The sequence below is a fragment of the Octopus sinensis genome, linkage group LG25 (assembly GCF_006345805.1).
Source record: "Octopus sinensis linkage group LG25, ASM634580v1, whole genome shotgun sequence".
Lineage (NCBI taxonomy): Eukaryota > Metazoa > Mollusca > Cephalopoda > Octopoda > Octopodidae > Octopus > Octopus sinensis.
Window position 1 is genome coordinate 23,599,050 of NC_043021.1, and position 72,089 is coordinate 23,671,138.

The 72,089-nt window shown below is 36.6% G+C and overlaps 1 protein-coding gene across 1 annotated transcript; it reads left to right on the plus strand.

The window, feature by feature from the left end:
- The first annotated feature begins 11,443 nt into the window (after positions 1 to 11,443).
- Positions 11,444 to 24,123, plus strand: LOC118767949. The gene is made up of 3 exons (XM_036513438.1): positions 11,444 to 11,573; positions 19,202 to 19,359; positions 23,893 to 24,123. Exons 1-3 carry the CDS (start codon positions 11,468 to 11,470, stop codon positions 24,121 to 24,123), a joined length of 495 nt encoding a protein of 164 aa, XP_036369331.1. The 5' UTR covers positions 11,444 to 11,467.
- Positions 24,124 to 72,089: the final 47,966 nt, after the last annotated feature.

Genomic DNA, 72,089 nt, shown 5'->3' on the forward strand with positions numbered 1-72,089 from the left:
TTAGGTTGACTGCATTACAACTGCATAAGACTCTACATTACACTCCTACGTATTGGTTTCCTATGTAGTTTGTGGTCCGGTCCACTAAAGGGGATTTTTTTGTGATTACCACCGAAATATATACATGCGTATATTGTGAATTAAATATGAGTGTGTTTGGGAATAAATGTGTGTTTGTATGTGTGTGTGTATGCGTGTGTATGTGTGTGAGTGTATATATGTGTATATGTGTAAGTATAGTGCCGGTTTACGCACTATGATTCTATGAGTATCACTAGCAGAGATATCGCTGCTGACTCCAGCAGTGGAGCTTCTACCATTAACAGAGAGAAGTCCGAAATCCCGTTCTCTGTGTGTTTGTATATGAATTTATGTTAGTGTGTGTGTGTGCGTGTGTGTGTGTATGTGTGTGTGTGTTTGTGTGAATATGTTTGTGTGTGTGTGTGCGTGTTTGTTTGTTTGTGTGTGTGTGTGTGTAACTATAGTGCCTGTTTACGCACTATGATTCTATGAGTATCACTAGCAGAGATATCGCTGCTGACTCCAGCAGTGGAGCTTCTATAATTAACAAAGTCAGTGAAGACCGAAATCCCGTTATCTGGAAGTTTCGGTGGTGGTGATGGCAGGTGAGTTATCTCCCCGCTCGCAATATAAAGAAGAGTGCTTTTATACACTAAAAGCCAATATCAGAGTTCTCTCATGGTAACTATCGCAGTAATTTTTGTTTTAACACAACATCCACTTTTAAATAAGGATCAATATTCCTTCTTTGCTATTCATACTGCTTCTGTCGCTAATAATGATCTTAAAAGCCTACTGGCTATTTCCGACACCAGTGCTTGTTTAGACACTGTGATTCTATGTATGTCCCTAGCAGAGATGGTTCTAATGACTAAATTTGAGTAAAATAAAATCATCATTCTTCAATCAGTGCTCAAATTATATATTTATTTAAAGCTTAAATCATATTTTAGTATAAATGTACCTTAAGCCCGTTACCTGACAGAATTGTCAGCACCGCCAGATATAATGTCTAGCAGTATTTCACAGCTCTTTATGTTCTCAGTTCAAATTCCACCGGGGTCAACTTAGCCTTTCATCTTTTCGAAGTCGATAAAATAAGTACCAGTTGGATGCTGGGGCTGGATGTAATCGACTGGCCCCCACCCACCAAAATAGCTGCTTTCGAATCAAAATTTGAGACTTGTACAAATGTCTGGCTTGCGCCCTTATTTTCGACAGCGGATACGTCTTCCATAAGGTAGAGGACCGGCAGAATTGATAAAGCATCGAGTTGAATGATTCACAAAATTCTTTTCAGTTCCCTCCACTTTCAGGTCAAATCCTGCCAAGCTCAACCATTCCCTTTTTATTATAATGGGGGTCGATAAATAACATGCAAATTCAGTCATGGAGTGCATTTTTCTCTCTTCCCTCTGCTTATTCTAGAGACGAAAATGGCTTAAACTGATGTTTAGAACTGAAAAGGGTTATCCTCTGCCAAATTTAAAACTTCTTGGACCCACATTTTGGATAGGCTGACATGAGCTACGCAACAATAATCACACAGAGAAGTGGTTCCTGTTTTTCGTAAGTTTGTTTTTAATTACAGTGCACTTTAGAAATAAATAAGAAATATTTCGACACACGCTGTAAATATAGCCAAAGGCAATGCAAAATAAGTAATTGTAAGTGTCGTGTTTGTATTAATATGTATGAATTTTTCAGTTTCTATTCGTTGGTTTACGTATATATATATATATATACTAGCATTAAAGACCCGTCGTTGCCGGGCCGTAGTGCTAGTGCATGTTTATATGTGTATATATATGTGTACATATTACATGTACATCTATATATATACATCTACACATAAAATGCCAAATACAAAGTTATATCTTGATATCGCTAGTGATAACAATACTCAAAATATATAACAGACTGGAATTGTTAGCCCGTCTCTTGTAATTTCGATCAATTGTATCTTGTCCTCCCTTTTGTATAGAAGTGTGGCTACAATCCAGCCTACCTCTACTTCGGGGGGGGGGCATTTTAAATTTTTTTCCTGGATGTCCTACGTCCCAGATATAAAGGTAAAAATAAAATATTTCCACTTTGCACGTTCGAGTCGAGTACTCCCTTGCACGCTCCGTTGACTCGAAACTTGCTTCTATTGTGGCGCATTTACCGCCTCTGATTAGATATCTTTCATAGTCGCACCAAGACACTTTTCGAAGGTGCTTTCCTCCATATGTTCAAATCTTCTTTTTTCTCTACATTGTATACTTTAAAGACAATAGTCTTTTCTTTAATTTAATTTTTTATTATCCATCTGGACTATTCCTTTTCTGCACGCTAATTTTATTTTTTAATTTATTCCCATTCATGTGAAACCACTTATTCAAGTTCAAATCATTGATGCAATTTTATACCAATTGCTATTTTTACTTTTGTTATGTTACGATTATATTAAACTTTAGTATGATTTTAATTATTACTTACTACATATAATTCAATTGTTATTATTTTTTTTATTGTTAAAGTGAAAGCATCTGAAATAAAATTGAAAAATATTTTTGTTTCACTTTTAACACGTAAAACTGAAATAGTGGAGAATATATGATATTGCTATTGGCTCGCTCTAGTCAAGAAGTTAACATTTTTTGCCCATGAAATTACTGGAACCTAAGTGAGGCATGTGTAAAATTTGAAAGAAATTGGTTTTGTAGTTCTTAAGTTATAGGGAAACACACAGACAGACACACATTCTCAGATTTATATATATAAAGATATATATATATATGTATATAAAGATTGCCTGAAACCATGCATTGTACAGGAAATACAGTGTAAATGTTTTTCTTTTTCATTCCCTATATATTAATAATAGTAGGGGTTTTAATAATAGGTATTATGATAATAATGCCTATTAACAAATTAAAAAATTATTCCATTAATAATAGAGACCAGAATATAATTAATTGTACATGCAGAGATAAGACAAAATGTTAATTTATAAATAAATTTTATTTGGATGATGTAATATGTAAACGTGTAGTGAGTTTGATTGATGATAATATTAATAGGATTAATTATAATTTAAATGCGATTTACCTGGGATCAACTTCTAATAAAATTATATTTAAAGGTGGCTCAACACATGCATCCATATAAGAATAAAACATTGATTAATTTTATTGGCCTTAGCAAATATATATGGGAATTGAAATCTAAAGGAATTAGGTATAATTTAAATTGGGAGATAATTTGTAAAACTACATCTTATCGAATGGGTCATAATGTTTGTTTATTATGAGCAAATGAATTTATGGAGATATTACTATCTAATAATAAAAAATTGATAATTCCCAAGATGGGAGAAATATTAAATATAGACATAGGTTAATTACTTATATAATAAGTTTAGCTAATTTATGTATATCTATAAACCCTGATATATGTTACTAATGTGATCGCCTGTGACCCTCCCCACAAGATCCAGACCTTGTGTCTATGGTAGAAAGGAGTATCGCTGTTGTCGTTTTCATACTTGTAGTACTCTTTTACTCTCTTTACTCATTTACTTGTTTCAGTCATTTGACTGTGGCCATGCTGGAGCACCACCTTTAGTCGAGCAAATCCACCCCAAGACTTATTCTTTGTAAGCCTAGTACTTATTCTACCGGTCTATTTTACCGATCCGCTAAGTTACAGAGACGCAAACACACCACCATCGGTTGTCAGGCGATGTTTGGGGGACAAACACAAAACACATAAACACACACACACATACATATACACATATATATACGACGGGCTTCTTTCAGTTTCCGTCTACCAAATCCACTCAGCAAACCAACCAAAGTACAGACCCTCCACGACAATCCATGTACTACAACCATTTTTAGACGCAAACCAGAGAAACAGATATGTGAAATGGAAACAAATAAACAAGTCCAACCGAAAATAATCAACCTGTCAAAGAAAATCCTGAGTTCTACACAAATAAAAATCCTAGCAAGAGGTCTAAAATATACCGAACCCAAATGAAATTAAGGACAATACTTTGGACTTCTGCCGAAAATTACGCCTCACAGAAGTTCTTTACAACTATACCAGTGAAGATGACTCAATAGTGAAAAACAAAAGTGAGAACCATCCTACAAAAGGTAGAAATAAAGCACTTGATGTTTTCTGTGATCACTTCACTTGTTTTCCTTACAATACCATTCCAAAACAACATATCAATTCCAACCTTAATTTAAACGAATGGAAAGACTTTGTCGAGCTAAAAGAATTACATAAACCTCACTATTAAAGAAGCTGACAAAGGAAGTACGGTAGTATTGATGGATACAGAGTACTACAAAAATTTAATACTTTCCATGTTGGAAAATAATGCTTACTATGAAAAACTAACATATTACAACCCACAGAAGACACTGAAAAATTTATCCTCCCTACTCCAAACTCATGGAAAGGGTCTTACAACACATGAAATTGACTATCTATCCAATTTCAAATACAGTCTCAGTATATTCTACGGATTACCCAAGATACATAAGAATCCACTCATTTGTGAAGCCTGCAAAGTCCTCTACAAGCCTATGCATTAATGTCCCTCCACCTACTGACCTCAAACTCAGGCCCATCATAGCTGACCCTTCCTGCGAAACCCACCGTTTGAGTAACTTTCTTGACATACTACTCAAACCTCTTTTAAAATATGTGAAAAGCTACATCAGGGATGACCTAGACATGCTGAACCACCTCCCGAAGACAGTAAAGGACGGAACTCTACTGGTGTCTTTCGATGTGGTGAATCTATACACTAATATCCCACACGACTATGGTATAGAAGCAATCACATTTTGGCTAGAAAGGCACCCAGAAGAGATCCCAGGACGAATTAACCACAATTTTATAATTGAAGCACTTAAATTCGTCCTGGGGAACAATCATTTCTTGTTCGATACTAATTACTATCGACAGAAATGCGGAATTGCAACGGGGACCAGAGCCGCTCCAGTTATTGCAAACCTCGTAATGGGTTACCACGAACTTAAGTTATACCAATCATCACTAGAAAAATATGGCGCCTCTTTCAATTACTACTTAAAGGAGAACTGGAAGAGATATTTAGATGATTGCTTCATACTTTGGCAAGATAGCATGGATCAACTCCTTGATTTTAAAAGAATGCTCAACAACATACACAGCAATATTCAATTCACTATGGAACACAACAGTAAGCAACTACCTTTTCTAGACATCTTAATTAGAATAGTTAACAACCACATAGAAACAGACATCTTTTATAAACCCACAGACTCTAAACAATACCTATTATTTAACTCTTGCCACCCCAAACACATAAAAATCAACATACCCTTTAACCTAGCAAAAAGAATCTGCACCATAGTTTCCGATACATACACTCGTGAACATAGACTCCTTGAAATTAGATCTACACTAACTAAAAGACACTACCCAATCTCATTAGTAAATGAAGGCATCAAAAGAGCTAAGTGAATAGATATACAAAGATTAAGGAAAACTAGCCGAAATACTCAACAAGACTTAAAAATACTCCCGTACATCTCCACACATAACCCCAGAAATAACGAAGCCTTCAACATCATCACCCAAAACCTCCCCATCCTCACAGCAGACAAAACAATGAACGAAATTTTAAGCTCATATAAAATTAGAAAAAGCAAAAAGCAACCGAAGTCACTGAAAATAATACTAACCAGCGCTAGACTTTACCAACTAACAACTGAGCTAAAAGTGACAAAATGTGGACGTTCTAACTGTGGAACATGCCCCCCACCTTCTGGAGGGTTCAGAATTCCATTTCAAACAAGGAGAAATATTTAAGATCAAATCAAATTTCACCTGCGCCTCGGTAAATGTAATATATGTCATGACATGCATAGAGTACGGTAAACTCTATATTGGACAAACAGGAATTTCGCTCCGTCAAAGAATCACCATTCACAGAGAGCAAATCCGCCACCCACAATACAGACAGTTAAAGGTGAGTGAACACATAGAAAGATGTGCCAGGAATCTTAATCCCAATTTCCAAATATTTCCCTTTTACCAATGCTCACAGAACACCACAATGCAACAAAGGTTGAATAAAGAGTCATTTTTCATCAACAAATTTCTCTCCCAACTGAATCTGAACACACAACTCAATACAGAACACCACTAACTCTTCAATTTAAACCACTAAACCCTATACACTTTCTACATCACTCACATTTCTAATTCCTGAACTACTTACTACCCTTATACATATAATCCAGAACTACTTACCTCCCTTACAAATAAGCACTTTTCTCAGGAACTATTAGACCTGACACCGTTTACTAACCGGTGTTGTTCAAACGATGAATAGCTAACACGAAAACCAATTGGTTCGTTTCAGTCTCTTACATTATTATTATTACTATTATTAACTTCTTATAATCATCAATAATAATGACCTTTTCGACGAATAATACTTTAAATGTATATATTTGTCACTACCTGTCATAAATAGCCTTTTTATATCTATAATATGCATTTTCGTTGATTCTTCATTTTTACCCTTACATTTCCACGTGGATTTTATATTTTTTTTCAAAACATATTTCTACTATATGTATATATATATATATATATATATATATGTGTGTGTGTGTGTGTGTGTGTATATATATATATATATATATATATATATATATATATATATATATATATATATATATATATATATATGTATATATATATATACGTATATGTGCATATATATGTATGTGTCTGTGTATATTTTTGTGTCTGTGTTTGTCCCCCCAACATCGCTTGACAACTGATGCTGGTGTGTTTACCTCCCCGTGACCTAGCGGTTCGGCAAGAAGTGACCTATAGAATAAGTACTAGGCTTCCAAAGAATAAGTCCTGGGGTCGATTGCTCGACTAAAGGCGGTGATCCAGCATGGCCACACTCAGATGACTGAAACAAGTAAAAGAGTTAAAGAGTAATGAAATAATTTCCGTCATTATTAATATATTTTTAACCATCTATCAGGCAATTTAAATATTCCATCAGCATAAAATTTGATTGGATTTGTAGAAAAAATGTTATCCAGATACCTTTCGACACCATCTCAAATCGTTAGATGTTTTTCCTTCCAATGAGTTATGTAGCGAGGAAAACAGGTGGTAATCGGGTGGTGCAATATCAGGAGAATATGGTGGATTGGGTAAAAGATTCCAGCCAAGTTCATGTAAATTTGTTCCATCAGTCAAAGACACAAGTGATCGGGCATTGTATTGTTTGAACACTACCCTTTCCTGTTGGCAATCTCCGGCCTCAATTCTTTGATATTTTGTGATTGAAATTAGCCAGCTGACGACAGTACCTATCAGAATTAAGGGTCTGGTTTTGTGGTAGAAGATCATAATATATAATGCTTTTATGAGCCCACCAAATACAAGGTATAGATTTTTGGAATGAATATTTGTCTCTGGCTGCTGTTTTGGGCGATCGTTACACAAACTCCAGGATCTTTTCCGCACTAAGTTTTCGTGCACAATCCATTTTTCATCTCCCGTCACAAGTTGTTTCAAAAAGGCATGCTTTTATTCCGTTTCAAAAGCATATCACAAACGGAATACCGGCCCAAGCAATTCTATTCTGAGAGTTTGTGAGGAACCCATACACTACAGCAAGGAATGTATCCTAGCTTCACTAGGTTTTCAGGGGCCGTACTTTTAGAAACTTCCAACTCCTCTGTAAGTACTCTAGTAGTGATATTTGAGTTTTCTTCGATTTTTGCTTCCAAATCATCTTCATCCAGTTTTGAAGGTCTTCCACTGCAAATGTCATCTTCCAAGCTAAACTCTCCAGCTTCGAACAGTTGATTCACCAACAGCATCATCACCATAAACTTCACAAACACTTTTGCAAGTCTATGAAGCATTTCCCCTTTTTAAAAAAACGAAAAGCGACGCCAAAGTTTTAACTGCGTTACGTATCAGGTGTGGTCAATGAAACGTGGAAAGACTTAGCTTAAAAATGCTCAAGACTTTCCGGACAAACTAATATTTATATACAGTTACGTGTGTATGTGTGTGTTGCATTTGTGTTTGCCTCTCGCCACACTTCACAACTGGTGTTAGGTTGTCTAAGCCCCCAAGTCCAATATAATAAGTACCAGGCTCAAAAAAAACTGGGGTCAATTTGTTCGACCAAACCGTTCAGTAGGGTCGTAGTCCAGTGACTGAAACACGTAAAAGGTAAAATATTACATACACAGACACATACACACACACACAGACGCAGACACACACACAGGAACAGACACAGACAAAGACACAAAGAGACAGACACTGGCTCACGCGCGCACACATGCATACACAAACACCCACACACACACAGCGTAGTCCAAAAGGAACAAGTCCATTTTAAATATAATAACTCATTTACAATTGATTTTTCAGTTATTTTGTTTCAGATTATTGACCTGTACTTCTTGGAAAATAATCGTAGAGAAAGTTACGATAAAGCAACGAGTAAAAATAATCGAATTTTATCAAGAATATCAACAATCAATTGTGTTAACCCAAAGGATATACATTCGCCATTTTGGATTCTGACATTGACCATCAAAGAAGAAGCGATTCTCAGTTTATTCTGACGGTTTGAACCATAGAGGGCTGTAACAGGATTACCACGAACGGAAAGGCTGGGCTCAGGGATGTCTCAGAACAACATTCAACGTGTACGGTTGAGCATAGAAGAAAAGCTTTAACCACCAGCCCAATGGCGGTTCCCAGTAGCTTGGTGTATCGCGAAGTTCACCACAGGGGAGTCAAAGGATACTAAATTTATAAAGTGCAGCTGGTTCAGGAACTAAACCCGGCAGATTATCAGATGCGATTTGTGTATGCTGCCCAGAAACAACAATTAGCAAAGCAAGAAGGTGATTTTATTCACAACATGATTATGAGTGATAAGGCTCATTTAAATCTAAACGGCTTTGTTATAAATCTGGAATCTTAAAGACGAGGGAACCAGCTACGACATCAAATGGAAAATCATTTTGAAAACCAGACCCTATATTAATTATTTAAACAAATCTCTTCTATATGATCTCTCGTGAAACTATATCTCTGAAAGAACTTAAGGTCCTCCAAAGTTTACGTAATTTCCGGAACAAATTTTATTCGTTATATCTGCATTTTAAGAAATACATCTTAGCCAAATTCAAAAATTTAAAAACAGGCCACCTGACACATCGTTACCACTAATATCTTTGTTGGTCATTTTTCCCTGAGTAGCTGTATTTCACAAGACTTGTGGTTTTCACAACACGCACACACACACGCACACACATACACACACACACATTTATATACTCATCAAAAGCCCATATGAAAGGTTGTCTCATGGTAATTATTGTGACTTTCGTAGTATTTTGTGTTCTGAAACAACATCCACTTTTAAGTAGGAATAAATATTACCTTTCGATATTAATACTGCTTTTCAAAATAGTAATTATTTCTTAATAAGCCCACTGGCTATTCTCAACGCCAATGCCTGGTTAGATACCGTGATTCTATGTATATCGTTTGCAGAGATATCGCTGTAATCTCCAGGGTTGGAGCGTCTACCATCCACAAATCCAGGGATTGCCAAAATCCCGCGATTTGGTAGCCTTAGCGGTGTCGAGGGCGAGTGATTTAGCTCCTCGCTCGCGATATAAAGAAGAGTGATTTTACGCACCGAAAATCAATATGAGAATTTCTCTCATGATAACTCTCGCAGTATTTTGTGTCCTAACACAACGTCCACTTTTAACAGATTGATGCACACAAGTTTCCAAGCAGCTATGACGAACTTAGTAACAAAAGTCCTGTCATGTCACGTCACCTATTTCCACAGCGTCTCGGAATTAATACGGTTCTTAAGGCCTGGATGAATGAAGTACACAATTGAAGGCCATATATGTTTCAGCAAGACAGCATCTTCTCTACAAGGCTAATTCATCTTGAGAATGGTTGCAAGATAATACTTACGATCATGTGACCGGATGACTCTTGGAGATTCTCCAAGAATCATGAGGTTTTAATTCAATGGACTACTAGGATTGGAGTATTGTAGAGATCGAAACCAATCGACTCAATTTCCACAGCTTGGCTGAATTTCACCAATACCCGGATGATGCTCGAAATGAATAACCATTTTAGGCAGGCAAGTGAACGATTGTGTTCGTGCATTAAAGAAGTCGTCGAAGCTGAAGGCGGATTTATAAAATAATCTCATAAGAAAGCTTATCAAGAACATCTGCGCAAATTATCTTAAAATATATTCTTTCTTTGCTAGATTAGAGATTGTTTTTTATTAAACCTCCAAATAAGTCCTCAGAAATCTCACACATCTTGTTTGTCTGTCTATCTATCTATCTATATATATATATATATATATATATATATATATATATATATATATATATATATATATATATATATATATATATATATATATATATATATATATATATATATATCTGTATGTCTGTCTATCTATCTATCTATCTAGCTATCTATCTATCTATCTATCTATCTATCTATCTAACTATCTATCTATCTGACTCTCTGTCTATCTATCTATCTATCTATTTATCTATCTATCTGTCGATTTTTCTATCTATCTATCTATCTATCTATCTATCTACCACTTCCCTAGAAAATAGATAGCAGCCATTTTTATTAGTAATGTTTTGAACTGAAATTATTGCATTGTGATTGAATAAATGCAGCACTTACATATTTTTCCTATACATCTGATGCAACAGTTTATCTACTGACACCAAATGATGGAAAGCAACTCAATGAATACACAGGTTCGTGAATATCCCTGCTTGACTCCTGAATACAGTTGATGGATAGGTTTCCCACTCTCTCCATTCAAATTGTTCCTCTAAGGAACATGAGTTACGCTTATCATCTATATATTACATTATTTAATATAATATAGACTAACAGCTTGTCATGTCTGTCTATCTATCTATCTATCTATCTATCTATCTATCTATCTATCTATCTATCTATCTATGTATCTACCTATCTAGCTATCTATCTATGATACACACATATATGCATATTCATACATATCCACATATCCATTGGCAAATATACATATACATATATGTATGTACATATATGTATATATATACGTCTATGTATTTACATAAATGCATAAACATGTATATATATTTATGTCTATATATCTATATGCCTATACACACACACGCTTATATATATATATATATATGAAAGCAGGAGAGAGCTAAACGAAACCACTGACAGCTGACATCATCGATAGACTTGGAGAAAGGAACTTGAAGAGAGAAGATCACGATCTTAGCAACAGAAGACACTGTATCTAAGCGAAGAGAAAGAAATACGAAGTATGTGGAAGCTTTTCTCAATTATTTTACTGCAATGGGCATTAACCTCTCAAGGATTTTATTTTCGGACTGAACTCGATTGGGAAGCAGAGGAAAAACCCCAAGCAGGTTAGTGTATTGCAGTATGACCGTATGTATATATATATATATATGTTTGTTGAAATGGAAAGATGAATTATCTTGTTACGGATTATTCAAAAGTTTAACTGATACCTGGGTAGCAAAAATCACAGCAGAAAAAACATATATATATATAGACGCCATGATAGATCGTTAGCCACTACACACATTTTTTCTCCCCGGGTTTCTCTCCCTTTTTTGTGTCCCTCTCTGTAGAAGAGCGTAGGCTCGAAATGTAAAAGACTTTTCTATTTCTGAGCGTTATACTAATATAGCTGTTTGTTCTATACATATCAGTATATATGTATGTAAGTATGCGTAGGTATATGAATATATATTTATGTATATAAGTGTGATTGTGTGTATATGTATATATATATGTATATGCACATGTAACTATAATGATATTCGAGGGGCAGCTGATAATGGAGGTATGTTGGACTGTTGGTATGGCTGATTTTGTATATGTAGAATAGTATTACAACACATCCTTTTGATATATATATATATATATATATATATATATATATATATACATACATATATATATATATATATTATATATACATAACTAACAAGGTTGCAAAAGCAAAGGCAATTTAAAAATATATATATGATAGATGAATGGAAATTAAAACCGGGGCGTGTCAGATATTAAGGCAGTATGACTCTCCCAAGACACAAACAAGATTTATAAAAATATACGTATATATATATATATTTATTTAATGTAGTCATTGCTATGGCCGGTCAAAAAGTTATCATTGATTTCGGGTTTATTATCGTTCTAAGCAATAAAGACGACCTTTGGGCCCAAGGCACATAGCCCCTTTTCCTAATGAAACTAGAATTAGAGTTTTGGCTAGTCAGTCAAAGAAAAGAAAAACAACAACAAAACCACCTGAAACTAAAGACTTAGTAGCGAAAACTCCTTCCAGACAAGATGGAGGTATCTTCCTTTGATCGGTTCCAGTTGTGTCACAAAAGATTCAGCTGATATACGATTTCCGTTTACTAATCAACGAGCGGGGAATTTTATATCTCTTTTACAACTGGCTGACCCAGACACTATTCTTAGCTCCACAAGTAATAAAGTTATGTACCTCCGACCAGCACCTCTGATGTGTCGTCTATATTGATAAGAAATAATAGACAAGAATCCAATGGTATCTTTCTGACCGGTCATAAACGATGACTACATAACATAAAATATTACTGCTGAAAAAATGTTTAGAGTGTGCCTTTTTTCCCCACTTATGAACAACTGAACGATGCACACACACACACACACACACACACACACTAGCAGAAATACTCGGCGTTGTCCGGGTTAAAGAAAACAATCAAATTTTAAAATGCCGTCTAGATTACGCAGGTCTCAACAGCTGGTAGCTGAGATACCAGCTTCCTACAACTCTGCAACCCATGCCAGCATGGAATAATAGACGTTAAGTGAAATGTGAAAAGAAAGTTTTCAACTCCTGTATGTAAAGTAAATACAATTTCGTCTAACTTATTGCGCAACCAAAATCAGTTACAGATTATACACAACGAAAAGCCGTGCGTAGAGTACACACACACACACTACGAATATATCACGTTATTGTTTCACTTTTATACGCACAGATATACATTGACGCATGTCAGTCGAAAAGTGAAAATGTAATAATTTAACACTCAATGGTCTTCTTACATTTCTGTATATGACCAATTCATGTAAGTAAGTCTTCATATACTGTGTCTTTCTGTTCTGTGATGTTTATCACTGAGAATGCAAAGGTTCTTTTCATTTCCATCCCCAGAACATCCAACATACAGCTGACCACATGAGAAGCAAGTTTGAAGGAAGTTAAGTCCCACCACCTTTTGAGATTGACCTTCAGCTTTGTTGATAGACATTGCAAAGCTTAGTTTGACAGGAAACTGCAGTCTCCTGAACTGAAAGTGGAGATCATTTGAGATGACAAGTATCATTGGAATGAAGACATTCCATGTTGCCATGATGGAGAAGAGGTTTCTCAGCTGCAGAGGAGACTTGCACATTTGTGCCTCTGTCGGAGTGACTTCCCATTGTGCATCATCTTCCAGAAGACCTCTGAGATGTCGAGCCCGGCGCTATGTTTGACATACTGTGTTATCAACCATATGTAAGGTTGTAAATGATGTGGGTCCCTTGACATGGTGTAACAGAAGCCTTAGATAGTAGCACTCTGAGTAGTTGGGATGGACAACATAGACCCTGCCAAGTATGTCTGATTTCTAGATTCCCAGATGATGTATGGGTGCACCAAGAGCACATTTGTTTCGGTACCAGGTATAGAACTGTAGAACTTCATTGTATAGCCGTCTTGTAGCAAATTAATCATCTTGACAGAGCTTGAAGAATGATGTGAGTGTGGTATTTTGGGGAACTGCCATTTTTAGTTGGACTGTGTCCGTCAGTGTGCTGTCTCTGAGATGGAGGACAATGTCACGCTTGTCATGTTCTTGCCCTATCAGAAGCACAGCTATTTCATTTGCTGTTGGTACATTAAACCTCCCTCCATGCTGACCAGATGGTTTCTTGTCTGATCTGATATCTACCTTGTAATCCATGGAGTCAGGTGGAATTGTTTCAAGTGCAGTCTTCAAGCTTCTGATCAGGTGTGTTGTTGTTGTTATGCAACAGCTTCTGCAGAGACACTACAATGTTCATCCTGATTCCGGAAATGTTCTTACACCTCTCTTACCCTTCTTGTTGAGAATCACCCATAAAAATATATTTGAAGGAATTATGGTGATTCATTTGACAGAGGTATTAGAGAACCAATCCGATGATACATCTGACCGTGGACCTTAAAAGTTTGCAAGAATCCTGGCTCAGTTATATCGCTTGTGGATCTAAATGATGTCATCTGTAGTGCAGCACTGCACTGTCTACTTTCGTTTTGGAAGTGCTTGAGATCTTGGTCAGTTGATGACAACAATTTCTTCAATAGCTTTGGAGGTTGGGGGATTGCAGGGAGTTTAACCTTTCCACCACTGCAGCCCAGTGCAGGTGTCTCTCCAGACTACTTCTTTGCTTTACAATGTATGCATTCAGTTGTCATTGCACCAATGGAGACTCTAGTGTGATATGCATAATGAACGGCTGGATCATAATTGAAAGCTGCTTCATAGATGTTGCTCCTCGGAGCTGTTGCAACTCCTCTTCGTTCTGCCGAGGAGATCCTATTCGTTGTTAGTCGTGCATACCACTGTTAATTACTTTGAGATGCGCTGACTTTTGTAGTGCACAGTCTGTTCATTTCTTGGCACGCTTCAGTTTCTGCCGCTATCTCTTTTTTTCCTCGGCAGAGACATTCTTTTCGCTGACCTTGATATTGTAGATAATTTGGCATAACTACAGATTTCTAACCCCATCAGACATTGTATGATCATTACTTTCAGAAAACTGGATATTTTTTAATGAACTTTTCTACGAATATGTGATATATCATGTAGATCTCGAATATACAAAATTTTACCTTTGTTATATCAAAACCCATTCACAAATCATCTCTTCGCATAACAATAAGTTGTTAAGTAATAAAGATAATAGCATTGATATTATTAACACTAACCATTCTTTGAACAATAATAACAACAATATTAGTATTTCTGATATAAATTCGAATCGTATTCGTTTCCTTCTCAGAAATTCTAAGACTGGAAACACTGCTTATCAATGTAAAATCACTTCCGGTTCTGCTGTCTACTTTTACACATGTAGTTCTTCATCTCGGTCGTCGAAAAGAATATCTAAGCATTACTCTACATTTAGATATATCAAAAAATGCAACAATACTGGGCTTAGTCAATTAATTTACTCTCTAAAAGAATATAATAGAGAATTCCATTTGGAATGAAAAATTCTATCTAGATCCTTCCCATATGACAAAGGCAAATCTTTTTGTCCTCACTGTAACGAAGAACAATTTCTCATCCTTTTCTCGGAGAAAACTCTTTTAAACACGTTTAAAGAACACGTTTATCGTTGTAAACATTGGTAAAAACATACCTTTAGTTCCTATGAGTAATTTCTACCAATTTATAACATTCAACCTTTCACTGTCTTCTTACATTTATTTTCCACTACATATAACTATTTCCACACTTTTAAGATTTATTCTCATTCATATACCGTACCATGTTTCTCCACTGTTAATTTTCTGTTAATATCTTTCTTTCTTCTCCTTCTCTAAATTACCTTTGACGTTAAATCTATTAACGGGTTTTTTTCTCTTCTTTTCGCTGACGAGATGACTGCATTGTTATACATCATTTTTATTCCCTCTGGCATAATCTCAATGCTTCTTCGAAACATATGTTAGAAGTAAAAATGGTTTGAATAACACCTGCGATTGACTCCATTTCTTAATTCATCTGTTATACATTTATATATATGTGTGGCTATATGTATGTGTATATATATATATATGTATATATATATATATATATATATATATATATATATATATATATATATATATATATATATATATGTATGTATTTACATATACATATATATACGTATATATATATATATATATATAGTATATATGTATATATAAATATATAATATATATATATATATATATATATATATATATATATAAATGCGGTGAGCTGGCAGAAACGTTAGCACGCCGGGCGAAATGCGTAGCCGTATTTCGTCTGCCGTTACGTTCTGAGTTCAAATTCCGCCGAGGTCGATTTTGACTTTCATCCTTTCGTGGTCGATAAATAAAGTACCAGTTACGCACTGGGGTCGATGTAATCGACTTAATCCCTTTGTCTGTCCTTGTTTGTCCCCTCTATGTCTAGCCCCTTGTGGGCAGTAAAGAAATATATATATATATATATATATACACACATACATACATGTACACATACATACACATACATACACACACATATATACATACACGTATGTATGTACATATAAACATACATACATACATACATACATACATGCATGCATGTATACATACTTGCGTATACATACAGCGATTAAACAAAATGCAAATACCTTACTAAATGGAGGTTTGTTATTGAATTCGGAGTTAATTGATGTTTGACATCAATCACAACTTTGAAACGTCAAGGAATTGGATCGCACTGGTTCTATCCTGTTGCTAATGAAGTTTTGAGCTTTAGCTCTTTCAGCGACATGATGGAGGAAGTAGTTCCTACATGCTGCACCAAAATGCAGCATATGTGCAGCGGCATGGCTGTGTGGCCTGAAACTTGCTTTCCAATCACGTGGTTCATGGTTTGGTCTCACTGTATGGCACGTGCGTTCATAATCAATCGAAGACTGTTTGATTTCGTTATTTTTCTTCTTTTTGCCTATGTGAGTTACAAATATTGTTTATCTGTGGAGTCATGTAAGTAGTAAAAAGAAATGAGCAGTCTTCTGGCGGCTATTTCTAAATTTTCGTAATGCGGTGAAGCAACTTGTTGTTTAACCTTTAATTATATATTATATATATATATATATATATATCTATATATATAATATATATATATATATATATATATATATATATATATATATACGACGGGCTTCTTTAAGTTTCCGTCTACCACAGCTTTGATCGGGCCGAAGCTAAGTAGAAAACACTTGCCAAACGTGCCATACAGTGAGACTAAACCATGAACCACGTGATTGGAAAGCAAGTTTCAGGCCACACAGCCATGCCGCTGCACATATGCTGCACTTTGGTGCAGCATGTAGGAACTACTTCCTCCATCATGTCGCTGAAAGAGCTAAAGCTCAAAACTTCATTAGCAACAGGATAGAACCTCAGGATACATATACAACTAAAAATAAGGGTGCCTGAGAGACACGACCATGCCGAAATAGCAGTCAAAACCCTGACTTTAAAAACCACGTTAAATGTTCATATCGTACCATGAGATAAGACAGAGGGACAAAATAGACTAGCAAAAAGATATTATTGAATAATTCAAGATCCAGGATTTCTGGTTTTGCTTTAAATAAGCTTTACCGTCATCGGATGAATATATCAGAAGTTCATAAATACAGATATATATATGCAGAACAAACGTTATACTTACATATACGAACGTCCATACACACATATATATGCACGTTTTTAAAGTCAGGGTTTTGACTGCTATTTCGGCATGGTGGTGTCTCTCAGACACCCTTATTTTTATTTGTAAAAAAATTATTACCTTTGTACGGTATTTTTTCAATTGATAATATCGATATTCAAATATCGATATTATCCTTATTTATAAATATATATATTTTTTTTTTTTTCTCTCTCCTTCTTTCTGTGTTTCTTCTCTGTGTATCTTTCTGCTGAAGAGCGTAGGCTCGAAACGTTAAAGACTTGTTTTATTTATACTCCTGAGCGCCATACTAATACAATTGTTTCTTTGTATTCCACCTGCCTTCGTCTTTTGTTTATTTCCGTAAACCTGCCTTCGTCTTTTGTTTATTTTCATAAAGCTACCCGTTATATATATATATATATATATACATATATATATATATATATATATATATATATATATATATATAGATACAGATATATGTATATATGTATGTATATGTATATGTATATATATATATACATATATATATATATATACATATGTTTATGTATGTGTATGTGTATGTGTGTGTGTGCGTGCGTGTGTTTGTGTCTGTTGTCGCACACCACCCAACACCATTCAGAAGTTTGGGTCTTCGCTTCTATATACTACATAGTTTTTGTTGCCTTAGATATGAAATAATGGTTTATTCAAAGTAGTCGCCCTCATTTTCCACCACGGCCTCAAGACGACTCCAAAGCCTAGCGCATGCGTCAACTCACTGAGTCTGTGGGAAGATCTTCAAGCACTTTCTTGAACTTGGTCACTAGCTCGGCCATGGTGCTACAGGCGGTGCAGATGGTATCTTTCTCAACCGCTCCCCACACATAATAATCCATGGTATTAAAATTGAGGGAATTAGAAGTCCAGAAATTGGGTCTGGTGAAGTCGTAAAGTTGTAAAGGTTCTCCGATTTCAGACTTTCCGGAGGTGTGGCAAGGAATCGCATTCTGTGGGCCACACATATGGCATTTCAGTAGAACCCTCCCAAGACAGATTTTCAACCACAGTTTCCAGCAGCTTCATATAAGCGTCTGAATTGAGCCTAAGGCCCTGTTCTGGCGTGCTGGCGCAGTTAGAACGCTTGTTGTGTCGTCCACGTCTTTGTATCTCCGTTGCAGTTGTCCGTCACTTCTTTCAGCCTTTATAATGTTCACAGAGCATTGAGCAGAAGTCATGATGTCAGTATTCTGACACCCGGCACGAGTCGTCAATATACAGGGAACTCTTCTCTAATGTTCAAATGGCTTCCAGTCCTCCATATCAGTAAACTTTTTCTCAACATGCTCACCAACGCCGTTGACTGTTCACTGCTACATTAAGTTGTTCATGGAAAACAGAAGACATAAAAATTGTCAAATTTACCCCGAACACCCTATATGTTTGATCAGCGCCGCTTTAGAAGTAACCTCTAATACAACAATAACAACAAGAACAACATCCTACTTTTTCTTTTCTCCATTTTTCAGATGTCACTAAGGAATGCTTGCAATACAGTAAGGATTTGGACTGCAGGTTCTATGAATGCTTAGAAGAAAGATTTCCCTGTGGACACGGCGTGCAAAAGGGTCAATCGCGTGCTCATTGTGTGAAAATCAACGAAAGAGCAAATAAATTGACTGAAGTGGTAGGTCAAACTTCTGATTTGAATCGTGCGTGAGAAATAGTAAGAGAGAGAGTGAGAGAGAGTGAGAGAGAGAGAGAGAGACAGGAATAGGGAAAGTGAAAGTGTGAGGGGGAGAGATAGGGTGAGAGCATGAAGAGAGAGTTAAGAGGAAGGAGGATGTCATGTTTTATTATCATTATTATATCGTGAGGCGGCAAGCTGGCAGATACTTTAGCACGCCGAACGAAATGCTTTGCGGTATTTCGTCTGTCTTTTATCGAAAATTTATTGGTGGAATGTGTTCGTAAGTTTCTGTTAATTGTTGTCTCTCTTGTTGTGCCTATTGTTGGACTTATTGTTTAAAAATTGTATTATAATTTTCTTTCGAAAGCTATCTGTGGTTTTTCCCTGTAGAGGAATACATAAATTGCCGGCAAGATGCCTAAAGTGTGTCTTCCTCGGGTGAAGATTCATCGACCGAGCGGGGAGCAAGGAAGATAGAAAGTTTAATTTGTGATAACATTTCTGATGTTTCGGAAAATGAATTCCCTGCACTAACAAAAGTTACGGATACCAAAAGAAATATAGAAGCAAAGACCATTGAAAATGAAGAAAGAAAAAGTTTTACGTCAGCAGCTGGTAGTGGAACGCGACAGCTGTCAACTGACAAAAAAGAATTATCAAAATACAAGGAAATGATAACAGAATGAGATGGAGTGATAAAAGTGGAAATACCAGGAGAAGAATTAACGGAGGAAAAAATAGAAAATTATTATTTTTTAAGATATTCTGCATAAAAGCTCGTAGAATTTACAAGATATGTGAGTAAAAAAAATTTTAAAATGTTTAAAACCCATCTGGCAGGACATTACATATCTAGCCAGAGGGAAGAAGTTTGGAAATATCGTGGTGAGGTTCAAGAACGCAGAAACGGCACAACAACACTCTGTAAAATCTTTAGAGTCGGAAGACACAAAGTTAATCCTAATTTACATGGGAATGAGAACATCAAAGGTGAGAACACAAAGAATTCCACCTGGATTAAACCGAGACCAAAAGAAAAAATAATTAAAAAAGCAGCCAAGAGAGATACATCGAGGATGGCGGAGGGGGTGACGAAAGGAGGAATTGCTGCACTATAATAATAATAATACTGGAATATGGCGCCAGTACGGCAAGTCTACAAAACTTCCGTATAAACTGCATTTTTAGTTTTTCTCTGGGGGATGAAGGTATGTAAACTGTTCCTACTACCCACTCTTGAGCAGCCAGCGTACAGTTAGCCGTGTGAAAAGCCTGGTTCGTCTAAGTAAAGTTCAACGACAGACTGCGACTGACCTGGGACTTATTAATGGATATGACGTAACTGAGTCTAATCGGAAACTGCACTCTGCGGAATGTGAACGGTAAGTCAGCAGCCGAAGGTTCAAGCGGAATTCGCGGTATGAAGACGTTTTGACCTTTACCACAGAAAGTCATAATCGTTGCTTCAATGACATTGGGAAATAATTTTGTGATAACAGTGTCTGAACCGTTGCATAACATCGGTGGAATTCCTTATCAGCATAACAGGGTTAACTACTTTAAGAGTAAGAACTAGCAGTATCGCCCGGCGTTGCTCGGGTTTCTAAGGGAAATAACAATATAAGCATTTTTAGAGAGTTATAGCCAAGAAAACCCAAAAAATGCATTAAAATGGGAAAAAAATTATGGTAAATTTTTTTAAATCGTTGACTCATCGTAGACATTTTTAGAGAGTTACTTCCCTTATATAATAGCGAAAAAATGCATTAAAATGGAAAAAAATGATGGTAATTTATTTTTTTAAATCGTAGACTCATCGTAGACGCGCGCTAATACCCAGAAGGGCCCGATATAAATCACGACTATAAGATACCCGGTTTTGGTTAAACTGCACTGCAAAATGTGGGAGTAGTTAGGAATCTAAATCGTAGGAGACAGACACACAACTTCTCTTTTATATATAAAGATATGTGGAATTACAGCCGAAGGCTCCAAGGAATTCAAACTCTGACCCACACACATGCGCACGAACGAACAAAAAGAACACAGTGTGAATAACGGACAGAGTCAACAACTACTGAAAAGGTTGCAACACGTAACAAAAATTTTAGAAAAATAAAAAGGAAATAAGTGGAACGTCTCCCGGTGAGTGTGTTAAATTATAAGGCACTAAAAGAGAATGAACCTCTCCATACACAACATAATATGCTTCAACACACGAACTCACATAAAGAATCTTGCAAACCAAATCCAAAAACGAAGTATTACTACTACTACTACCACTAAAAATAATAATAATAATAACAACAACAACAACAACAACAACAACAACAATAATAATAATAATGATAATAATAATAATAATAATAATAATAATAATAATGATAATGATATTGATAATAATAATAATATTAATAATAATTATAATTATAATTATAATAATAGACCTGATGTAGAACCAGGCAGTAGCTCTCGTGGCTTCTGATCTTAACTGATTGGAAGTGTTATCATATACATTATTTTGTCTTGGTATAAAATATGGGCTATAGCAAATATTCTGCTCAATACCACAGACTTGCTTGTCAGTTGTTTGACCTTAACCAGTTGAGCATGTCCCTTAGTGGCTGACGATATGTGCATCTCTGATCACGAGCAGAAGTAGTGGGAGAGCATCATAGCCATGTGTTGAGAGGGATTCTTTGGGGTCTGAATAATTCACCTCTGGAAACATGGGTGGTTCTTTCAACATCCTTAAACAACCCTTATTCAGGGACCGTTTGAGCGGGATGGGCTACTCAACCTGAAGAAAATTCTAACTGGGCCCCACCTGCAAGGTCATGTGCTGTTTATCTTGATATGAGATCACCATGTCGCGCACATATGGTTGTGATGCATGTGCCTTGTGTACCCTTATCAGACGGGTAGCCATGATGGGTATATTGGGCTTCGTATATTTTACCCCGGTGTCACTTTGATGGCATGCACAGCTCTCTCACTCAATTATAATAATAATAATAATAATAATAATAATAATAATAATAATAATAATAATAATAATAATAAAGTGGCGAATCGTTAGCATCCCGTGCAAAATTTTAAGCGGTATTTCGCCCATCTTCACGTCCTGAGTTCAAATTCCACCGAGGTTGATTTTGCCATTCATCGTTTCGGGGTCGATAAATTAAGTACCAGTCAAGTCCCATAATTTCAGGGTTTGTGTTTATAGTAGAAAGGATTATTATTATTATTAATATTATTATCATTATTATTATTTTTATTATTATTATTACTATTATTTTTATTATTATTGTTATTATTATTATTATTATTATTATTATTATTATTATTATTATTATTATTATCATCATTATTATTATTATCATTATTAATATTATTATTATTAGTAGTAGTAGTAGTAGTAGTAGTAGTAGAAGTAGTAGTAGTATATTAGTTTGTTAAGGCGATGAGCTGGCCAAATCGTTAATACGCCGGGCAAAATGCTGAGCTAAAATTCCGCCGAGGTCGACTTTGCCTTTCATCCTTTCAGAGTGGATAAATAAATTCCAGCTGATCATTGGGGTCGATGTAATCGACTAGTTTTCTCCCCCAATATTTCAAGCTTTGCGCCTGTAATAGAACGACTATTATTATTTTTGTTTTACTCAATAAATACGTAATTCTACTTCAGTTTTCTAATATTCCATACATTAAGTATGTTGACAATCAAATTATCTTTTATTTAACAAGTAGGTGGCAACCCTAACCATTCAGGACACGGCCGTCACTCTGAGAGGTACTTTCAAAATACCCGCATCACCTTCTTTGTTATGGTACATTTCACTGCTACCATAAACCCATCATTTCTCGTTACTTAGATTTATAACGTTTTTATAAGTCAGGCATTATGCACTGACCGAGTGTCTCTGTTTTTCCATTCATCCCTTCACTATTTTTTATAATCAATACATTATCGTATGAGAAGGTGCATAGCACAGTGGTTAGAGAGTCGGGCCCACAAGCATGAGGTAGTGAGTTCGACTCCCAGACCGAGGCGTGTGTTGTGTTCTTGTGCAAGACCCTTTATTTCACGTTCCTACAGTTCACTCAGCTGTAGAAATGAGTTGCGACCTCAGTGGTGCCAAGCTGTATCGGCTTTTCCTTTGGCATGGAAAAAGGAGGCAGGTATGCATAGCTGACTGCTTATCTTCCATAAACAACCCTGCCCATTCTTGTGCTTTGGGGGGGGGGCAACTTTCTAAGTGCAGACCCATGGTCATTCATGACCGAAGGTTTTTTTTTACCCTTCCTTCTACGCGCCATCATTAACTTATCTATTCTTTACTCCGCCAGATTAGAGAGACAAAGAATTGGGGTCTTTGTTATCTACTTGGCCTCCATTCCTCTCAAAATTACTGCTCTTTTGTTAAAAGTAGATAGAATTACTATTCACTCCCCCCAAATAAATAAATAAATAAACAATCCCCCAAAAGTCAATTTTTGCATTCACTAATCACTGTCTAATATTCACAGGGTAAGATCTGGATAAATAGTATCACAAAATGTTTTGTGAAAGAGGCAACAAAAATCTACCAACGTCCGTCAATCGATTGTAAAGAAGCTAACAAAATTGTCCTGGACATACAACAAAAATGTTATACAGACAATGATTTCTGTAATGTTGGCTGGAAGCACCGCAATGATCTGTGGAGAATATTCAGTAAACCCATAACCACGGCCAAAACACAATACTATAAAATGTAAGTATTTGTTATTTTTGTTATTGTTGTTGGCGGTGGTGATAGTAATAGAGGAGGTGGTCGTGGTGGTGGTGGTGGTCGTGGTGGTGGTCGTAGTGGTGGTATTCGTGATGATGGTTGCATTGATCGAGTGAGGGACATCTTGGTGTTGTGGAGGGACATGTAATTGTTGGCGGAGACTCAGTTCAATTTTGCTCGAACATTCAGATGGACGGGTGTCGTTCTGGATATCAGGATATAACATATGTGTGGCTGTGTAGGAAGAAGCTTGCTTCCAAATCACATCGTTCCGGGTTCAGTCCTACTGCATGGCACCTTGGGCAAGTGTCTTCTTCTACAACCTCGAGCCGACCAAATCCTTGAGTGGATTTGATCGGCAGAACCTGAACGAAGCCCGTCGTTTGTATGTGTGTGTATATGTGTGTGTATGTGCGAGTGTATGTGTATCTGTGTGTGTTTGTTTCCCGTATCTGTGTTTTCCCAACCACAACGCACGACTACCGGTGTTGGTGTGTATACGTCCGCATGAATTAGCGGTTCGGCAAAATAGATAGGCTTAAACAATGAGGACTGGTATCGATACTCTCGACTAAAATTCTTCAAGGCGGTGCCACAATATGGCCGCAGCTTAAATGAATGAAACAAGTAAAATATTGAAGATGTCTGTGTCTGGCTGAATAACATGCATTTACTACCCATTCCATCGTGGTGTGACGAATCATTGAGGGATATTCTTTGCTGTTACATGTAAAATTCCCTGCTAACCTCTCAAAGCACCACCTTTGAATATTACGATAACAACGGCATGATAAGTCTATATCTACCAAGCAAGCAAATAAACAATCAACCAAGATAAAACTATGTAACCACTTAAAGCATGATATTTGTAGTGGAGGAAGTATTTTTTCTCTGCAATATTTTCCCAGCTCCTTTTTCAGTCATAGTGCCTATAGCTAAAGGAATATTTTCTCCATATTTCTATGGATATTGAGCTTTATTAAAGTGTTTTTGTTTTGTTTTTTTTGCTGCTGCTTTGAACGACAATCCTGTCTTATTTAGGTCGACATTAATCTTGTTTTCCTTTTAGGTAGAGGCAGTCTACGGCATTGTTGATGTAGGCACTTTTTGTACTAGTCAATATCTTTCAGGCTTTCAGATCAAGGGTTCCGATCTTATAAAACATTCAACCAAGTGGCCGAAATGCTGGAATGCATACTATATTGGTATTGCAAATACATTGTGGTTCATTAATTTAACGTATTCAGATTGTTCTGAGATTCATATTTTCTTGTCCGTCTGTTAAATGTTTTAGTTACGCGTTCCCTGTTATACAACCATCGTTAGATATGTTTTCATATACCCCAAGGTACCTGTGACATTCTTCATCAGATAGAGCAGTGACATTATTTACGTTATTTACAATTGATGGATATTTGTTTGTTGTTAACACAACGTTTCGACTGATATGCCCTCCAGCCTTCATCAGGTGTCTGAGGAAAATTTCGAACATGGGTTCTCATTCCTAAGGTGTTTTTTGATGTTACCATTCTTCTTCTTCTTCTTCTTTTTCTTCTTCTTCTTCTTCTTATTGTTATTATTATTATTATTGTTGTTGTTGTTGTTGTTGTTGTTGTTATTATTATTATTAATATTATTATTATTATTATTATTATTATTATTATTATTATTATTCTATATTTGACTTTTGCTTTATATTTGTACAAGTTGGCTCCAAGTCTCACCCAGAGACCTCAAGAGACAACAGGTTGGAGGTTCATGTTGTTGTTATGCCTAGTGTGCCATATATTTGATTTTTTTGTGGGGGTGTTGTACTAGTGAATGTCCAAAAAAAAAACGAAAATTATGTTTGTTTTAAACCTTGCGATTACATAGAAAGTATTTTGCGTAGGATATGAGCAGTTCCCATGAGCACTATCTTTTGAATTTCTGCCAATTTTGGATTTCCTGGTATCTGAGTTAGGTAGCAATCATTCCCAGGGCACTTATGACAACAGGTATTGTTTTAGTCTTCAGGTTCCACATTTTGCTGATTTCTATTTCAAGATCGTTATATTTGCTCAATTTTTGGTAGGTCTTGACAGATACGTTTATATCCTATTATTATTATTATTATTATTATTATTATTACTATTATTATTATTATTATTATTATTATTATTATTACTATATTATTATTATTATTATTATTATTATTATTATTATTATTATTATTATTAATATTATTATTATTATTATCATTATTATTATTATTATTATTATTATTATTATTATTATTATTATTATTATTATTATTATTATTATTATTATATTTTTAAAAGGATTGACGTAACTCTTCCCAAAGGTAAACAGTCAAGACGAAGAGCGCGATTCGATTGTAAGGTATTTTATTAGTCGAACGATATTTCAACAGTATATCTGCCTTTGTCAAGTTCAAAATAAGAAGTGATCAAAATTCAAAATTACAGAAATTTAAGCGTAAAGTATGAACGCGAGCAACCAGCTTACACGCGTTGATTGAATGACATCATCAGATTTTAAGTTACAATTTTATAACAGGCGAAAAGAAAAAGACAGAAAAAACCAGAAAAAAGAAGACGAAAGAAAAAAAGGAAAGAAAAAGAGAGAAAGAAGAATATTTAATCAAACAGTTTTGTATAAATTTGATGATATTCTCCTGTCATCTTATTCAACCCTCCAGGGCGTGATATTAATAACCCACAAACATATTTCTCCTCATACATTCTGAGAAGTGAAAGTGAAACAGATTGAGACTATTTTCTGAGAATATGCACTTTAAAGTCTTCTTCAAAATTGTAGCCGCTTGAAACGAAATGTCAGCAAGTTCTGTCCAACTACAGTTATTGCGCCTGGCGTCGAATCTGTGCCCATTAAACATAAATTGTGTTTCGTGCATTCTGCAGCGTACAGCAAATGGGAATCTTTACATATTCCACCCTCTGTATAAATCATATCATTTCTGTTATGATTTCTGATGAAATTCACTTCAATCATGTTGTTGCACAATGAACAGGGCTTACCTCTCTTGCGACTGTTCTTTAAAGTACAGCGTGCAGATACTCCAATGTTCGTTTTCTTGTAGTCAGATATAGAGGTCAATAACTCTCTAACATTCTTATTCCGTCTAAAGGCTACAATAGGCAGCTGAGGAAATACCTGTTTGAAACGAGGATATTTTTTTGCCACATGCTGGTAACTTTCATGCAACACTTTTGAAATGTCAGCGAAATGTCGGTTCCAGCTAATCGCTAAATGAATTCTGTCATCCATTGTATTGTGTTTGCTAAAATTATGCTTGTAGATTTACTATCTTTGCTAATCTTAGCTATTTCATTTGCTATTTCCTTTAATCGTGATTCACTGTAACCGCGTTTGACATAATGGCATACAAAAGCATTTGCATGTTTCCAGTAGTCCCCTATGCCAGTACAAATCCATTTTTTCCTCACAAATTGGGATTTCGGATTTGACCGAATAAGATGATGTGGATGATCGGAGCGGCGATGGAGATAAATGTGGGACGACGTGGCTTTGCAAAATAACTGTCACTATTCTGCCTCCAGAAAACTTAACTTTTGGGTTCAAAAAATTCAACGCTACTCTTTGAAAAACTAGACGTAAATTTTATGTTGGGCTTAACAGTCACAGAAACGCAAGAAGTCTATTAAACTATCCTGTGATCATTCCCAGACAAAAAATACGTCGTCAATGAACCGAAACCAGAGTATTGGTTCATGACCATGAAGGAATTTCAATATCTTCAGTAACTGTGTCTCGAATTTCGTCATGAAGACATTAGCGAAATTAACTGCCGTGGGGGTGACCATGGCGCAACCCTTCGTCTGGTAGTAAAATCTTTGACTAAACTTCATTGTGTTACTTTCTAACACAAACCTCAATAATCTACAGAGAAAATTTGATGGAACACTTTTGTTTGACCGCTCTTCGAAGGCATCCATGCATGCGTCTACCTTTTCATTGTAGTCAATATTAGGATATAAGGATGAAACATCCATGGTTACCAAAAAAGAGTTCTCAATATGGTCTCGGTGCTTCAAAATAAGTTGATTTCAGATACAAAATCAAAGGTATCCCGTATATATATGAACTTGATCGTTTTGCGACGGGGAGTAGAAAGCCATCCAGCCAATCCGAAATTTTGGCCGTGCAACATTCATATCCGCTGCAAATTGAGCGCATTGGATGAAATCTTTCGAACATTTTTGTGTATTTTAGGGAGACCATAATATACAGGTGTTCTTCTTTCTGACCTTAAAATCTTAGATTCAGCCTTATTAACGAAATTGTTTTCCTCCATTTCCAGAATTATTTTGTCAAGTTCCTCTCTGTAATTGGGGTTTGGATCGACGGGTAATGCCTCATATGAAGTTTTGTCACTTAAAACTCCTTCAAAATCCGAAATATACTCACTTGTGTCCATAATTACGATAGCACTTCCCTTATCCGCCATGTTAATAACAATAGAATCGTTATTAGCTGGACGTCGGAGTGCATAACGTTGGAAATTTGTGAGGTTATTCCAGGACCCTTTTCACTTGACTTTCTCTAATGCTTGCCTGACAAGATTCACGGAATTCTAGTAATGTCAGTGAACGTCCATCCCGAACATTATCTGGATACCAATTGAGATTCTTTTCAATCCAATTATGCCAGGTTCAATAATCATCATTTTTATTTTTAGTAAACATAGGGTTTTCTGACTCCTCGTTACCAGCTTTTTAAAAAAATATTCTTTTAGCTTGTGACGCCGGACAAACTGAAATAGCCCTTGAGCTAGTTTATTCTTGTCGAAATTCTTAGTGCTTGGGCAAAAACTCAGTCCAAGCTCTAACACTGAGACATCATCGGGCGAAAGTTTTAGTTTAGATAAATTTATGACCGACTTATTCTCTAGTGTGATGGTTTTTTCTCGGGCAAGTGGTTTTCAGAGCCTTTTTCTCATTAGATTCCTGACTACATTTTGGGCTTTGCTCGAAATCTTCACTTAAAACACGGAACCTATTGGGTGATAAAATTTGTTGTGAATGTTCACGTGAGAAGTTATAATTTTTAGTCGCCTTTCTAGGGGTAACCCATTTCTGGGTGGGTGATAGACAGTGTCTTCTGTGGATTTTGTAGACATTTGAAAAACCTTTACTTTCGGGAAAGGAACAAATTTATTGTTTTCGAGGCAAAATCTTAAATGTGCTCGCATTTTTGACTGATCAAATAGAAACTTCCCTGGAGCGTTTCCAATGACCAGTTCAAATGCATACGCCAGGGTAAAAGGGCCACAATCATATGCGCCAACTTGGGGATTAATTATATGAACTTGTTGAATTGTAGGAGTAATGTTTGTTTGTGGTGAATACAACGTTGATTTTGTGCCATTAGTTCCTGCGAAACTGGCAAATTCAAACTGTCATAAATATAAAAATCTCCTAAAAAATTGGTTGATAAAACAAAATGATTGTTCCTGGTGTGATGAATAAACAGTGTGCGGTGTTGATTGTATGTTAGAAATTCCGTGTGATTATTATTCAGGTGCTCCACACAGAAATTGTAGGAGCTGCTTAGAGATATTGCTCGCTCTTCTGTTGGTGGCTAAAACCATGTCAATGTAGGGAATCGCTTTCGTATTCAGCGAGTATCTGAGGGTCGCAAGTGTCTCGCTTCTTAATCTGTACGCTCTGCCGGAGTTGGGCAACAACAAAAGGGCACGAGGCCACGTGTAATCCCCTGACAAGTGTCTCATCAAATCAGTCCTGAAATGTGGCTTCTTTCTTCTGATAAAAAAACGAGTCCACCAGTCAAATCTACTTGATTCTCTTAGTGTAAGATTTGTTGCAATATAGAAAGCAGGTTCCCTACAGTCGCTTTCGCCTTTTCTTGCTTCTGAAATTGGTATTTTCCCACCTCTTTGCAGAGTTGAATTTGCCTCCAGATTCAAACTGAGTTAGCATTAGACAATAAAAGAAAACTCTGTTACTCTGAGTGTGTGTGTGTGTGTGTGTGTGTGTGTGTGTGTGTGTGTGTGTGTGTCTGTGTGTGTGTGTGTGTGTGTGTGTGTGTGTGTGTGTGTGTGTGTGTGTGTGTTTGTGTCTGTCTATCTATCAGTTTGTCTGATGTCTGCCTATTTGAGTGTGTTTGTCTGAGTGTTATTGACTGAGTGTGTTTGATTAAGACACCAATATATTTTTTATATTGCAGAATGTGGAAAAATTTTGCCAAGATATCGTCAAAATGCAGTACGCCATCTGCTCAGAAATTAATACCATGGATCAAAGCCCACTTCGACGCTAGCGATGATTTGGCAACCCTGTGGAAGAAATTACATTAACGTACCTAGTTACTGGGAAGAATTCAAGATTTACTGACTTGTCGGACTTTGGACTTGGTTATTTAGTATAGCTACCAATAATAATAATAATAATAATAATAATAATAATAATAATAATAATAATAATAACAATAATAATAATAATAATAATAATAATAATAATAGTAATAAATGGGAACTGTTTCATTAGTGCAGTATATACTTGTAATTGTGTACATGTATGCACAAACAATACTAGCTTCCATATAGTTATATCTCCTATATTATTCATACATACATACGTACAAATATACATACATACATACATATATGTATACATATATAAATATATATATATATATATATATATATATATATATATATATATACGTATGAGTGTATATATATATGTGTATGTATTTGTATATATATATGTATATGTCTTCACACACACATACACACATATATATATATATATATATATAAAAGCAATTAAGATTCAAGTAACTTCCAATGAATTTACTTGAATTTATCTGCAACAATTTTTGCAACTTGTAATAAAGCCTGTCTTTGTATGAAACAATTGTACTAAAAACCAATCCATTCTTGTTGCTTCTTTCTCGTATATATATATATATATATATGTATATATATATATATATATATATATATATATATATATATATATATATAACGGGAAGCTTTATGAAAATAAACTAAAGACGACGGCAGGTGGAATACAAACAAACAATTGTATTAGTATGGCGCTCAGGAATATAAATAAAACACGTCTTTTACGTTTCGAGCCTACGCTCTTCAACAGAAAGATACACAGAAAACAAACACGGAGAGAAACAAGGAGAGAAAAAAATGCGTGCAGAAGCTAGTGAATCAACATGGCGATCTCTCTCTCTCTCTCTCTCTCTCTCCCTATATATATATATATATATATATATATATATATATATATATATATATATATGCATGTATGTATGCATGCATGTATATTGGTATATCCAAGCAAGGAGGAACATGCACATATGGAAAGTATCTTAACTATCTGTAGAATAAAAAATAACCAATTAATGATTATGAGAAATAAAGTTTGATGCCACTTCTGCTAGATCATTGCTATTTTTACTGTTATCATTGTTTGTGTTTCCTTGTTTAACCCCAGGGCAGCCTCGAAACAGTGTTAACTGACGTTTCAACCGTAACCATCATAAAATGTTTTGTCTTTAAATAGACATTTTCTGGTGGGCGTATTCTTCAAATACTTTGTTTCTACAACAACAACATTTACCATTATTGGAGAACTGTATTTCAAGTGTTCACATGAAGTGAAAATATTTTTCTCATTGTGAGAAATATAGTTTGGTGACTATCCTGCCACCGAAAGTTGTTCGCTTCAGCCTCATCAACCCAAAAAAGATTAAAAAGCAAAAAGGCGGGCAACAATAGTTGCCCGCCAAATGACCCTAAGGCTTCTGGAGGTGGTGTAGAGACTCCGGACAAAGCGGAAGAGCTCCATTCTCCCGAAGTCAGGAAGAAAAAAAAAAGAAAGAAGAACGGGTCATTGCAGGAGGGAGATGATGTGCCGTCTGCATGTCCCGACGTTTTGCCACCCACGGTGGAAGAAACGACCGTCACCCTTAAAGATAATGTACTAATTATCTTTTTCTACAAGGGCGGGGAGGTGGAAAAAGTAGTCGAAGAACATAAAGAGACAGTAGATATGCCCTTCACACAGGATTCCGAATGGCCTCCGCAGATAGCTGTGGAGGTCATAAGGTTTCCCTTATGGGAAAGGCTTAAAGGATATTAGGAGGAGTTTCGTATATGGTGGGTTGGATATTACACGACCCAGATGTCCTTCATGAAATGGCGGGATACAGGAACTCAAGCAGCATTGAAGATGGTGATGAATATATCGATGAGTATGAGGTGGAAAAGCCTCGTGAGAGGGTTTGAAACCTCATTTTATTGTATTATTTGTAGTGGTTTATAACTTCAATTGTGTGTTTTTCATAAAAAATCAGGTTAAGTAAGAGGTTTTAGTGCCTCCTTGTAAGAGGTTTGAAATCTCATATTGATTTTAAAAAAAAAGAAAATATGTTTCCGAGAAAAATCCAATCGGCGGGTGTTGGGCCTCGTCTCTCATTTATTCATTTTATTTCATTTTCATTCCTTAATGTGTTTGTCCAGCCCAGAAAGCTACCCAATCTTTGTACTTTTATTAAATAAAGTAGCTTGCTTACGAACCACTTGGGCAAGTGTCTTCTACTATAGCCTCGGGCCGACCAAAGCCTTGTGAGTGGATTTGGTAGACGGAAACTGAAAGAAGCCGTATATATATGTGTATATGTATGTGTGTGTGTTTATGTGTATTGTGTTTGTCCCCCAAACATCGCCTGACAACCGATGGTGGTGTGTTTGCGTCCCCATAACTTCGCGGTTCTGTAAAAGAGACCTATAGAATAAGTACTAGGCTTACAAAGAATAAGTCCTGGGGTGGATTTGCTCGACTAAAGGTGGTGCTCCAGCATGGCCACAGTCAAATGACTGAAACAAGTAAATGAGTAAAAAGAGTAAAAGAGTACTACAAGTATGAAAACGACAACAGCAATACTCCTTTCTACCATAGGCACAAGGTCTGGATCTTGTGGGGAGGGTCACACGCGATCACATCGACCACAATACACAACTGGTACTTAATTTATCGACACGGGATAGATGAAAGGCAAAGTCGACCTCGGCATGATTTGAACTCAGAACGTAGTGACAGACGAAATACCTCTTTGTTTACAACCCACATGGGGCTAAACACAGAAGGGACAAACAAGGACAGACAAACGGATTAAGTCGATCACATCGACTGTAGTGCGTAACTGGTACTTAATTTATCGACCCCGAAAACTGAAGAAATTTAGTCGAACGAATCGATTCCAGTACTTATTTTTAAAGCTTCGTATTTCTTCCAACGGTCCATTTTGCCGAACCACTAAGTTTCGCCAAACCGCTAAGTTACGGGCGTTTAGTCACAACTACATCGGATTTCAAGTGGTAGTGGGAGGCAAACAGGTACATCACACACCCACAAACCCACACATCGAAATTCCTTCTGTTTTCATCTACTAAATCCCCTCACAAGATTTTGCCTTATTGGATTTTCAAAGCATAAAACTAATAATAGCACATATTTAAGTACTGTGTATGTTTATAGAAAATCATAATTTTTTTGTTTTTTGGAATGCTGCATCTCAAAGCAGAGACCCTATCAAAAATAGCAACGAAATATTGGGTTACTTCCATCATTCATTCACTGTCCCGTCACTGTCTCTCACATAATACCCTTTCTCTGCTACCTCTAATTCATCACTCTTAGCACTGCCTTTTCCATCTTTCTTTGATGGATTCGAGACTATAGAAGAAGACATTTGCCCAAAGTACCACGCCCTGGGAATGAACGCACAACCATGTGGTTGGGAAAGAGACTTCTTACCACGCAGCTAAATAGTGTGAAGGTTTGTGGTCTAGTAGTGAGAGTATTGCACTCACAATTGCGAGATTGTGGTTTCGATTCCCAGCGTACTGAAATCTAAATGAATAATCCTGCGATGGACAGGCGTTCCGTTCGAGGGGAATGTTGGCCTGCCTCTCAAACCAGTGAGACAGTATATTTCAAAAGCTAGAGCCATGCGATGCGCATTGTGACCAGCGGTGTACAATAACATCTGATAATCTGGTCGATACCGCGATGCTGTGATATATAAAACATATATAAAAGTATAACTATAGCGATCATTAAACTTATAAACTGTGTCTTCTTTAATGAAGAAACCTTTCATTAGAACATGGACAAGTATAACTAATCACCAAATCACCTTATCACCAAATCCAGAACAGCGTCTGTTTCAATATTAGACAGCAAATTAGGTGTTTTGTGATGCTATTAGCTGTAACAGAACAAAATCAAGTGTGTGGACTTCAAAAGTACACCCCTACCATCGATGTGGCAGTTCGCTGCTGATTGTCAGCGACCCCAGTCGTCCTTGATCTCCTCCTTGGCATATATATATATATATATATATATACATATATATATGTGTGTATATATATATATATACATATATATATATATATCCATGCATACATACATATATATATATATATATATATATATATATATATATACATACATACAAAAATCATTGAACAAGCAAATACAAAGTCAACCGCATGTCATTTCATAATTCGAACATTTAATTATAGAATAAACATATAACCCGCAAGATGGAACAAAATTCATATGTACAGCACGTAATAATAATAATATGGTATGGTGCGAGAAAAATTCTTATCATTAAAACTTAGAATTAATATTCTAGCGATTCAAAGAGAAAACACTTGTCTCCTATAATGAGAATGAATGGCAAAGAGCCGACTCAGAAAATTTCTTTGATATTACCATGGGGTCATCAGATTCTGCGCAGGTGACTGACTTGGTTGGCCTGTATCTACTCTCGGAAGTTTGGAAAAGCTTCCCTAACCTTACTGGTGGATTATATAGGGATGATGCCCTCTTTGCCGTGCGGGGCCTCTCTAAGACCGAATTAAACAGATTAAAGAAGTCGTTGAGAAGCTTCTCGAAAGATTTTTTAAATCTTGATATCATCTACGACAGTAACTCTAGGGTAGTAAACTTCTTGGACGTTACCTTGTGTCTTAATACCGGTCTATACTATCCCTTTCGTAAGGCTAATAAATCGATAGTATATATCAATGTGTCATCCAATCATCCGAAATCCACAATAGATAGTATCATAACTGCGATTTCAACTAGAATATCCAATTTATCTGCGAACGAAGAGATTTTTGAGCAACATGCACCAGTGTATAATAATGCCCTAAGTTTAAGTGGTTTCAAGTCTAAAATATTCTATATCCTTAATACTAGACTAAAAAACAGAATGGCTGGTTTGCCAATTGAGCAAGTTGCAATTACTACAGATAAATACAATAATAAATACTGTAATAATAATAGGTTTTTGAATAATAATTATTATAATAATAATAATACGTCTAGGAATAATAAGAGGCCTTTAAATAATAATAATAATATGTTTAGGAATAATAATATGTTTAGGGATAACAGCAGTAAGGGTAGGTATAAGGAAATTAAAAATCCTGATAAGAAGTTAAACAAAACAGGAAGCTCACGGCCTAGAATAAGGGAAGTTATTTGGTTCGCTCCCCCTTTCTCCCTTAGAGTAAGGAATTTACCAAAACTATTTTTTAAGATTCTGAAGGAGAACTTCCCAAAGGACCACAAATATTATAGCATCTGCAATAAGTCGACAATAAAATTCTCCTATTCTGTAATGCCTAACTTTGCTTCCATCATTGCTTCAATCAATAGAAGCAAGCTTACTAGGTGGAACGACAGAAAAAGTACCTTTGAGGATGACCAAGGAAATGTGGTTGATAATCCTGTAAAGCTGAGTACCAAAGCTATAAATGGTCTACCTTTACCGGACTCATCGAACCCATGTAATAAGGGTAGTTTAGAGGGAAGGAATGAGCGAAACCCGTCTGGAACAGGAGATAAAATAAGTAAAGATAATAATAGGAAAAAAATTAGGAAAAGCCCCGAAAAGACATGTAACTGTAGGAAACCCAAATTATGTCCTTTGGGTGGTTCATGTCTGGTTACCAACGTAATATATAAATGTGTAGTTAAGGATGTAGATAATCTAAACAAATTTTATATAGGTAATACGATGGATTTTAAGGCGCGATATAGGTCACACATGAGCTCTTTTACTAACGAAAAATACTTTAACTCAACTACACTTGCATCGCATATACACAACCTGAGAAAGAACAATAAGAATTATTTCCTAGAATGGTCCATCATTTCTAAAATCCCAAACTTCAAGAGAAATATCAGCAAGTGTAGGCTTTGCATAAGGGAATCACTTACCATCCTTAGGTGTTATGGACCGCACATTCTGAATAAATTTACGGACGCGATCCCCTTTTGCGTACATAAATTTTCTTCTACATTCCTGAAAATCTACAGGAATAAAATAAATTGTAGTAAGTAATGGATTTACGAAAAGATAAGTTGTAAAAAAATAAAAATAACTGGTTTAGATATTGCAGGATTTGAAACCTCGAAGGCTCAATTTAATTTAATTTAATTTTAACCCAATTAATTCAGTTTAATTTAGTTAAGTAAACCCATTCTTTTTGAGTATATAGAAAGTAAATAAATTGAAAAATAAAAGTATTTAAGTTTTGCAGGATTTGAAACCACGGAGGCTCATTTTAAGTCAATTTAGTTCAATTCTAATTAATTGGAATTAATTTGATTTGAAATTTTTTTTTTTTTTACCGCTTCCTCTACTGCTTTAAAAGAAAAAAATTCTTCACTGCTTTGTCTTTTGGGCTATCTGTGCATGAATACCCAGTCTGTGTTTGTCATTTTGCTGTTTATTACCGGTTTGTGAATTTAACTATTGTTGCTTTGTTTTACATATTGTGTATTTTGGGTAAAAACTGTCAGTAGCCTTCGCGCGAAGGCTACGTATTTAATTCCCCCCTGCGGGGGAATTGTTTTGAAACAATTGTTGTGAAACAGTTTAAAACATACACAAAAGGCCTGTGAAGCCAAAATTTTTGAAGGCTTGTCAAAGCCAATTGAAAAGGCTTGTAAAGCCACATCTAGAGATGGAGACTCCTATCTCATACTCACCTGTATCAGGTGAAGAAAGTTCACCGGCGGTGACGCCAGAAAAAGAAGAGGCCCCAGCGAAGAAGTTCGCAGAAGTTGCAGGAAAAAAACAAAAGAAAATCAACACAGATAAGAGCAACTTAGAAAAGTATGAAGCACTTTTGAAAAAGGAAGGAAATGAAATAGCAGTGGAATCAGACGTCAGAAAGAAAGAAGAAGTAGAAAAAAAAGGATTATCTACAAGACATACAATACAACGATGAAAAGCATTCAAAGAGTGGAGGAAAAAAAAAATAGAGGATTGTCTGAAGACAATAAGGAAAGACATTACGTATATAAACCGTGGCAGAAAGTTTGGAACAGTTGACGTGAGGTTTAGGACTGAGGAGATAGCCAAGAAGCTATCGACCGAACCTCAAAAAGCGGAGAATATAGTCCTTCTTCCCCTGTACAGAGGCAGAAGGACCTCAAAAATATTAATGAAAAATATTCCGCCAGAGGCGGACGCCACGTGCCTGGTGGCGGCAGTGATGTTGGGCCTAGAGGACAAGATCACTATCCTCCAGGCTACAGTAGAGGAGGAGGGGTTTTGGCAATTCAGGCGGAGGTCCAAACATTAGAAGAAATAACGGAGATATTGAGGCTCAGCGAGGAGGAGAGGGTGCTAGTGTTTATGGAGGGCAGAAAGCCGAGGTGCTTCGGCTGTGGTAAAAAGGGGCACGTAAGAGCGGAGTGCCAACCTAAACCGCAGGAAGCAGCACCGCCGGAAAAAGAAAAAACAGAAGAGAAAACAGAAGAGAAAACACCAGAAACTACAGAAACCAAAGAGGCAGCAGAAGCAACAAGTGGCGAAGAAAAGGAAAAAGAGGAGGGGTGGTCAAAAATTACCAAAAAAAAACGGAAAACAGAAACCACCCCTCAGAAGGAGAACCAAAAAAAGAGGAAAGAAGCGACTAATACATTTATGGCCATTAAGGCTACCAACAACAGGCTAGTTAATGTTTTGGCAGCCATGGCCAAAGTGGAAAAAATGAAAAAAACAAAAGACTGTATTGTTTATAAGATAGGCCGGAAGGATTACGGACGGATAAAATCCGAATTCTTTCACGACGTGGGCCCTCTGAGATTGGACATATCTCCATATTTATACGAGGGTCTGCGTCGGACTCCCCCACGAGCCAAGGAAAAAAATAAAAGCGAAGAAGACGACGAAAAACAAGTCGAACCACTGATATAAGGTAAGCTATGGATTGCATTTATGTTAGTTGTTTAAATGTGCGCGGCCTGGGATCAAGCGGGAAGCAAGGTCGCTTCCTTAATGATATCAGGTCGCGTAATTTGGATGTTATTGTTGCTACAGAAACCCGGTTAAAGGGGCCAAGTGGTCTACTCCCGCTGTTTGACGGCTACGAGAGTTTTTTCTCTCCGGCCAGTCCTACAGGCGGGGGTGGGGTGTTGGTCCTATTAAAAAGAAAGCGGGTTTTTGAGAAAAAGTTAATTTTTTCAGACCCAGAAGGTAGGATGGTCGTCATGGATTTGACGTTCAGTAACGGTAAAGTTATCAGACTGGTTGCAATTTACGCACCCAACCATACAGGGCAAAGTGATTATTTTCGTGAACTAGAAAACTTTCTTGGTACTTCACATTCATTAGTTGTGCTGGGAGACTTTAACACAATTTGCAAAGCGGATGTAGATTGTGTTGGCTCGCGTTCAGATAGAAAAGGTAACAGTGGCTTCATGGATCTGCTAAGCCGCTTTGAGCTAGCAGATCCTTATAGGTTGGAATTTCCGAACGCTCCATTGTGGACATGGTCAAACAGCGACGGATCTTCCAGGTCATACATAGATAGGATACTAATTAGAAAAGTAGACAGAAAAATAGCTAAGTGTCCACAGTTTTACATGGTCAGCTACAGTGATCATAAAATGGTCATCTGTAAGCTTGACATAGATAAGGTTAAAAATAGAGGCTCCGGTTACTGGAAACTTAATACGTCCCTTTTGGCGATTAAGGAGTACAGAGACCGGATTAGGACTATAATTCAGAGGGCGCTGTCTGGTGCCATCATTAATAACAAATGGTGGTATGCCCTCAAGCGAGCCATCAAATTCGAGTCAATTAGATATAGCATAGGATTAGTGGCTAGAGAGGCTAGGAGGGAATCTACTCTAGTTAAGGAATTAGAGGAAGCCTTGAAAACTGGCTCTGCGGTTCAGGTGGCGGCCAAGAGACTGGCGTTAAACCAGCACCTCGAGGCCAAACACATGGGCTGCATAGTCAGGGCTAGGATCCGCGCAATGGGTTGTGAAGGAATCAACGCCGTGAGATGGGCCCGAGTGGTGGAAGCTCAGCGTGGTAACGACGCCACGATTCGATCTATGACGAACCAACAAGGTGAGTTGATAAACGAGCCCGAGGAGATGTGTGAGGCCTTTCAGGAGCACTTCGCTCAGCTTTTCGGTGAATGCGGCGGACTGGACAGGAGGAGGACCTTTACGGACCTCCTCGACGGTCTTCCGCGCTTATCGGGGCGAGATGCGGAGGGCTGTGAAGGGCCAATCACGCCTGGGGAGGTGGTTGAGGCGATGGCGGACTGCGGCGCGGGCAAAGCGCCGGGTTTAGATGGTCTACCCTACGAGTTATATAAGAGTATGCCAGACTTGTTCGGGCACCTACTGGTGGAGGTCTATGCGAACTGGCAGCAGAACGGGTTCATACCCAGATCTGTGCGCCGGGGAGTAGTGACACTCGTCAGAAAGGACCCGAGCAAGGGAGAGTGCATTGATAATTTTAGGCCCATCACTCTGCTAAACACAGAGTTGAAGATTTTGGCCAAAGTGTTATCGAAAAGATTGGCGCGTGTCGCGGATGGTCTGATCGGGGAGGCACAGACATGTGCCGTTCCCAGCAGAACCATTCAGGATAATCTCCATCTTATGCGGTACACTATAGAGGGGTTTAATAGTGATTCTGGCAAGGGTGGGGCACTGGTCCATTTAGACCAATCTAAAGCGTTCGATAGGGTCGACCATCGCTACCTGGTATCTGCCCTGGCACAGTTCGGGCTGGGCCTTGGCTTCCTCAGGTGGATTATCCAAATTTACGACAACATCGACATTGGTAGTTCGGGTGAACGGCTTCTTGTCGAAGCCGTTCAGCATCAAGCGCTCGGTTCGTCAAGGGTGTCCGCTCTCCCCGCTTTTGTACGTGATGGCTCTTGAGCCATTACTGCGAAAACTGAGCGGCATCCCGAGACAGCCAGGTAGTGGAAAATCGGTGTCAGCGTACGCGGATGACATCACCATCATCGTAACCGAAATGGATCACCTACGTAAAGTAGGCAAGGCCATAGAGGTTTACGAGACGGTGACAGGAGCAAAAGTTAATCGCGAAAAGTCAGTCGGCTTGCAACTCGGCACCTGGAGAGGCAAGTCGATGCCTCCTGACAGCGTCGTGGGACGTTGGGCGGAGGGTCCGATTAAGTTGCTAGGGGTTTGGTTCGGTCCAGACCTCCAAATAGAGAAGAATTGGGGCGAGGTATCGAGCAGGGTGGCTGCAGTAACCAAGACCTGGTCTTGGCGGTGGCTATCCCTGAAAGGGAAGGCGGAGGTAGCCAATGTGTTTATCGCATCGGTTATCACCTACCGCCTTTCCGTCGTTCCTTGCCCTGATTCGTGGTTGATCAAGTTGGAAAGACAGCTCTTCTACTTCTTGTGGAAGGGCGGGAAACCACTTGTGAAACGCTCTACTTGCTGTCAACAACCTTTAAAGGGTGGGCTAGGGATGCCTTGGCTGATGATGCGCAGACATGCGCTGAGGTTAAGACATCTGTGGCTCTACCTGGATGGTGAACGGGTGTGGTCTCCGCTAGCAAAACTGATGTTTCCCAAGTTCACTAGTTTCGGTGGATGGGAAACCTGGCTGAATCGTAGATCGAAACTAGGCACATGGTACACGGAGTGTCGCAAGGCTCTCCTGCTATTCCGTCGCTCGGGCAATGCCTGCGGTGGGGGTTCCACCACATTCTTCTATAGAGGGTTGGTAGAGGCGGAATGTGAAGATACCTTGGGGGAAACCCTGGGTCTCGACGATAATCAGCTGGCCAGTCTGTTCCGACGTACGTTCGAGCCGAAGACACTGGACAACTTCCAGAAGTCTCTGGCATGGCAATGCTACAGAGGAGCTCTACCTGTTCGGGATAAACTCGCAAGGCACGGTGGCCAAGACAGTCCGATATGTCCAAGATGCGGGCGGGATAGGGAAACCGTCCCGCACGCTATTGTTCATTGTTCGGTCGTGTCTGAGGTGTGGGTTTATGCCGAACAGCTGTTGTCAAGCACACGAAGAGTACAGCTGTCGACTGAGTCTATTACAAAAATTGACCCACCAGATTTCCTCGCGAAAGAAGGTAAGAATTGTTTTCTCGTTGTGGTAGCAATTGCGAAAGAGGTGATATGGAAGACGAGAATGAAAGGTTTACGGTCAGGCAAGTTCATAACCGGCCCTGGTTTGATGAATTACTTCATCTTTCACCTGAAAAGGAAGATAGCGCTGGAGAGAAAATGCCTGACTAAGAGAGTGTATGAAGAACGATGGAAGGATGTAGCACGAAAGTTGCGAATGGATGACACCACATAAATGTAAAACAAGACGAAACCAAAGTATCAGTGGTGAGGCGGGGCTCGTGGGGTCCGAGCTAAACCCGCCCCCACTCCATCCGTAATGTCTTCCGGTCTGTTCTTCATTCGATTTTATATTTTTGTATTTTTGTGAATTTTTAATCTCATCTTTTTTGTAACTCCATCCGAGAATCTGACCCCACATCAGGTTGTATTGTCCCCTCTATGTTCGCCCCTTGTGGGTAATAATAAAACATATCCGTGCATGAATACCAAAGTGGGAAAGCAAACAACACCGTACGGGCCTGGTGCGTGATGGCTATCTTTGCGTTTATATATATATATTTTTTTCCCCTGACGAAGGAGGTATTATCTGAATGCACCCTAGTGCTTTAAACATAATACACCCCTGAAATGGCCATAGGGATAAGTAAACATGATTTCCTTCTTATATATAAGGCTTATTTTACCTGATTAAGATTTCTATACGATGAACATTATTTTACTTTATTTACACGATATATATATATATATATATATATATATTTTTACATGCTCCTAAATGTATATATATTTATATATGTTTTATATATTTTTATATGCCTATATTTTTATATACCTATATATTTTTATATATTACTTATATTATATTTTACTTTCTACGTCCTTTTATAAATGTATTCTCTTTGAATCTCTAGAATATTAATTCTAAGTTTTAATGATGAGAATTTTTCTCGCACCATACCATATTATTATTATTACGTGCTGTACATATGAATTTTGTTCCATCTTGCGGGTTATATGTTTATTCTATAATTAAATGTTCGAATTATGAAATGACATGCGGTTGACTTTGTATTTGCTTGTTCAATGATTTTAGTTTGATATTTTTGTCTCTTCCAATAGAGCACTTCTATTGCAGTCCTATTAAACCTTTTTTTGTTCCTGACAAGAAACAATTATTGTATCGATATACATACATACATACATACATACATACATACATATATATATGTATATAGCTAATGAGAAATATCCTCTATTAAGTAATTTAATTGAGAGTGAAAGATATTATCTATATTAAATCATATAGAAAAAAGTGAAATATATTATAATAAATACCATTCTAAAAATCACTAAATGAAATAGACATTAAACTGACTACGCGCGTTTCGTGACCATATATTTATAACGATATTTATAACTATATTTATAAGGCGGCGAGCTGGTAGAAACGTTAGCACGCCGGGCGAAATTCGTAGCCGTATTTCGTCTGTCGTTACGTTCCGAGTTCAAATTCCGCCGAGGTCTTTGCCTTTCATCCTTTGTGGGTCGATAAATTAAGTACCAGTTACGCACTGGGGTCGATGTAGTCGACTTAATCCGTTTGTCTGTCCTTGTTTGTCCACTCTGTGTTTAGCCTCTTGTGGGTAGTAAAGAAATACATATATTTATAACGATAATAATAAAATCGATGATATCAAAATTCGATTTAAAAATACAGCAACTCTTCAGGTCTAAATTAATAAAATAAATGTATGTATCTTAACCTATAATAATTAACAAATAAATATAGAAATATATGTATCGTAACAATAAATAATCAAATAAAATGTAACAATATTAATGAAAAATAAAATCATAACTTATTTCATTGAAGAATACCAGTTAACTGAAATTTTAAACGTTAAAGTTAGAACCTAGCGTTGCTAAGAAATTCATCAGGTGAAAAGATGACGTAAATAATAACTATAGATTAAATAAATGGAAATGTGTATTTTAGCGGTGAAAATAACAAATAAACTAGATTTAATATACCAATTACTGGGAAAAATTCTAAATTCTCAATAATATAAAACTAAAACATTTTACGTAAAATACATAAAATAAACTAAATTTCGATAAATTAATATATATTCATCAATTTATTTATTCGTTTTATAAACACCTTGGTTTAATCTTATTCTAGTTAGGTTCATGCACTACATAATCTACGGCTGATTTATACTCATTACGAATTATAACTGCATAAATTAGTAACATAAATCAGGGTTTATAGATATACACAAATTAGCTAAATTTATTATTTCAGTAATTTAACATATGTCTACATTTAGTATTTCTCCCATCTTATAATTTGTTGATCTGATGAGCTAGACTTCTATATCTGCATTGGTTTGTTTATAAAATGTACAATAGTTCTTTTATAGCATCCAAACGATTGCAGGCATGTAAAGTAATATATTATACACTAAAATAAATCATTTCTACATGATGTTGACTGCGAGATGAATGTTATCCTATGGATATCAAGTGGTGCGATAAATATATTCATCTCGTACCTCCTGACTTTCTTTAGAGTCTACATACTCTTCATGAAATAATCCTCCTTCATTAGGTTGACTGCATTACAACTGCATAAGACTCTACATTACACTCCTACGTATTGGTTTCCTATGTAGTTTGTGGTCCGGTCCACTAAAGGGGATTTTTTTGTGATTACCACCGAATTATATACATGCGTATATTGTGAATTAAATATGAGTATGTTTGGGAATGAATGTGTGTTTGTATGTGTGTGTGTATGCGTGTGTATGTGTGTGAGTGTATATATGTGTATATGTGTAAGTATAGTGCCTGTTTACGCACTATGATTCTATGAGTATCACTAGCAGAGATATCGCTGCTGACTCCAGCAGTGGAGCTTCTATAATTAACAAAGTCAGTGAAGACCGAAATCCCGTTATCTGGAAGTTTCGGTGGTGGCGATGGCAAGTGAGTTATCTCCCCGCTCGCAATATAAAGAAGAGTGCTTTTATACACTAAAAGCCAATATCAGAGTTCTCTCATGGTAACTATCGCAGTAATTTTTGTTTTAAAACAACATCCACTTTTAAATAAGGATCAATATTCCTTCTTTGCTATTCATACTGCTTCTGTCGCTAATAATGATCTTAAAAGCCTACTGGCTATTTCCGACACCAGTGCTTGTTTAGACACTGTGATTCTATGTATGTCCCTAGCAGAGATGGTTCTAATGACTAAATTTGAGTAAAATAAAATCATTATTCTTCAATCAGTGCTCAAATTATATATTTATTTAAAGCTTAAATCATATTTTAGTATAAATGTACCTTAATCCGTTACCTGACAGAATTGTCAGCACCGCCAGACATAATGCCTAGCAGTATTTCATATCTCTTTACGCTCTCAGTTCAAATCCCACCGGGGTCAACTTAGCCTTTCATCTTTTCGAAGTCGATAAAATGAGTACCAGTTGGATACTGGGGCTGGATGTAATCGACTGGCCCCCACCCGCCAAAATAGCTGCTTTCGAATCAAAATTTGAGACTTATACAAATGTCTGGCTTGCGCCCTTATTTTCGACAGCGGATACGTCTTCCATAAGGTAGAGGACCGGCAGAATTGATAAAGCATCGAGTTGAATGATTCACAAAATTCTTTTCAGTTCCCTCCACTTTCAGGTCAAATCCTGCCAAGCTCAACCATTCCCTTTTTATTATAATGGGGGTCGATAAATAACATGCAAATTCAGTCATGGAGTGCATTTTTCTCTCTTCCCTCTGCTTATTCTAGAGACGAAAATGGCTTAAACTGATGTTTAGAACTGAAAAGGGTTATCCTCTGCCAAATTTAAAACTTCTTGGACCCACATTTTGGATAGGCTGACATGAGCTACGCAACAATAATCACACAGAGAAGTGGTTCCTGGTTTGCGTAAGTTTGTTTTTAATTACAGTGCACTTTAGAAATAAATAAGAAATATTTCGACACACGCTGTAAATATAGCCAAAGGCAATGCAAAATAAATAATTGTAAGTTTCGTGTTTGTATTAATATATATGAATTTTTCAGTTACTATACGTTGGTTTACGTATATATATATACTAGCATTAAAGACCCGTCGTTGCCGGGCCGTAGTGCTAGTGCATGTTTATATGTGTCTATATATGTGTACATATTACATGTACATCTATATATATACATCTACACATAAAATGCAAAATACAAAGTTATATCTTGATATCGCTAGTGATAACAATACTGAATTGTTAGCCCGTCTCTTGTAATTTCGATCAATTGTATCTTGTCCTCCCTTTTGTATAGAAGTGTGGTTACAATCCAGCCTACCTCTACTTCTGGGGGGAGGCATTTAAAAATGTTTCTGGGATGTCCTACGTCCCAGATATAAAGGTAAAAATAAAATATATTTCCACTTTGCAAGTTCGAGTCGAGTACTCCCTTGCACGCTCCGTTGACTCGAAACTTGCTTCTATTTTAGAAAATTTACCGCCTCTGATTAGATATCTTTCATAGTCGCCCCAAGACACTTTTCGAAGGTGCTTTCCTCCATGTGTTCAAATCTTCTTTTTTCTCTACATTGTATACTTTATAGACAATAGTCTTTTCTTTAATTTAATTTTTTATTATCCATCTGAACTATTCCATTTCTGCACGCTAATTTTATTTTTTAATTTATTCCCATTCATGTGAAACCAATTATTCTAGTTCAAATCATTGATGCAATTTTATACCAATTGCTATTTTTACTTTTGTTATGTTACGATTATATTAAACTTTAGTTTGATTTTCATTATTACTTACTACATATAATTCAATTGTTATTATTATTTTTATTGTTAAAGTGAAAGCATCTGAAATAAAATAGAGAAATATTTTTGTTTCACTTTTAACACGTAATACTGAAATAGTTGAGAAGATATGATATTGCTATGGGCTCGCTCTAGGCAAGAAGTTAACATTTTTTTGCCCATGAAATTACTGGAACCTAAGTGAGCATGTGTAAAATTTGAATGAAATTGGTTGTGTAGTTCTTAAGTTATAGGGAAACACACAGACAGACACACATTCTCAGATTTATATATATAAAGATATATATATACATGTATATAAAGATTGCCTGAAACCATGCATGGTACAGGAAATACAGTGTAAATGTTTTTCTTTTTCATTCCCTATATATTAATAATAGTAGGGGTTTTAATAATAGGTATTATGATAATAATGCCTATTAACAAATTAAAGAATTATTCCATTAATAATAGAGACCAAAATATTATTAATTGTACATGCAGAGATAAGACAAAATGTAAATTTATAAATAAATGTTATTTGGATGATGTAATATGTAAAAGTTTAGTGAGTTTGATTGATGATAATATTAATAGGATTAATTATAATTGAAATGCGATTTACGTGGGATCAACTTCTAATAAAATTAAATTTAAGGTTGACTCAACATATGCATTCATTTAAGAATAAAACATTGATTAATTCTATTGGCCTTAGCAAATATATATGGGAATTAAAATCTAAAGGAATTAGGTATAATTTAAATTGGGAGATAATTTGTAAAACTAAATCTTATCGAATAGATAATAAGGTTTGTTTATTATGAGCAATTGAATTTATGGAGATATTACTATCTCATAATAAAAAATTGATAATTCCCAAGATGGGAGAAATATTAAATATAGACATAGGTTAATTACTTATATAATAAGTTTAGCTAATTTGTGTATATCTATAAACCCTGATTTATGTTACTAATGTGATCGCCTGTGACCCTCCCCACAAAATCCAGACCTTGTGCCTATGGTAGAAAGGAGTATTGCTGTTGTCGTTTTCATACTTGTAGTACTCTTTTACTCTTTTTACTCATTTACTTGTTTCAGTCATTTGACTGTGGCCATGCTGGAGCACCACCTTTAGTCGAGCAAATCCACCCCAGGACTTATTCTTTGTAAGCCTAGTACTTATTCTACCGGTCTCTTTTACCGACCGCTAAGTTACGGGGATGCAAACACACCACCATCGGTTGTCAGGCGATGTTTGGGGGACAAACACAAAACACATAAACACACACACACATACATATACACATATATATACGACGGGCTTCTTTCAGTTTCCGTCTACCTCACAAGGCTTTGGTCGGCCCGAGGCTATAGTAGAAGACACTTGCCCAAGGTGCCACGCAGTGGGACTGAACCCGGAACCATGTGGTTCGTAAGCAAGCTACTTTATTTCATAAAATTTGTCATATAGACAGTACAAAGATTGGGTAGCTTTGCGGGCTGGACAAACTCATTAAGGAATGAAAATGAAATAAAATGAATAAATGAGAGACGAGACCCAACACCCGCCGATTGGATTTTTCTCGGAAACATATTTTCTTTTTTTAAAAATCAATATGAGATTTCAAACCTCTTACAAGGAGGCACTAAAACCTCTTACTTAACCTGTTTTTTTTTTTTATGAAAAGCACACAATTGAAGTTATAAACCACTACAGATAATACAATAAGATGAGGTTTCAAACCCTCTCACGTGGCTTTTTCACCTCCTACTCATCGATATATTCATCATCATTATCAATGACGCTTGAGTTCCTGTATCCCGCCATTTCATGAAAGACATCTGGGTCGTGTAATGTCCAACCCACCATATACGAAACTCATCCTCATATCCTTTAAGCCTTTCCCACAAGGGAAACCTTATGACCTCCACAGCTATCTGCGGAGGCCATTCGGGGTCCCGTGTGAAGGGCATATCTACTGTCTCCTTATGTTCTTCGACTACTTTTTCCACCTCCCCACCCTTGTAGAAAAAGATAATTAATACATTATCTTTAAGGGTGACGGTCGTTTCTTCCACCGTGGGTGGCACAACTTCGGGACATGCAGACGGCACATCATCTCCCTCCTGCAATGACCCGTTCTTTTTCTTTCTTTTTCTCTTTTCTTCCTGACTTCGGGAGAATGGAGCTCTTCCGCTTTGTCCGGAGTCTCTACACCACCTCCAGAAGCCTTAGGGTCCTTTGGCGGGTAACAATAGTGGCCCACCTTTTTGCTTTTTAATCTTTTGGGGGTTGAGGAGGCCACACCCACCTCTCCCTTTGACCAGGTAGGGGAGATGGCATCCAGTGACTGTTCCAGGACCTTACGATGGTCCTGGGAGCAGTTCTTTTTATTGTGACCTGGCTGCAGGCACGAGTGACACTTTCCAACGTAGTCGTAAAATACACACTATTTAAAAACGGCGAACAACTTTCGGTGGCAGGATAGTCACCAAACTATATTTCTCACAATGAGAAAAATATTTTCACTTCATGTGAACACTTGAAATACAGTTTTCCAATAATAGTAAATGTTGTTGTTGTAGAAACAAAGTATTTGAATAATACGCCCACCAGAAAATGAGAGAAAAATCTTCATTTGCTATGGAGCATATTGCTGAACCACAAGTAGACCTGCATCCTCAATTCAGTGAGGAATCCCTGTTTGTAAAATATATAAGCACAGACAACGAACCTCCCCGGGTCCAAGAGAAGGGCCTTACCTTGCAGCAGCTTCTTTTGGCAGGCTAAACACATCTGCGTCAGTGCACAACACAATGGCGCATGCGCACACTGACAACAAAGACTCATGGGAAGTCTCAAAGACTCATGGGAAGCAAGCTACTTACCACACAGCCACTCCTGCGCCCGTCACTTAGCGGTTCAGCAAAATCTAATAGTTGTTTTTGTTGTTATTTTATTGTTGCTTTAACCATTATGTTCATAGTATTTTTGTTGATTCAAATGATTGTCCTCTCTTTGTGTTATTCAAACAAACATTTCGAAATAAATATGGACGAATTCACAAATCAACTAATATTTGTTAAATTTGAGAAAATCTATTTAAAGACAAAACATTTCGTGATGGTTATGGTTGAAACGTCAGTTAACACTGTTTCGAGGCCCTGGGGTTAAACAAGGAAACACAAAGAATAATAACAGTAAAAATAGCAATGATCTAGCAGAAGTGGCATCAAACTTTATTTCTCATAATCATTAATTGGTTATTTTTTATTCTACAGATAGTTAAGATACTTTCCATATGTGCATGTTCCTCCTTGCTTGGATATACCAATATACATGCATACATACATGCATATATATATATATATATATATATATATATATATATATATATATATAAGCGAGAAAGAAGCAACAAGAATGGATAGGTTTTTAGTACAATCGTTTCATACAAGGACAGGCTTTATTAAAAGTTGCAAAGATTGCAGCATATAAACGTGTCCCGTACTCATCAGCTAAAATACATGTGAGTTCTCTAGACATACTAGTGGTTGAGGCTATACTCATGAAGTAATGTAGATAATTAAGTAACATAAACAGATTTACAAAGTTCATTAAAGTTCTTTAAAGATGATGTACAGTCTTATCACAGAATTTTAAAAAAGTTTTAATAGCATCACAGAGAAGGTGACCTAATCCATAGTGCACATATGAATTTCCAGAGATATGAGGAGGGATTACATACTCACAGACGACAAATTTATCCATTGTTAATCACAACGAGGTGGGTCTCAATTCCTGCTTATTAGCATTACAGAGAGGGTGAATTAATCCTTTGTATAGATGCACAATTTCCAATGGTGTAGATGTAAATTTCCAGAGAAATGAAGAGGAATTTCATATTCACAGGCGATAAATTTATCAATGGTTGAACACAATGAGGTAGGTATCAATTCTTGTTATATGATTAGGTATTTGCCACATTAATCACATTACTGCTATTTACAAGAGGCTGTAGCTATTTAACTTTTAAAGGCTGAAGGGCTTTCTAGAGATGCAAAGAACAGAAAAGGGAAGGGAAGAGAAGAAAAGAGAGAAAATAAAGGAGGAGGGAGCAAAAGGGGGGGGACTAAAAGAGAAGAGAAAAGGAAAAAGAGAATAAGAAGAAGAAAAAGAAAAAAACAGAGATAACACGGTCTTTAGATTCTCTTTAAATTCATAGCTGCTTTCAACAGCAATAAATTAGCTGTTTTACTGGTCAAAGAATAATATTCTCCTCTAGTTCCTAGATGCCTGTAAATTAAAACCAGACTTGCCGTCTACTAATTCTTCTGTATAACTAGAACCCTCTTTTTTTCTTTTTCTTTTTTCCCTTCTTTCCCTATTTCTTTCTCTTTTCTCTTTTTTCTTTTTCTTCTTCTTATTCTCTTTTTCCTTTTCTCTTCTCTTTTAGTCCCCCCCCTTTTGCTCCCTCCTCCTTTATTTTCTCTCTTTTCTTCTCTTCCCTTCCCTTTTCTGTTCTTTGCCTCTCTAGAAAGCCCTTCAGCCTTTAAAAGTTAAATAGCTACAGCCTCTTGTAAATAGCAGTAATGTGATTAATGTGGCAAATACCTAATCATATAACAAGAATTGATACCTACCTCATTGTGTTCAACCATTGATAAATTTATCGCCTGTGAATATGAAATTCCTCTTCATTTCTCTGGAAATTTACATCTACACCATTGGAAATTGTGCATCTATACAAAGGATTAATTCACCCTCTCTGTAATGCTAATAAGCAGGAATTGAGACCCACCTCGTTGTGATTAACAATGGATAAATTTGTCGTCTGTGAGTATGTAATCCCTCCTCATATCTCTGGAAATTCATATGTGCACTATGGATCAGGTCACCTTCTCTGTGATGCTATTAAAACTTTTTTAAAATTCTGTGATAAGACTGTACATCATCTTTAAAGAACTTTAATGAACTTTGGAAATCTGTTTATGTTACTTAATTATCTACATTACTTCATGAGTATAGCCTCAACCACTAGGATGTCTAGAGAACTCACATGTATTTTAGCTGATGAGTACGGGACACGTTTATATGCTGTAATTTTTGCAACTTTTAATAAAGCCTGTCCTTGTATGAAACGATTGTACTAAAAACCTATCCATTCTTGTTGCTTCTTTCTCGCTTATAATCACCCCACATTACTGTATTGTTAAAACAGTATAGTTTTTTTTGGTGCATCTAAGTTAGGTACCATATTCAAGTAAATTCATTTAAATTAACTTGAATCTTTATTGCTTTTTGTATATATATATATATATATTACAAGCGTATGTATGTATGAATATATACATGTATGTACATTTATATATATATATATGTATATAATACATACATACTCATATGTATATAATACATACATACATATTTGTATATATATATATATTTATATATATTTATATATATATGTATGTATGTATATATATGCATATATGCCTGTATGTATGTATAAATAATATAGGAGGTATAACTATATGGAAGCTAGTATTGTTTGTGTATACATGTACATGATTACAAGTACATACGGCACTAATGAAACAGTCCCCATTTATTATTATTATTATTTTTATTATTATTATTATTATTATTATTATTATTATTATTATTATTATTATTATTATTATTATTATTTTCATCCTCATCATCATTGGTAGCCAAGTAACCAAGTCCAGAGTCCGACAAGCCAGTAAATCTTCAATTCTTCTCAGTAACTAGGTACATTAAGGTAAATTCCTTTTGTCACCGTTGTAGTGGGCTTTGATCCATGGTCCTAACTGGTCAGCAGATGGCGTTTTGCATTTTTCAGACATCATGCCAAGATTTATCCACAACCTGCAGTATAAAAAATATATTGGTGGCTTAATCAACTACACATACTCAGACAAACTCACTCTGTCAATAACACTTAGACAAACACATTCAGATAGGCGGACATCAGACAGACTGATAGATACACACACACACACACACACACACACACACACACACACACACACACACACACACACACGCACACATAGTAACACATTTTGTTTCACTTTGAATCAGGAGGCAAATTCAACTCTGCAAGCGGTGGGAAAATAGATTAAGAAGCGAGACACTTGCGACCCTCAGATACTCGCTGAATACGAAAGGGATTCCCTACATTGACATGGTTTTAGCCACCAACAGAAGAGCGTTGAATACCTCTAAACAGCTCCTACAAGTTCTGTGTGGATCATAACCTCGCTGGTGTTTATTTTATCTATAACTCAACCCGTAAACACATACATACATACATACATACATACATACATACATACATACATACATACATACATACATACATACATACATACATACATACACACATACGTACATCAAATCACTATACGTCTCGCCAACACAAAGTGAAGAAGATGGAAGTAATGTTTGACTTTATTGAACTGATCAACCTTCAAAAGAAGCTAAAAAGCTATCAGTGAGAAACTCCAACATCAATGAAGGGAAAGTGAGAAAATAATCAAGGAAAAATTTAACCAAAACCAGGCAGTTGTATACAGAGATATGAGAAGAAAAGCAGTAGATGCCATAGAAGCTTCTTCACTATAAAATATAGATTCCTTCTGGTGAAAATCTGGAGACATGCAGCGTCAATGGCGATGCTCTTGCGACTGCAATTCAAAACCTCCTTCATGGAAAAGCCTACTTTCTCAATCTGTACCCACAAGTTTCAATGGGAATATTAGCATATCACACTTGAAATTACATAGAAAGTATTTTGCGTAGGATATGAGCAGTTCCCATGAGCACTATCTTTTTAATTTCTGCCATTTTGGGGTTTCCTGGTATCTGAGTTAGGTAGCAATCAGCCCCTTTTGCTATCATTCCCAGGGCACCTATGACAACAGGTATTTTTTTAGTCTTCAGGTTCCACAGTTTGCTGATTTCTATTTCAAGATCTTTATATTTGCTCAGTTTTTGGTAGGTCTTGACAGATACGTTTATATCGATTGGGACAGTCATATCAATGAGGAGGCATGTTTTTTGTCTGAAGTCTTTCAATATGATGTCTGGCCTATTCGCATCTATCTTTCTGTCAGTTTGAATGGTGAAGTTCGAGAGGAGTGAGATGTGATCATTTCCAAGCACTGGGGGTGGTTTATCTTCCCAGCAGTTTTTTTTTTTTCATGGGGCAAGTTCAGGCTTTTGCAATTTTGCCAGTGAATATATTGTGCAGCTCCATCATGCCTGTTGAGATACTCTATAAGCGCAAGAAGACTGCACTTTCATTTTGTTGTTGACATACACATGTTGGGCTACTGCCGCTCTTTAATATTATTATTATTATTATTATTATTATTATTATTATTATTATTATTATTATTATTATTATTATTATTGGAATCGAACTCTGGAACATGGAGTTAGTAGCACGCGCTCTTAACCACTATGCCATATGCCCACGTGCTATTAATCCCAAGATGCAGCGTTCGTTTCCATGCAGTCAGTGACCTGAATAATAATCACACGGAATTTCTAACATACAATCCATACCGCACACTGTTTATTCATCACACCAGGGACAATAATTTTGTTTTATCAACCAGTTTTTTCGGAGATGTTTATATTTGTGACAGTTTGAATTTACCAGTTTCGCAGGAACTAATGACACAAATATTATTATTATTATTATGATTATTGTTATTATTATTATTATTATTATTATTATTATTATTATTATTACTATTATTATTTCTCCTTCTTTCTTCAAATTTTCTTCCGTTTCTCGCCGAGTGTTTTCCGTACACCTAGGGCAGAGAAGGTCATTGTATGCATTCCCAGATTACACACTCAAATTCACAGGTAAAATATGTATTTAAAAATTAATAAATAAATAAATTCATTGGTGGATGTTGTTTTAACAGCGATAGTGCTCTTCTCAGTACATGAGCCGTTCCAGTAAACACGATGTTTTACACTTCCTGTAGGTATGGTAAGCCTGGTATCATTTTCAAATAGGTTTCAGAAACTTTTTTTATCATTCCTAGAGATCCTACAATCACCGGTATTGTAGTTGCCTTGAGATGCCACATTTTTTTCAATTTCTATTAGCAGGTCTTTATATTTATTAATCTGGTCAAATACTTTTGCCGCTATATTGTGATCGCAAGGAATACTCACGTCAATTAATAAACACATCCTTTTTGTCTGATCTTTTATGATAATATCCGATTTATTAGATTATTATTATTATTGAGTGAGAGAGCAGTTCATGCCAACAAAGTGACACTGGGGTAAAATATACGAAGCCCAATATACCCATCATGACTACCCGTCTGATAAGGGTACACCAGGCACATGCATCACAACCATATGTGCGCGACATGGTGATCTCATATCAAGATAAACAGCACATGACCTTGCAGGTGGGGCCCAGTTAGAATTTTCTTCAGATTGAGTAGCCCATCCCGCTCAAAAGGTCCCTGAAGAAGGGTTGTTTAAGGATGTTGAAAGAACCACCCATGTTTCCAGAGGTGAATTATTCAAACCCCAAAGAATCCCTCTCAACACATGGCTATGATGCTCCCCCACTATTCCTGCTCATGATCAGAGATGCACGTATCGTCAGCCACTAAGGGACATGCTCAACTGGTTACGGTTAATCAACTAACAAGCAAATCTGTGGTATTGAGCAGAATATTTGCTGTAGCCCTTCTTATATTTGCTGTAGCCCTTCTTATATTTGCTGTAGCCCTTCTTATATTTGCTGTAGCCCTTCTTATATTTGCTGTAGCCCTTCTTATATTTGCTGTAGCCCTTCTTATATTTGCTGTAGCCCTTCTTATATTTGCTGTAGCCCTTCTTATATTTGCTGTAGCCCTTCTTTTATTTGCTGTAGCCCTTCTTATATTTGCTGTAGCCCTTCTTATATTTGCTGTAGCCCTTCTTATATTTGCTGTAGCCCTTCTTTTATTATTATTATTATTATTATTATTATTATTATTATTATTATCATTATTATTATTCAGGTCACTGCTTGGGATCGAACTCGGGATCTTGGTGTTAGTACCCGCGCCCTTAACTACTGTGCCATATGCCCAAGATTTTAAAAAACACTTTAATAAAGCTCAATTTCCATAGAAATTTGGAGAAAATATTCCTTTAGCTATAGGCACTAGGACTGAAAAAGGAGCTGGGAAAATATTGCAGAGAAAAAATACTTCCTCCACTACAAATATCATGCTTTAAGTGGTTACATAGTTTTATCTTGGTTGATTGGTTATTTGCTTGCTTGGTAGATATAGACTTATCATGCCGTTGTTATCGTAATATTCAAAGGTGGTGCTTTGAGAGGTTAGCAGGGAATTTTACATGTAACAGCAAAGAATATCCCTCAATGGTTCGTCACACCACGATGGAATGGGTAGTAAATGCATGTTATTCAGCCAGACACAGACATTTTCAATATTTTACTTGTTTCATTCATTTAAGCTGCGGCCATATTGTGGCACCGCCTTGAAGAATTTTAGTCGAGCGTATCGATACCAGTCCTCATTGCTTAAGCCTATCTATTTTGCCGAACCACTAATTCATGGGGACGTATACACACCAACACCGGTAGTCGTGCGTTGTGGTTGGGAAAACACAGTTAGGGGAAACACACACACACACAGATACACATACACTCGCACACACACACACACATACACACACACATACACACACACATACAACCGACGGGCTTCATTCAGTTTCGGCCTATCAAATCCACTCAAGGATTTGGTCGGCTCGAGGTTGTAGAAGAAGACACTTGCCCAAGGTGCCATGCAGTAGGACTGAACCCGGAAATATGTGATTTGGAAGCAAGCTTCTTCCTACACAGCCACACATATGTTATATCCTGATATCCAGAACGACACCCGTCCATCTGAATGTTCGAGCAAAATTGAACTGAGTCTCCGCCAACAATTACATGTCCCTCCACAACACCAAGATGTCCCTCACTCGATCAATGCAACCATCATCACGACTACCACCACCACCACCACCACCACCTCCTCTATTACTATCACCACCGCCAACAACAACAAAAATAACAAATACTTACATTTTATAGTAATGTGCTTTGGACGACTTTATGGGTTCCCTGAATATTCTCCACAGTTCATTGCGGTGCTTCCAGCCAACATTACAGAAATCATTAGCTGTGTAACATTGTTTTTGTGTGTCCATGACCAAATCGTCGACTTGAGTACAATCGAGTGTCGGACGTTGGTAGATGCGCGTCATCGATTCCAAGTAACATTTTATGATACTATTAATCCAGATCTTCCCCTGTGAACGTTAGACAGTGGTTAGTGAAAACAGAAATTGACACTTTTAGAGATTATTTATGTATTTATTTATTTGGGGAAAGAGAATACTAATTCTATCTACAAGACCAGCAATTTTGAGAGGGATGGAGGCCAAGTAGATAACAGAGATCCCAGTACGCGGTCTCTCTAATCTGGCGGAATTAGGAAGTAAGGAATAGAATATCAAGATAAGAATGTGGCGTAGAAAAAGAAAGAGTAAAAAGAACCCCTTTGGTCATGAATGACCATGGGACTGCAGTTAGAAAGTTGCCCTCCGAAGCACAGTTCTGGGCAGGGTTGTTTATGGAAGATCAGTAGTCAGCTCTGGATACCAGCCTCCCATCTGCAAGCAACCGATGTTATGCGAAGGAAAAGCCGATACAGCTTGGCACCACAAGAACACAACACACGCCTCGGTCCGGGAGTCGAACTCACTACCTCGTGCTTGTGAACCCGACCCTCTAACCACTGTGCTATGCGCCTTCACATACGATAATGTATAGATGTTAAAAAATAGTGAAGGGATGAAAGGAAAAATAGAGAGAGACACTCGGTCAGTGACGGCCGTGTCCTGAATGGTTAGGGTTGCCATCTATTTGTTAAATTAAAGATTAATTGGTTGTCAACATACTTAATGTATGGAATATTAGAAAATAACATAAATATTAGAAAATAACGTAAATATTAGAAAATAACATAAATATAGACTTGGATACGGCAATGAACCCTAATAAACTAGCTAACGTACGAAGATACATTCTCAACGCAAAAAAATATCAGAAATAGAAATAGAACATCTAATAGAACAAAATACACCAGGAAAATGTAGATAGAAGCCACACAACAATGCCCAATAATATAAACACTGAAACAGTAAAACACGAAGACAAACGTAACATTCCCAACAAACACGATGTAAACAAAAAACAACAAACCCAGACCGTATGGATGCATAATAATACACGAGAAACAGCAAGCCAAAACACGACAAACAAACATATAAATAAGAAAGAAAGCGACACAAATCTAAAACCTGGACGCAACGAAAGGGAGCCTAATGATTATGATAATATAAAAAGTAAAATAATCAAAGAACTGAAAACCACAGAGCTCAAAATGGACCACCGACCATACCTCCCAAAAATCAAAATAGACGAAACAACACCAATTATAAACAGCATAAACCTAGCCGTCACGAAACTAATAGCCACTGAAACAAAAAGCGATATCACTGAGCTAAATGACTTAGTATATGCAGCAGCCACTGCAGCCACAAAAGAAGCTGGATACTCACTCAAACCCATCCAAACAGGAGTACCACCACCCAAACAAACCATGTGGATAAATAACATCCAAAACAAAATACAAAAAATGAGAAAAGGTCTGTCGATTCTTAATGAAATCAGCAAACAATCAACGCTACTGAGCAACAAAAAGAAAACAAAAATACTCCGCAAATATAACATCACAGAAAAAGATTTACTCGAGATAAAAGAATAGCTGAAGCAAGATATCCTTGCCAAAGCACAAAGGATCCGCCGGTACGAGAAACGCCAGCGCTTCTTTGAACAAAACAAAAAGTTCTACCAAGAACTTGGCAAAAATAAAATAGAAATCACTGCAGCACCAACGGCAGAAGAAGTGGAAGAATTCTGGAGAGAAATATGGTCGGCGAACGAACAACCAAAAAAAAGGAGTATTAAAACAACAAACTCAGCATCTGAGCAACTTTGGACCCCCATAACAACTGAAGAGGTCACCCAGGCACTGCAAAGACTAAGCAACTGGAAGGCACCTGGGCATGACAAGATCCCCAACTTCTGGTTGAAATATCTAACAGGAATGCACAAAAAGCTGGCTGAAAACTTTAACAACATACTAGCAGAGCCAGAGACAATGCCTGAATGGCTCACGAAGGGGAAAACCATCTTAATTCCCAAATCAAATGAGACAGCAAAACCAGAAAACTACAGACCAATAACCTGTCTCCCTACAATGTACAAGGCATTTACTGCAGTGATATCGCAAAGGTTGAACAAGCACCTGGACGAAAACAACCTGTTTCCAGAAGAGCAGAAAGGATGCCGCAAAGGCTCATATGGCTGTAAAGATCAACTAATGATTAATAAAGCCATAATTGAAGACAGCCACAGAAAGAAGAAAGGCCTCAGTATGGCCTCGATCGACTACAAAAAGGCGTTTGATAGCATCCCCCACACATGGATCCTCGAAACACTAGCCATTAACAAAGTAGCTCCAACAATTATAAAATTCATAGGGCACTCTATGAATAAATGGCAAACAGTGCTACAGCTCCAAACAAAAGAGGGACTCATGAAAACCAAAGCCATCCCCATTAGAAGAGGAATATTCCAGGGAGACACGCTCTCTCCACTCCTTTTCTGCTTGGCACTGTCACCTCTATCGGATATGCTAAATAGAACTGGATGCGGATATAAATATTACGGCAAAACGATCAGTCACCTTTTATATATGGATGACCTAAAACTATACGCTGCAAATGACAAACAACTGGAAACACTATTAAAGACGGTTCATGGATTTACCAAAAAAATAGATATGAAATTTGGATTAGAAAAATGCGCCAAAGTAAACATGAAAAGAGGAAAACTAGTTCAGAGTAGCAACATCGCACTAGATAAAACCAATGAAATACAAAAGTTAGACCAAAGCCAAACTTACAAATACTTAGGAATCCATGAAATAGATAAGACACAACACACACAAATGAAAGAGAAAATAAAAAAAGAATATTATAGACGAGTTAGATCAATACTAAAAACAGAGCTCAATATTAAAAACAAGATAATAGGTATTAAAACTTTAGCTGTCCCAGTTATAAGTTACAGCTACAATAACCTTAACTGGACACTAAATGAACTGACCAAAATAGATTGGAAAACAAGAAAAATAATGATAGGATCTAGGATGCATCACCCAAAATCTGACATAGAAAGACTATATATACAACGTATAGAAGGTGGTAGAGGCTTTATGCAGCTGGAAAACTACTATAAAATAACCACCATAGGACTGCAAAAATATCTACTTCAGAAGGAAGGAAAACTGATACAAATAGCGGCAAAACACGAGCAAAACGAAAAACTGTTCTCAGTATTTAAGGAAGCTGACAAATACAAACAAGAAATCATACCACCTAATAAATATGAAGAAGAAGAAGAAGAAGAAGAAGAAGAGAAGAAGAAGAAGAAGAAGAAGAAGGAGAAGGAGAAGAAGAAGAAGAAGAAGAAGAAGAAGAAAAAGAAGAAGAAATAGAAACAACGAAAGCTATAAAACAAATGAAATCTATACTAAAAATAGAACAACAACGAACCATGATAAGACGATCGCAAGAAAAGCCCGTTCATGGTAAATACTGGACTAAACTAAACACAAACGAAATAGACAAAGAAAAATCCCAGCAATGGTTGAGAAGCTCAGGACTCAAAGCAGAGATAGAGGGATTTTTAATTGCAGCACAAGACCAAAGCCTCCCCACCAGAAATTACCAAAAACATGTAATGAAAAGAAATATTACAAGTAACTGCAGAATATGTGGAGATGGACAAGAAACAATAAATCATATTATCTCTGGCTGCCCAGTCCTGGCTAAGAAGGAATATATTCACATACATGACAGAGTTGGAACCTACATACACTGGAATCTATGCCAACATTATGGAATAACAACAGAAAAATGATGGTATAGGCACACACCAGAAAAGGTCACAGAAAACGAGAAAGCAACCATACTCTGAGATATGCCGATACACACAGATAGAGAAATTAAGGCCAACAGACCAGATATAGTTTTCAAAGATCATGAAGAAAAAAATGCTTTCTAATTGATGTATCAATACCGGCAGATGACAACGTGTCTCTAAAAGAAATGGAGAAACTCTCAAAATACAAAGACCTGGAAATAGAGATAACCAGAATGTGGAATCTAAATACAGAAACAATTTCTATCATAGTAGGTGCATTAGGCATGATAAAAACATATTCAGACAAATACATAACAAAACCACCAGGACATACAAAAACATATAACATACAGAAAATTGCACTACAGAATGTAGCGGCAGACGAAATACGGCTAAGCATTTCGTCCGGCGTGCAAACGATTCTGCCAGCTCGCTACCTTAAGATATAATAATGATAATAAAACATGACATCCTCCTTCCTCTTAACTTTCTCTTCATGCTCTCTCTCTCTCTCTTTCTCTCCCTCTCTCTCTCTCTCTCTTTCTCTCTCTCTCTCTCTCTCTCACTCTTTTGTTTCTTACTATTTCTCAGGCGCGTTTCTAATCAGACGCTTGACCTACCACATCAGTCAATTTATTTGCTCTTTCCTTGGCTGTCACACAGTGAGTACGGGGCCTATTCTTCTTCTTGGGTCCACCACAGGGAAATCTTTTGTGTAAACAATCATAGAACCTGCAGTCCAAATCCTTACTGTATTGCAGGCATTCCTTAGTGACAGCTGAAAAATGGAGAAAAGAAAAAAAGTAGGATGTTGTTCTTGTTGTTATTGTTGTATTAGAGGTTACTTCTAAAGCGGCGCTGATCAAACATATAGGGTGTTCGGGGTAAATTTGACAATTTTTATGTCTTCTGTTTTCGATGAACAACTTAATGTAGTAGTGAACAGTCAACGACGTTGGTGAGCATGTTGAGAAAAAGTTTACTGATATGGAGGACTGGAAGCCATTTGAACATTAGAGAAGAGTTCCCTGTATATTGACGACTCGTGCCGGGTGTCAGAATACTGACATCATGACTTCTGCTCAATGCTCTGTGAACATTATAAAGGCTGAAAGAAGTGACGGACAACTGCAACGGAGATACAAAGACGTGGACGACACAACAAGCGTTCTAACTGCGCCAGCACGCCAGAACAGGGCCTTAGGCTCAATTCAGACGGTTATATGAAGCTGCTGGAAACTGTGGTTGAAAATCAGTCTGGGGAGGGTTCTACTGAAATGCCATATGTGTGGCCCACAGAATTCGATTCCTTGCCACACCTCCGGAAAGTCTGAAATCGGAGAATCTTTACAACTTTACGACTTCACCAGACCCAATTTCTGGACTTCTAATTCCCTCAATTTTAATACCATGGATTATTATGTGTGGGGAGCGGTTGAGAAAGATACCATCTGCACCGCCTGTAGCACCATGGCCGAGCTAGTGACCAAGTTCAAGAAAGTGCTTGAAGATCTTCCCACAGACTCAGTGAGTTGACGCATGCGCTAGGCTTTGGAGTCGTCTTGAGGCCGTGGTGGAAAGTGAGGGCGACTACTTTGAATAAACCATTATTTCATAGCTAAGGCAACAAAACTATGTAGCATATAGAAGCGAAGACCCAAACTTCTGAATGGTGTTGGGTGGTGTGCGACAAACACACACAAACACACGCACGCACACACACACATACACATACACATACATAAACATATGTATATATATATATATATATATATATATACATATACATATACATACATACATATATACATATATCTGTATCTATATATATATATATATATATATATATATATATATATATATATATATATATATATATATATATATACATATATATATATATATATATATATATATATATATATATACCTTTTAGTGAGCACATTGAGAAATGCGCAAAGCAACTACTGCCACAATTTTTAATCTTCCCATTTTACCAATGTGCTTTCGGATCATCAACACAAATGAGACTGAACAAGGAAACATTCTTCATTGAAAAGTACAAACCCAGACTCAACCATCCGAACATACTGACACAGAGAAATTAACAAGGAAAAGGGAAAAAAAATTTTTAAGCGATTATCTTCCCTACACCGGAAAAAATCACTCACTACCTCCCCTTATTTAGAAATCTCCTGGAAATAAAAACAACGATAATTCCATGCAATATAAACATAACGTCACAAGAAATTTGAAAAGCTACACGCGAAACCGGTAATTTCTTTAAAAATTTTTTAAATTATGTCATTTTAAGGAAAGGAAAAAAAATTTTTCCAATATTCTCCAGACATTTTTACACAAATATATATATTTTTTAACATTTAAGCCTTCTGTCGTTTTTTCACACTTTACTATTTTCTTATATATTCACCCACGTGCTTTACCAAACAAACTTTCTTATCTATATATTAAACACGCGAGAACGAAAATGCCACAGAAGTCAAACACCTCGGACAAAACCTTAAATGAGGACATACTCAAAGAACTGAAAAATATTAATTCACAGCTTCTTAACCTGAACGACAAAATCGAGGAATCAAACTTACTCGCCCGGGAAAGTAAAAGCAATGAAGATGCAACCCGTTACACTGACCAGGTGAGTAAGGATCTACAACTGTTATATACAACACTGAACTCAATTTTCATCAACAAATCCGAAAATAATACACAGGCACCTAATGAAACACAGCAGGACACCATACGCACCCAAACCAACCCAACAAAAAGAAAAATAGGAAACGTTTGGAATACAAACCTGCACAACAGAAAACTCACCTACTGGAACATGATAAAAAATTCCAACAAAGCAGATATCTACGAGGGATGGATAAACTCAACACCAATTATCCTCCCACGCAAATTCCAGATAAAATTAATTCCTAACGAGCCTGACGGACAGAGATCTATTAGAGAAAAGTCAGCTCTGTTCAATTTTAAATCAGAAATAGAGCTTCTAAGACTCAGGGCCTCCACAAATGAAGAAAAACTTAAAAGCATAGACGAGGAGATGCACAATCTAATACTAAAATATACCGAGGGACAACCCCTCGATAATACATTGGATCACTGGAAGGATTCCTGTGAGAGAGAAGAGAGAAATTCTCTCCTACGCTGGGAGAAAAACATGGACTTCTTCCAAAAATATAGTGAAACCTTCAAAAATGAATTGGGTACAAATAATCCCTTCCTTAAGAAAATTACAATAAATAAAAAAGAAAAACCTAACAACCCACGAACAACCCCCAACTATCCTCCATACACTAAAAACAGAAATCACCCACAACCAACCTTTACAAACCACGCTAGACCTAACAGGGAACTAGCTGAAAGAGGACGCGTCTATGAAAGAAATTACACCAAAAACAGAACAAACCAACAACATCCTAATACCAGACCCAACCACCATACAGCACAATACGACACTAGGATAAGAAATACACCACACACAAATCACTACTACCCCATGAACCAAAACTACTGGTCCCCACTAAACACAAGACAAACGCAAAGAAACACTATGTCAAGCAACATCCCACATACAAGAAGTTCGAAACAAAAATATTCCCCATACAGAAATTTTACACACACCACAAGCATTAACAACCATAGATTCCCCCACACACACAACGATCGGAGGCAACAATACCACCACTCCCCCGACCAAATACCACACAACCTCACAGACAACTCATACAAACAAAATTACACCCAACATTTTTTAGCCAGGGACCAGGGACACCAGGACACAGGCTGGAACCTAGTAATAAGGAAAAACCGAAGATAATCAATCTTTCAACCAAACCTCTTTCTAACATAAAAATTGACATCCTCGCAAAAGGGCTCAAATTTACACCAACTCCACGCAGAGCAAACCTAAATGAACTCAAGGATAATATAACAGAATTTTGCAGAAAATTAAGACTAGCAGAAGCATCAAACAGTTTCAATACTGAAGATGAATCACTAGTCAAGAACAAAAGTGAACACATCCCACACAGAGGAAGAAATAAAGATCTTGACGAATTCTGTAACCACATTGAGAACTTCCCCTACCATACTATACATAAACAGAAAGCTAACCCAAATTTTAACACTACACAATGGAAAGAACTGATAGAACTCCAAAATGATGAAGATATAACCATTAAGGAAGCGGACAAGGGAAATGCAGTTGTAATAATGGATACATCATACTACAGAAATCTTGTAATTTCCTTGCTTGATGAAGACCTACATTATGAAAAAATTACCAACTACACCCCACAAAAAATAATGAAAACTCTATCTTCACTAATTAAAACCCATGAAAAGGAACTGACAACCAAAGAGATTGATTTCCTAACAAACTTTAAATGCAAACCTAGCCTTTTCTATGGTCTGCCAAAAATTCATAAAATCAAATTATAAATGAAACCATTAAAAAATCACCAAAGACATACATACACACACCTAATCCGGGGACCTAAAACTACGACCCATTGTAGCTGGCCCAACCTGTGAAACACACAGACTAAGTCTACTTATGGACATCCTCTTGAAACCCTTCCTTAAACATATCGATAGCCATATCAGAGATGACTTAGATATGTTAAACCACCTCCCAAAAAAAACCAAGGAAGAAACAATCCTGGTTTCATTTGATGTAGTCAACTTGTATACCAGTATTCCTCATAATTATGGACTGGAGGCAATACAATTCTGGTTAGACCAATTTCCGGAAGAAATACCAAAAAGGATCAGTAAGGAATTCATTACTAAATCAATTGAATTCATCCTACACAATAACCACTTCATGTTTGACAATACATTTTACCGTCAAAAATCCGGAATTGCTATGGGTACAAGGGCAGCACCAGTCATTGCGAACTTAACAATGGGATACATGGAAATAATCATTTACCAGGAATCTCTATCAATCTTTGGAAACTCCCTCTCTCAATACATAAAAGAGAATTGGAAACGATTCCTAGACGATTGTTTCATTCTCTGGAATGAAAACATAGATAAACTCCTAAAATTTAAAAACCTATTGAACAGCATAAACCCAAATATACAGTTCACAATGGAATACAACCAAAAGGAGCTCCCGTTCTTGGATATACTAATTAAAAAAATTAACCTTAAAATAGAAACAGACATTTTTACAAAGCCACAGACGCCAAACAATACCTTCTTTTTAATTCATGCCACCCAAGACACACTAAAACAAACATCCCCTTCAACCTTGCAAGAAGGATATGCACAATAGTGTCAGAACAAAATACCAGGAACTTTAGACTGCAAGAACTCAAAAACACCCTAATTGACAGACATTACCCAGCTCAACTCATAGAGGATGGGATCAGACGTGCAACAGAAATCAACATAGAAACTTTAAGAAAAGTTCAACACAACAACACACCTTCCCCGAAAATACTACCTTACATATCTACATACAACCCCAGAAACAAAGAAGCCTTCACCATCATCACCCAGAATTTACCAATACTTCATAAAAACCCAAAATTAAAGGAAATTCTAAACACACACCAAATCATTAAAAGCTACAAACAGCCTAAATCACTTAAAAAGATTCTCACAAAGGCAAAATTGTCTTCTAAAATTACGGATGCAAAAGTAAAAAAATGTGGTAGATCGAACTGTGCAACATGTCCTAACCTATTGGAAGGATCAGAATTCTTCTTTAAAGAGGGACAGAAATTTAAGATCAAATCTAACTTTACTTGTGCCTCTGAAAACATAATTTATGTTATTAAATGCTCGGGCTGCCACCAAGACTACGTGGGTTCCACGGGACTATCACTCAGGCCCAGATGCACACTGCATCGACAACAGATTGCATTCCCAGAATATAGAATGATACCTTTTAGTGAGCACATTGAGAAATGCGCAAAGCAACTACTGCCACAATTTTTAATCTTCCCATTTTACCAATGTGCTTTCGGATCATCAACACAAATGAGACTGAACAAGGAAACATTCTTCATTGAAAAGTACAAACCCAGACTCAACCATCCGAACATACTGACACAGAGAAATTAACAAGGAAAAGGGAAAAAAATTTTTAAGCGATTATCTCCCCTACACCGGAAAACATCACTCACTACCTCCCCTTATTTAGAAATCTCCTGGAAATAAAAACAACGATAATTCCATGCAATATAAACATAACGTCACAAGAAATTTGAAAAGCTACACGCGAAACCGGTAATTTCTTTAAAAAATTTTTAAATTATGTCATTTTAAGGAAAGGAAAAAAAATTTTTCCAATATTCTCCAGACATTTTTACACAAATATATATATTTTTTAACATTTAAGCCTTCTGTCGTTTTTTCACACTTTACTATTTTCTTATATATATATATATATATATATATATATATATATATATATATATATATATATATATATATATGTTTGGTAAAATAGAAAGATGAATAATCTTGTTGCAGATTAATCAAAAGTTTAACCGATACCTTGGTAGCAAAAATCACAGCAGAAGAAAGCACGGTTGGAGATAAAACCATTTGGTTTTGCAACCGTGCGTTGGTGCGGATAATTGAATTTTAATATTATTAGTGAATTGAAGAAATGGAGTTGAACGAAGATTGAACAGAATTCCTTTATTCCTTTTATAAAAGGAATTCTGTTCAATCTTCGTTCAACTCCATTTCTTCAATTCACTAATAATATATATATATATATATGTGTGTGTGTGTGTGTGTGTGTGTGTGTGTGTGTGTGTGTGTGTGTGTGTGTGTGTGTGTGTGTGTGTGTGTGTTAATAAAAGGAATTCCAACCTTGTCTGATTTTCACGTTTTATTTACAATCTTATAATGATATAATATAAGATAATATAATATAATAGAATAAAATAAAATAGTAGAATGTTAAATGTTCCTTCTGATTGAACTAGTACTTTCATGCATTAAATTATGCAGTCTTTGGATTCATGTAGTAGTGGTGACAGTCATGCTTCACAATTTTTGACTGTAGCGAGATGGTTAAATCTGTGCCTTAAATACACCTGTGTGGGCTCCAGATTGCTAGGTTTTGCAAACTGTATTCTGACCAATCAGTGTGTAACATCACTCAATTACTTAAGCTGATTGGTTGGTTTAGGCGTCACGCTTTGTTGAACATGTCAAGAGTCCTGTATCTTAACCCTGGCCGAGGCAGCAATTGTTGGGCTATTTTTAGAAATGTTGTAAATAGCCTTTGTCAGGGATTTTTATATTTCAAATGTCATCATCATCATTGTCAGCACCTTAATTATTGTTGCTAGTGGTGTTGGTGGTGGCAATAGAACTTTTAACCCTAAATAAGATAATTTTCCTGCTATCTTCATCTTGATCACCTTTAGTATTGTTGTTGTTGTTAGTGGTCATGGTCGTAGCAGTAGAAGTAGTACCTCTAAGTATTATTATTATTGCTTATTTAGCTTGGGTTCGAATTTATCAATAAAATTCTTTTCTCTGATTTTCCTCTCGATTTCACTTGGGCTGTGTAATTTGTAGAATGGAAATAATATATATATTTTCCGACCACATGTTGCTAGGTGGTTACTCAACGGTATCTGACAGACCTCTGGTTCTCTAATCTGTTGTCGGTGTACCCGTGAGCGTTCTGATAGTGTATTTCTCGTCTGACCTACATATATTTCTTCACAATACGGAAGACATGGAAAAAACTTAACATAAGAAAACAAAACTTCTGGAAGGCATATAAATGCAAAAAATATGCTGAAATACATTCGAAATGGATATCTTTAGCGGCACCCATACTTCCTCGGAAGTACCTAATTAATGAAATTGCAGGAGAACCAGAAGAAGAAACATAACTTCGATGGGATCTTAGTTTGATAAAATTCAGGACCGACATCTCCATTACCCTGTCTAAACAATCCCGCTACAAAGCCAAATACGAAGCTATCGATGATCAAATCAGAGACGAAATATCCAAACTAACGACCGGCAATATAGCAGAAAAAATGCGAGAACTATGGACCAGAGATATCTCAAAAGAAGAAAGCAGATCAAGAATGTCTTGGCAGCGGAAACAATTATTTCTCGACAAATATGCTACAAATTACGGTAAAGACACCAGAACTCTGAGAAATAGCATTAAAAGTGGACAACCTCACCAACGCAACATACGCCAGAACACGTGGCAACATGAACACCCGTTTCACCACGAATCGAAGACGAACTACGGTAAGAACTCTTCCCTTTTTGTATGCAAACACCCTAATGCACACAACATGAACAAAAAGCACAAACAAAATAGATACTCCTCTGATCAGACCATTAGCAGTAGAAATAACAGGAGATCATTTTCAAGACCTCAACAGAGATTACCCACAAGAAACTGGACAAAAAAACGATCTAGATCTGGAAGTAAACCCAGATCATTTCCCCAGGAGGTTAAAAACAATACTAACAAGAAATTGAAAAATAATATACATAATACCAAAAACAAGACAGAAAACATAACGAAACCAAGTAAAATACCACAACCAAAACGCAAAATTCATCAAGCAAACATCAACAGGAATATAAATCATAACCAGAAAAAAATCCATTTTTTTACGTCAGGACAACAAACACCGGAGAAAGAAAAAATCCAAGAGGAAACATACCCAAAACAACTGAACGTATAGATCCTAAAATAATTAATTTATCAAAAAGAGATCTTGACAATGATGAAATCCAACTTCTGTCAAAAGGACTGAAATTCACACCTACACCAACAGCCAGCCACCAAGAATTAAAGGAGGATATCCAAAAATTCTGTCGAAAATTACGACTTGTAGAATTCTTTGCTAACAAAAGTAATGATATTGATGAACCCCTAGTAAGGAATAAATCAAATTTCACCCCACCAAAAGGAAGAAATAACTACCTTGACCAATACATTGATATCCTGTCTAAATTTCCCCATAGACGCAATACCAATGTTAGGCCAAACATTAACAAATCAAACAATAATAATTAAACAAGCAGATAAAGGTGGTGCAATTGTTATTATGGATACCGAATACTATAAGGATTTGGTTGAGGACCAACTGAAGGACACAACCTTCTATTGTGAAATACCCTCAAATATAGACCGCCACATCATGAAAAAGATCACCAACCTGATTTCAAAACACTACAACTCACTTACCGATAATGAAAGAGACTGCATCACCAATTTCGAACCAAAACCCAGCAACTTCTACGGCTTACCGAAAATACATAAATCAAAATATATTCAACATGCAGTAAAAGAACAAGGAAGTGAGTACATAAAATTACTACATCCAAAAGACCTAAAACTTAGACCTATTATAGCTGGTCCAGCATGCCCTACCCACAGTCTAAGCAATTTTATTGACATTGTTTTGAAACCACTATGTACTTACATACCCAGTTTCATCAGGGATGACATCAACTTCCTGTCCCATCTTCCCAAAACAACAGAAACAAATTCAGTTTTACTAAGTTTTGATGTGGTAAGCCTCTACACCAATATTCCACACGATTTAGGAATAAAGGCGATTAAATACTGGTTAGAAAAACATAGAGAAGTGATTCCCAGCAGATTCACAGTGCCATTTATATTAGACACAGTCAAACTTATTCTAGAAAACAACACATTCTTCTTCAATGGAAAGAATTACATCCAAATTAGAGGCACGGCGATGGGAACGAGGTTTGCTCCCGTTTACGCCAACTCTGTAATGGGATACTTAGAACAACAACTCTACCAAGAGGTGGAGGTAAACTATGGCACTGGATTTAGAAAGTATATTGAAAAGGCATGGAAGAGATACCTTGACGACTGCTTCATAATCTGGACAGAATCTCTAAATACTCTGGAAGAGTTCAATATCCTCCTGAACAACCTACACCCATCTCTCCAATTTACAAAGGAGATGAGTAGTACCAAATTACCATTCCTAGATATAATGGTAATTAAAAAGGACACCACCATCACCACAGATATATACTATAAACACACAGACACACATCAATACCTGAATTTTAAGTCGTGCCATCCACCCCATACAAAACGCAACATCCCATACTGCCTAGCCAGAAGAATTTGTACCATTGTAGAAGATGCAAATATCAGGAACAAACGCCTAACAGAACTAAGAGAATTTTTGCTCAAACAAAAATACCCATCTCTACTTATAGAAAATGGCATACAGCGGGCTATAAAAATACCCATACAACAACTTAGGACAACCCAAGGAAGAGGAAAACAAGAACAAGTCATACCATTCATAATGACACACAACCCATGTCACCAGAATATCTTCAACATTGCCAAAGCAAACCTACCAATCATTGCTCAAAGTAATGAATTAAAATATATAACCACGGATCGAGCTATGGTTCTTAGTAAAACTTGAAAAAATTACTAACAAAGGCAAAATTTGACCTTAGCAAAAAAGACCAAACATTCACTGTATCTAAATGCAATGATAGCCGATGTGGCACATGCCAATTCATACATACCGGCCAATATATAAACACAAAAACCTATGGAAGCAGCAAACACTAAGTCATGAGCACAATTAAGTACCCCAAATACATCCAAAATAGAAATACTCCAGCCCATTCGAGACACGTGCGATTTGAACTGAGGCCCTCACAGAGTGAGAGAGTCCGGAAGTGAACGCTTAAATTTATTTCTAATGTAGGATAAAATTTTTTTCGAAAAACATTTCTTTTCAAAAAAATTTTATCAATTTTATTTCTTTTGCCATAAGTATCACTGACGAAGGGAGGGCTGTTATGAGCTAACCCTGAAATCGGTCCGATATGGTAATAATGGAATTTTTTAGAAATTTCTGTCGACCTTTTTTCGAGTAGCGTGCGTATTGTGAAAAAATTATATGGTTAATGGACAATATGTCCAATTTTTCAGCATATTTGGCATTAGAAATTTTTTCGTTTGCCCTTATTTATGAATTGTTTATATATATATATATATATATATATATACTAGCAGTATCGCCCGGCGTTGCTCGGGTTTGTTTCGACCCGCTGGAATTGTAATTTTGAAAAGTAAAAATTTTGTGAACATTTTTCTGGTCGAAATACACCGAAAAGTGGCGACACAGCAGTGAAAAAATCGTAAAAAGTAGGGATTTTCATAGAAAAAAGCATCTTTTTGATGTAAATAATTTTTGGTGTTAACATGGTCCGATTTGAATTTTATGTTCTACGGAAGGAAGAGCAACCCTTCTTCTACCATACTCTCAATTTTGGTCAACTTGCGCCGCAGGGTCTCAGAGGAGATAGTGTTAGTTGAAGGTTACCATTCTAGGTGCCTGAGTAACAACCTCGCGGATTTACAGATAAATGAATTAATTACTATTTTACAGAATAAAATTAAATAATTCTTGAAAATTAATTAATATTAATATTTTTTGAACAAAGTAAATAATTTTTAAAACT

Excerpts from the sequence above, each read along its gene's own strand:
- LOC118767949 (XM_036513438.1), top strand. The coding sequence starts at position 11,468 with ATGTGGAAGCTTTTCTCAATTATTTTACTGCAATGGGCATTAACCTCT. Across the intron at positions 11,574-19,201 it reads AGAGGAAAAACCCCAAGCAG|ATGTCACTAAGGAATGCTTG; the intron begins GTTAGTGTATTG and ends TCCATTTTTCAG. Across the intron at positions 19,360-23,892 it reads CAAATAAATTGACTGAAGTG|GGTAAGATCTGGATAAATAG; the intron begins GTAGGTCAAACT and ends TAATATTCACAG.